The sequence below is a fragment of the Rana temporaria genome, chromosome 3, assembly GCF_905171775.1.
Source record: "Rana temporaria chromosome 3, aRanTem1.1, whole genome shotgun sequence".
Lineage (NCBI taxonomy): Eukaryota > Metazoa > Chordata > Amphibia > Anura > Ranidae > Rana > Rana temporaria.
Window position 1 is genome coordinate 464,567,874 of NC_053491.1, and position 72,089 is coordinate 464,639,962.

At 45.8% G+C, this 72,089-nt stretch overlaps 2 protein-coding genes across 2 annotated transcripts; both read left to right on the forward strand.

Annotated features, from left to right (window-relative positions):
* The first annotated feature begins 801 nt into the window (after nucleotides 1–801).
* LOC120930620 (extracellular calcium-sensing receptor-like) lies at nucleotides 802–20,792 on the forward strand. Its single transcript, XM_040341796.1, has 6 exons — nucleotides 802–812; nucleotides 3,953–4,247; nucleotides 6,250–7,194; nucleotides 15,340–15,567; nucleotides 15,648–15,771; nucleotides 19,704–20,792. Exons 1-6 carry the CDS (start codon nucleotides 802–804, stop codon nucleotides 20,708–20,710), a joined length of 2,610 nt encoding a protein of 869 aa, XP_040197730.1. The 3' UTR covers nucleotides 20,711–20,792.
* Nucleotides 20,793–40,475: 19,683 nt separating this feature from the next.
* On the forward strand, nucleotides 40,476–60,640 carry LOC120933558 (1-phosphatidylinositol phosphodiesterase-like). The gene is made up of 3 exons (XM_040346813.1): nucleotides 40,476–40,541; nucleotides 52,486–52,528; nucleotides 59,685–60,640. The coding sequence occupies exons 2-3, from the start codon at nucleotides 52,493–52,495 to the stop codon at nucleotides 60,540–60,542; spliced, it is 894 nt and encodes a 297-aa protein (XP_040202747.1). The 5' UTR covers nucleotides 40,476–40,541; nucleotides 52,486–52,492; the 3' UTR covers nucleotides 60,543–60,640.
* Nucleotides 60,641–72,089: the final 11,449 nt, after the last annotated feature.

A 72,089-nucleotide genomic window follows, 5' to 3' on the forward strand; every position in this document is an offset into this window, starting at 1 on the left:
CTCCCCTGCCTTCCATTGCAGCTAATCAAGCACACACCAAGCTTGCTTAGCTGCTTCGCTTGCTGTAACAGCCAGGAAATGACAGCTCTGAAACCGGATGTGAGGAAATCCTTGTTGCTTCTGGATTCATTCATCACAGAGGAGATAAGGGAATGGATGTTCCTCAATCTCCTCTTTGGGCAACCGACCTGACTGCATACAGTGGTGCCAGGCTCTCTGGTGGACCTCCAATGTATTTCTCTGTTCCTCCATGTGCGGCCGGCGTCCTGTCCAGCAGGGATCTTCTGGTATTCGAGCGGAATCCAAAGCGAGGCTTGGGACACAACTGGTGGGTCACAGAGAGGGCTGGAACACAGTGAACGACGGGATGACGTCACATACGTGAATGCAACGCATTTCAGAGCATGCGCACCAGGGGGATACTGATAGTGCTCGCTCCTTTGTCAAGCTGCTTTTGTCAAGTTCCTGAACATGTGACCACTGTAACAGCGAATCACAGTGGTCATATGATTGGCCGGCATCCCTGGTGTAAAGACACATTTGAAGGGACACTGTGGCTTGCCAGGAACAGGTTAAGTAAAACAAGGACACGTCTATGAACCCAGTAATCTTACGGCAGATAAATCAATTGCTCTACGACGCCCTAATCAACCCCTCAGTAAAATCTGCTGTAACCTTCACTATTATTATTTGATTTGCAGAATTTGATTATGGAAAGTTAATGTACAACTACACAGGCTGCATATAGCACCAACATATACTGTACACAATGTCAGGGACACTGCTAATAATATATCAAGCATGGTTCAGATGTATGTGATCGCCCTCCATCCCCTTCTGTATACTGCTCTCCGCTGTAAACTAAATATTCACCTCAACCAATGTTAAAGTAGACCTGCCATCAGATACTGATTTACGCATTCTAGGTGTAAATCAGCGTACACGCCCCTAGCGGTCAGCGTAAATAGACAGCTAAGATACGACAGCGCCGGCGGTCATATCTTAGCTACATTTAAGCGTATCTCAATTTGAGAATACACTTAAATATACAACGGCGCAGATTCGGAGTTACGACGGCGTAACTACTGATACGCCGTCGTATCTCTACGTGAATCTGGCTATAGCTCTTTAATTAAGTATTTGAAATATCCTGGTGATCAGAAGAAGGTGAAGGGGCCTGGTGATGGCTTGGTCAATTATGTATAGCAATGTGTACTTGTAGTGTCCTGTGGAAGGAGGAACGCTAATATTGCTCCAAGCGAGTGAATGTAGCACCAGATCCCACAGGCTTAGGCAAAGAACAAGGCAATGGTGTCTGCATGCAGTGTCTTTTGTGGTATCAGGGTGGGCAAGTGCCCGCTCACCAGTTCCTCAACCAATGTTAAAGTAGACCTGACATCAGATATGTGCTTATGACACTAACTGATTAATCCTTCAGTGGGGGGAATATGTTGTAGTCTCTCAGAAGAAAGAGGCCTTTGGTCTTCAGCTAGCTCTTTAATGAAGTACTTGAAATATCGTGGGGATCAGAAGGAGGTGAAGTGGCCTGGTTGATGGCTTAGTCAACTATGTATAACAATGCGTACTTGTAGTGTCCTGTGGAAGGAGGAACACTAATACTGCTCCAAGCGAGTGAATGTAGCACTTGATCCCACAGGCTTAGGCAAAGAACAAGGCAATGGTGTCTGCATGCAGTGTCTCCTGTGGTATCAGGATGGGCAAGTGCCCGCTCACCAGTTCCAACGATTCTTGATACTGGAAAATAGAAGGGTCTCCACATTAGGCCTCGAGGAAGCCTTGCTCAAAGGATAATGCAGTCCGGTGGCACACTGCACGACAGTTCCACTGAACTGGGTGTGGATGTGTGAAGGTTAGCCTCCAAGCTGCCGCAGGACAGTCAGAAGTAGCTGGCAGAGGGTGCTCCTGCACCCTCATGCGATGACTCTCTCTCTCTCTCTCCATCGCACAGGCCACGACTCGGCCACAGCACGCACTGACACAGAGTCGCTTGCTAGCAGTTCCAGGCTGGAGTCCCAAGAGAGAGATTCCACCCACACACAGGCCTTTTATCACCTCTCCCAGCATCCTGTTCCTCTCTTTCAGCCAACTGGTATTTGTAGTTCAAAACCGTCCAGCTGAATCCAGATTTTGACTCCCTAGACTACACGTTCCAAAGTTGCTTTTCTTTACTCCTAGGACTCAGTCACTCTATTTTCAGGATATGACAACACAGAGTCCCAGGTTGAACACTAGGAGAGAATAGCTTTCAATAAAGTCCAGTTACAGTTTGTATCTAAGCTAGTGTCGTCTAGTATCTTGGGTGCAATATTCATCTATAATACCTGATTCCTGGGTCCAGACTGGAGGAAGCTGTATATTGACGGAAGCACCCAAGCTGGGTGCTGGACTATTCCGTCACCAACCTTTTTTGTGGCAGGTCACATGATCCCGCTGAAAAAGGCCACTGCCATCAGGGAATACCATTTCCATGAAGGGGTGTACTTGGCCAGCAATAATATTTAGGTAGGTGGTACATGCCAAGTAACATTCACATGAATGGAAGAATGCCAGGTTTCCCAGCAGAACATTGTCCAATGCATCACACTGACTCTGCTGGCTTTTCTTCTTCCCGCACTGCATCCTGGTGCCATCTTTTCCCCGGGTAAATGCCATCCACAAGAAGTAAAAGAAAATGTGATTGCTCAGACCAGGCCACCTTCTTCCATTGCTCTGTGGTCCAGTTCTGATGCTCATATGCCCATTGTAGGTGCATTGGCACCCTGACCGATGCATTGGCACCCTGACCGATCTGTGGCTACACAGCCCCATACACAACAAACTGTGATGCCCATTTTTTCTGCTTTCCACACATCAGCTTCAAGGACAATGGGCCAGATTCTCAAAAGAGTTACGCCGGTGTATCTACTGAAACACCGGCGTAATTCTAAATTCCCGCCGGCGTATCATTGTTTTGTATTCACAAAACAAGATACGCCGGAATTAGGCTAGGATCCGACTGGTGTAAGTCACTTACACCGTCGGATCCTAAATGCAATACAACGCTGACCGCTAGGTGGCGTTTATGTTCAGGTCTCATTTGACTATGCAAATGAGCCTGATACGCCAATTCCTGAACGAATTTGCGTCGCGTACGTCGTTTCCGTAAGCGTAAGGTTACCCCTGCTATATGAGGGGTAACCTTACGCCAGTCCGCCGTATGCCATGTTAAGTATGGCGTTGGGTCCGCGTCGGCTTTTTCTGTCTTGTTCTTGAATACGACTTTACGTCAATGACGCTCACGTTGGCGTTATTGGCGTTTTCCGTCGTGAGCTGGAGCATGCGCACTGGGCTATTTTTCAGCCCGGCGCATGCGCAGTTCAATCGGCGCGGGGGCGAGCTTAATTTGAATACTAGCCGCCCCCTTTGAATTATGTGGCCATACGCCGGGCCATTTACACTACGCCGCTGCAAATTACGGAGCAAGTGTTTGGGGAATACGGCACTTGCTCCTGTAAGTTGTGGCGGCGTAGTGTAAATAGCTTACGCGACGCCGCCGCAGGATGTACGAGAATCTGGCCCAATATGTTTACTTCCTGCCTAATATATTCCACCCACTTTCAGATGCCATTGTAATCAATGCTACCCACTTAACCTGTCAGTAGCCATAAAATTATGGCTGATCTGTGGATATGTGCTGCAAAAGTGCAACATGTCTTATTTTCTTTCAGCACACACCAAAACAGTGTGAACTAAAGACATAAGAAATAGGGAAAATTGCCATTTTGTTGTGTTGTACTTGGATGGGCAACGCTTCCCAACACAATCCAACATTGTTGGTGTGAATGAGCCCATAAGGTGAACTTTAAACACTATACGCAATATGACAAATGTTTTTAAAAAAATGATGTGTTATTTATTTTCCTGATAGCGTCATCTTTCTCTCCTCCGCCAGGTTCAGTTTTCGTTCCTTCCGCTGGATTCTGGCGTTCCTCTTTGCAGTGGAAGAAGTGAATGGCACTCCTGAAGTGCTAACAAATTTGACCCTGGGGGCTGCAGTGATAGACTCTTGTAGTGATGCCAAAGTAGCCCTAGGGGGAGCATCATGGCTTCTATCAGGAGGTCCAGGAGGGCCTTTAAGTTATCGCTGTTGGGGCCCACCGCCATTGCTGTCCGCGGTGCTCGGAGATGCAGGGGAAGACTCGGCACTCAGTTTGGCCAGCATTCTGGGACTCCATAATTACCCCCAGGTAAGGCACAGCTGATGTCTTAAAATGTACAGTATTCCAAACTATAAACTGTTTTCTAGCTTGTTTTGCTGTTGGAAAGTTCCCCTCACTTCTTGTATGGTAACATTAAAATCCTGACGTGGATTTCCTTTAGGGTAACAGGTAACAGAATGGCCCAGTTAAAGTCCAGACCTAAATCCAGTTGAGAATCTGTGGCAAGACTTGAAAATTGCTGTTCACCGACGCTCTCCATCCAATCTGACAGAGCTTGAGATATTTTGCAAAGAAGAATGGGCAAAGATGTCCTCTCTAGATGTGCAAAGCTGGTAGAGACATCCCCAAAAAGACTTGCAGCTGTAATTGCAGTGAAAGGAGGTTCTACAAAGTATTGACTCAGGGGGACGCCATACAAATGTACCCCCCACACTTTTCACATATTTATTTGTAAAAAAAGATTTGGAAAGCCATTTATCATTTTCCTTCCACCTCACAATTATGTACCACTTTGTGTTGGTCTATCACATAAAATCCCAATAAAATACATTTACGGGTTTGGTTGTAAAATGACAAAATGTGGAAAATTTCAAGGGATATGAATACTTTTTCAAGGCACTGTAAATTAATCAGTGTGGCCCAGATTCACAGAGTGTGGGCGCACATTACGCCGCCTTAGAGTAACCACTGTACGCTACGCCAACGCAGCGCAGAGAGGCAAGCATGGAATTTAGCAAGCCAGTGCTCCCAACGCTGCGCCAGCGTGGCGTGGGTTTCGAAGGCGTACGCCGGCGTAGGTGGGAGTGGGTGTGACCCATGCAAATGAGGCGTGACCCCATGCAAATGATGGGCTGAGCGCCAGACAGATACGTATCACGAACCGCGCATGCGCCGTGACGTGGACGCATCCCCCTGCGCCTGCTCACAACCACGTCGGAACAACTGCCTAAACTACGCCGGATCACTGCGTACGGCGTGAACGTAAACTACGCCCAGCCAGACACACGTCCAACGTAAAATACGCCGGCTTGTGTTCCCTGGTGCAGACCTTTGCATGTCTGCTGCTGGGTTGCGCCTCCTTTATGGGGAATAACTTTACGCTGGACGTACAACTTACGAGCACCTCGCGTAGCCTACGTCGGGCGCACGTACGTTCGTAAATCGCTGTATTTCCCTCATTTGCATGTTTGAATGGCTAATCAATGGGAGCGGCACCATGCACCCAGCCTAAATGTGCGCCCACCCTACGCCGTGTAAGCAAGCTACTTCGGCGGGGTGTAGCCTTAGGCGCATATCTGTTTGTGGGTCTGGCGCACAGATACGACGGCGCACATTTGCACTTACGTCGGCATAACTTGTTATACGTCGGCGTAAGTGCTTTGTGAATCTGGGCCTGTGTGTTTAGAATCACTTTATGGTCAAAATGTAAATAATTTAATAAATGACATATGCCCGGTACACGCGATCAAAAAATCCGACAAGAAAAGTCTGATGTGAGCTTTTGAACGGAAATTCCGACCGTGTGTATGCTCCATCGGACTTTTGCTGTCGGAATTTCCGCCAACAAAAATTTGAGAGCTGGGTCTCAAATTTTCAGATGGAAAAAATTCCAATCGGAAATTCCGATCGTGAGTAGCAATTCCGACGTGCAAAATTCCGCCGCATGCTCGGAAGCAATTCGCTGCATGCTCGGAAGCCTTGAACTTCATTTTTTCAGCTTGTCGTAGTGTTGTACGTCACCACGTTCTTGATGGTCGAAAGTTCAGAGAACTTTTGTGTGACCGTGTGTATGCAAGCCAAGCTTGAGCGGAGTTCCATCGGAAAAAAACCAGCCCTGGTTTTTCCGATGGAACTCCGCTCAAGCTTGGCTTGCATACACACAGTCACACAAAAGTTCTCTGAACTTTCGACCGTCAATGGAAAATCCGATCGTGTGTACGCGGCATAAGAAGAGTTTAGGTTGGGTTGGGTTTTGCATCATAGCCAAAAACGTCAATATTGAAGATTATTGGATTGTTTACTCTTACAGATCAGTTACTTCACCCCTCCAGCCAAGCTCAGCAATCATTTCCTGTACCCCTCAACCCTAAGTGTTGCGCCAACGGTCTCTTCACAAGCTAAAGGCCTTGCTCGGCTCCTTCAAGCCTTTGGCTGGTCATGGGTAGGTGTCCTCTCTCAGGAAACTAGTGCTTCCACCATGGGCCAGACATTTAGAGAAGAGCTGCAGGCCACAGGAGCATGCCTAGCCTTTTGGGAAAGTGTTCCTTCTTCCGCAAAAGAGGTCAATAGCGTGGCAGCCATCATTAGACAGTCAACGGCAAAGGTGGTGGTTGTCTTCTCCCTTGAAGCCTACTTGAATCCAGTTTTGTTGGAGCTGGCACGCAATGGAGACAGTAAAGACAGAATTTGGTTATCCGCTGATGCTTGGTCTACATCTGCAAGACTAGTGGGTCCTTGGCTAGCCCATTTTCTACGAGGTTCTCTAGGGCTTGTTCTCCGTAACGGGGCTGCTCCAGGTTTAAGCAGATTTGTATTTGGATTAAATCCTAACCAATTCAACAATCATTCACTGTTTTTGGAGTTCTGGGAGGAAGCATTTAGCTGCCAATGGCCCCCAGATGGGAACCATTCATCTCTGCTTCCAAATAATGATTATAATGAATCTTCGACAGCATCTGTGAACGTATCTTCAGTTATCAATACAGCACTGCATGCTACTTCTCTCAATAATATGTCTAATTCAACATTTACCTCACCGCCTCCGTCTTCTGCAAAGACATTATGCACAGGACTGGAGGATGCTGCTTCTCTACAGATATTCTCAGATATCAATGACCTCCGAGTAACATATAACGTCTACAAAGCAGTGAAGATGGTTGCCGAAGCTCTCCATGACATGGCTACTTGTCAGAACATGAACGGATCCTTGGATAGAAGTCATTGTGTAGACATTCAACATTTTCAGCCATGGCAGGTTAGGTTGCTATATATTGGTTTTATATAAGGAACACATTTAAAGCTTAAAGTGGAGGTTCTCCCGAAAAAAAAAATTTAAGATTAGATTCATGCTCATTTTGTCTAGGGGGCGTTCCTTCTTGATTGACAGTCTTCCGACAGGCTTCCGACGGTCGCATCTATCGCGTCACGAGTAGCCGAAAGAAGCCGAACGTCGGTGCGGCTCTATATGGCGCCTGCGCACCGACGTTCGGCTACTTTCGGAAAATCGTGATGCGATGGATGCGACCGTCGGAAGCCTGTCGGAAGCCTGTCAATCAAGAAGGAACGCCCAGACCCGAAGACCATACCCGGAAGCGGCGGAAAAGATCGCTCTCTAAAACGGTAAGTACTGCTTTGTTTTTAAAAAAACACCCGATTCCCCTAGACAAAATGAGCCTCAATCTAATCTTAAAAAAAAAAAAAATTTCGGGAGAACCTCCACTTTAAAGAGGATGGGGCAGATCCACAGAGAGAGTACGCCGGCGTATCTACTGATACGCCGGCGTACTTTCAAATTTCCCTCATCGTATCTTTGTTTTGTATCCTCAAACCAAGATACAACGGCATCTGGGTTAGATCCGACAGGCATACGTCTTCGTACGCCTTCGGATCTTAGATGCAATACTTTGGCGTCCGCTGGGTGGCGTTCACGTCGTTTTCCGCGTCGAGTATGCAAATTAGCTATTTCCGACGATCCACGAACGTACGAGCAGCCGTCGCATTTTTTTACGTCGTCTCTAGTCGGCTTTTTTCGGCGTATAGTTAAACCTGCTATTTCGTGGCGTACTCAATGTTTTTTTTTTTTTTTGTTTCATAAAGTTTTATTTGGAGCTTATATAAAATAATGACAGAATAACAAAGTGAATCATTCACAATAACAAAAACACGACATAGGGTTACAATGTCGAGAAATAACAATACTAATGGTGTCTTACATTACAATCCTTTGATAGCGTGTAATCATTAAACAGAGAGATCCGTAAAAAAAAAGGGAAAACAAAGCCAAGAAGGTATGAACATTGTAAACCGTAGAATTCACCATAGAGAAGACTCACTTTTTGTTAGATTTTTAACTATTTCAACCAGTAGGTAAGATGTTGCAGTGGGTATTGCCTTAGGCCGGGTACACACGAACAAACATGTATGGTGAAAGCGGTCCGTCGGACCGTTTTCACCATACATGTCTGCCAGAGGGCTTCTGTACGATGGTTGTACACACCATCGTACAGAAGTCCGCGCGTAAACAATACGCGGGGCGTGTCCGCGGTGTCGCCGCGTCGATGACGCGGTGTCGCCGCGACAATGACGCAGCGACGTGGGCGGCCCGCCTTTAAAATGCTTCCACGCATGCGTCGAAGTCATTCGACGCATGCGAGGGACGGCGGGCGCCTGGACATGTACGGTAGGTCTGTACTGACGACCGTACATGTCTGAGCGGGCAGAATTCCAGCGGACTGTTTTAAAACAAGTCCAGGAATATTTGTCTGCTGGGAAAAGGCCCGGCGGGCAAATGTTTGCTGGAATTCGGCCCGCTCGCGCCCACACACGACCGAACATGTCTGCTGAAACTGGCCCGCGGACCAGTTTCAGCAGACATGTTTGGTCGTGAGTATGGGGCCTTAGGGGTTGAAAGGAGGTAGTAGAGGGGTGGGGGAAGGAAGGGGGAAAGGGAGAAAGAGAAAGAAAAAAAAAAAAAAAAGGGGGAAAAAAAAAAAGGGAGGAGGAGAGGAAGCATATTATGGTATTTCTGAATTAGGATAGTTTATTACCGAGTTCTTCTATTTTTTCTATATTGTCCTTGCAACGTCATTTAGCGCAATGCACGGCGGGAAATTTAGGAACGGAGCATGCGCAGTTCGTTCGGCGCGGGGACGCGCTTCATTTAAATGAAACACGCCCCCTACTCGCCGATTTGAATTACGCGCCGTTACGCCATGAGAGATAGACTACGCCGCCGTAACTTACGGCGCAAAATCTTTATGGATTCGAACCAAAGCCGGGTAAGTTACGGCGGCGTAGCGTATCTCAGATACGCTGCGCGGGTGCAGATCTCTGTGGATCTGCCCCGATGTAAATTAGACATGTGTGGTTCCTTTACTTCCGAATTCAAATTCAAATTCGAATTTCAAAAATTAGAATAGTACCGAATTCAAACAAATCCGAAATAACAAAAACATTTTTGGACAAAATTCTAATTCGAGTAGTTTTCCAAATAGTTTTCGAATTCGAATAGTTTTCCTATTTCCAAAGAGAATAAAATCGAATAGACAATAAAGGAATAGAATAGAAAAAAAAATGTTTTTTTTTTCTATTCTATTCCTTTATTTTCTATTCTATTTTATTCTTTTTGGAAAATGGAAATCTTTTTAAATTTGAAAACTATTTGTGTATGAGGCTTAAGAGCGGGACAGTTTAGGTTAGGTCACAGGGGCAAAAAGAATAAGTGTGCTATGTCTTAAAGTGCACTTATTCTTTAACCACTTACCGTATATACTCAAGTATAAGTCGAGTTTTTCAGCACATTTTTTTTGTACACTAGATGGCCGCCGTCTGACTGCAATGCATGACACAGGCTGATCAGGTAAGGCGACAGTGAGGCTGCAATGGGCACAGTGAGGCATGCAATGGGCGCAGTGAGGCATGCAATGGGCGCAGTGAGGCATGCAATGGGCGCAGTGAGGCATGCAATGGGCACAGTGAGGCATGCAATGGGCACAGTGAGACATGCAATGGGCACAGTGAGGCATGCAATGGGCACAGTGAGGCATGCAATGGGCACAGTGAGGCGTCAATAGGCACAGTGAGGCATGCAATGGGCACAGTGAGGCTACAAATGGGCACAGTGAGGCTACAAATGGACACAGTGAGGCATGCAATGAGCATAGTGAGGCTGCAATGGGCACAGTGAGGCATGCAATGGACACAGTGAGGCATGCAATGGACACAGTGAGCCATGCAATGGAAACAGTGAGGCATCAATAGGCACAGTGAGGCATACAATGGGCACAGTGAGGCATACAATGGGCACAGTGAGGTGTGCAATGGGCACAGTGAGCCGTGTAATGGGCACAGTGAGGCATGCAATGGGCACAGTGAGGCATCAATGGGCACAGTGAGGCTGCAGTTGGGCACAGTGAGGCTACACATGGGCATTGTTGACCCTCTTTTCCACTTACAGTATCTGCTGCATTCTCACCCTAGGCTTATACTCAAGTCAATACGTTTCCCCATTTTTTTTGTGGTAAAATTAGGTGCCTCGGCTTTTGTACACTAGATGGCCACCATCTGACTGCAATGCATGACATGGGCTGATCAGGTATGGCACAGTGAGGCTGCAATGGGCACAGCGAGGCATGCAATGGGCACAGTGAGGCATGCAATGGGCACAGTGAGGCATGCAATGGACACAGTGAGACATCAATGGGCACAGTGAGGCATGCAATGGACACAGTGAGGCATCAATAGACACAGTGAGGCATGCAATGGGCACAGTAAGGCTGAAATGGGCACAGTGAAGCATGCAATGGACACAGTGAGGCATGCAATGGACACAGTGAGGCATGCAATGGACACAGTGAGGCATGCAATGGACACAGTGAGGCATGCAATGGACACAGTGAGGCATGCAATGGACACAGTGAGGCATGCAATGGACACAGTGAGGCATGCAATGGGCACAGTGAGGCATGCAATGAGTACAGTGAGGAATGCAATGGGCACAGTGAGGCATGCAATGGGCACAGTGAGGCATGCAATGGGCACAGTGAGGCTACAATTGGGCACAGTGAGGCTGCAAATGGGCAATGCATTCTCACCCTAGGCTTATACTCGAGTCGATAAGTTTTCCCATTTTTTTGTGGTAAAATGACTGTAGGTGCCTCAGCTTATATTCGGGTCGGCTTATACTCAAGTAATATACGGTAAATACCGGGGAAATTCTTTTATTTTTCACACACAATGAAAAATCTGTATTTTTTTGCTAGAAAATTACGTAAAACCTGCAAACATTATATTTTTTTGAAAGCAGAGGCCCTGGAGAATAAAATGGTGGCCATTGAATTTTTTTATATCACATGATATTTGCGCGCCCGTTTATCAAATGCAGATTTTCAGAAAAAATACTAACATTCATTTTGGTGCACACGCACACACTATAAAATACCCAATTTTTGGTAAAATATGTCATCTCAAGTTATTTCACGTAAATAGATGGCAAACTTGTCAAAACTCAAATTTCCATGCACCCAAGACAATTTAAAAACTTTTACAGGTTATCATTGTAGACTTAATCATAAATGATGGCACTAGAATTATTGCTCTCACTCTGACATTTGTGGCTATACAGTACCTCACATGCTTGGTACAATCACTGGCCCAGATTCTCAAAGGAGATACGACGGCGTATCTCCAGATACGCCGTCATATCTCTGAGTCTGGGCGGTCGTATCTATGCGCCTGATTCTTATGCCGGGTACACACGAGATGATTTATCCGCGGATACGGTCCACCGGACCGTTTCCGCGGATAAATCCTCTGAGGATTTCGATCCGCTGGATTGTACTCACCATCGGATCGAGATCCGCGCCGAATTTACACCGCGGTGACGTGTCGCGCCGTCGCCGCGATGATGACGCGGCGATGTGCGCGACGCTGTCATATAAGCAATTCCACGCATGCGTCGAATCATTACGACGCATGCGAGGGATGGGTTCGGACAGATCGGTTACGCATAGATTTCTATTAGATCCGACCGGCGTAAGTTACGCCGTCGGATCTTAACTGCATATTTACGCTGGCCGCTAGGGGCGTGTACGCTGATTTACGGCTAGAAATATGTAAATCAGCTAGATACGCGAATTCACGAACGTACGCCCGGCCGACGCAGTACAGTTACGACGTTTACGTTAGGCTTTTCCCGGCGTAAGTAACTTTACGCCGGGAAAAGCCTAACGTAAACGTCGTAACTGTACTGCGTCGGCCGGGCGTACGTTCGTGAATACCCTGCTATATGGTGGCGTACATGCAGCGTACCAATGTTAAGTATGGACTTTGTTCCCGCTTCGAATTTTGAATATTTTACGTCGTTTGCCTAAGTCGTCCGTGAATGGGGCTGGTCGTAATTTACGTTCACGTCGAAACCAATACGTCCTTGGGGCGTACTTTGGAGCAATGCACACTGGGATATTCCACGGACCGCGAATGCGCCGTTCGTGAAAACCGTCAATCACGTTGGGTCACAAGTTATTTACATAAAATACGCCCCCCTGTTTCAAATTTGAATTAGGCGAGCTCACGCCGGCCTATTTACGCTACGCCGCCGCAACTTACAGAGCAAGTGCTTTGAGAATACAGCACTTGCCCGTCTAAGTTGCGGAGGCGTAACGTAAATCGAATACGTTACGCCCGCGCATAGATACGCCGATCTACGAGAATCTGGCCCGCTGTGTGCATATGTGTGCAGGACCTATGTGCAGACGGGGCGCTGTTACATTTTTTAATTATATTTATTTATTTTAATATAAAAAAAGGAGACTAGCAAGCCCCTCTGTGTGAAGCCATCCTGTCCACTTACTATGGTCCCAAAGGAACAGGAGAGCCCGGAAACCACCGCGAGCAGCAGCGGGGAGGTAGAGGAAAAGGTGGCCCTTTTCTTTTTTCAGTGGCAGCAAGCACCCTTTAAAAGTGTGCAAAATCTTGAGGCACCCAAGGCTTAAATGTAAATAATTTCAATGTTTATTATCTATGGGAATTATCTATGGTGCACACAACCACCTTGATGAAACACCTTCACATCAAAACCCGCCATCACATCAGAAGTTTTCCATCAGATCAGAGGTCCCCCATTACATCAGAGCCCCCCTTTTACATCAAAGTCCCCCCTTCACATTAAAGGCCCCCCATAATATTAGAGCCCCCCCCTCCCCATCGTGTCACAGGCCCCCCATCACATTAGATGTTTCCCATCACATCAGAGGTCCCCCATCACCTCAAAGCCCTCCCTTTACTTCAGAGTCCCTCTCTTCACATTAAAGTCCCCCCATCATATCAGAGGTCCCCCCATCATGTCAGTGTCTGTCTTCCCATCACAGAGCTCTCCAATCACACAGTCCCTTATTAGAGAGTCCCACAGGTCCCCCATGACACTGTACCCCTCCATCACAGAGCCCTCCAATCACACACTTCCTTATTACAGAGCCCCACAGGTCCCCCATGACACTGTACTCCTCCATCTCAGAGCCCTCCATACACACAGTCCCTTATTACAGAGCCCCACAGGTCCCCCATGACACTGTACCCCTCCATCACAGAGCCCTCCAATCACACACTTCCTTATTACAGAGCCCCACAGGTCCCCCATGACACTGTACTCCTCCATCACAGAGCCCCAAAATCACACAATCTCCCTATCACAAAGCCTCCCATTCACACAGTCCCCTCTTCACATCAAAGCCGTACCTTTTTTTGCTCCAACAACAGGGCAAAGAACAGGAGGTGGAGGAGGTCTTGAGGAGATTGTCTTCTCCTGAAAGCTGGGGGTGGACTCTGCATGCCACCTGCCCTGAATCAGAGTCATGTGTTGATATGACTGGCTGTAATCTTCATAGCAAAGAATACCGCCGCCTGGGAAATGACAACTCATCATGCTAATCCAAGGCAAACTGGATCCAATGCTCACAGCACCCAGGGAATCCAAAATGGCACCCCGGGGGTGTTGTAGCACACTGGTTTAGAAACACTTTCTTAGAGAACAAACAAGTTCACAGTAAAAGCAGATGGAGAAGTCATGTATGGCCTGTTTTAAAAGTTGTTTACTACTTGCCACAGACTCCATAATATGCTAACAGTCTGGGTACAGGGGCACTTTAAAGGGGTTGTAAAGGTTTGAGTTGCACAGTGGAGGTCATACTTACCTCCACTGTGCAGTTTATTTTGCACAGGGTAGCCCCGAACCTCCTCTTCTCTGGTCCCTCGGCGGCTCTCACAGCTCCTCCCCGCATCAGATAACCCCCCTAGGAGAAGCGCTCTCCTGGGGGGGTTACTGTGCAGGCGTGCCCCTGAGTCCAGCATTCGGCGTCCATTAGGGTGACCACATTTCCAAACTACCATTCAGGGACACCCTCCTTTCCCAAAAATCAGCTTGTACTGTAACGAATCACAGCACAGTGATTGGACACATTTCTCCAATCACAAGCAGGGGGCGGGATTGTGCTCCTTCAGGCATTCCCAACCAGGACAAGTACTGTCAGTGAGTAAAGTGTTAATGTGGAGGCCTTATTTGGGGCATCAGATTGGCACGGGGGGGTGGCTGTGTCAGTCTCATTCCGGGACACTGTATTGTCCTGGAATGAATGTGCCCGAGACAGACCTGCAAAATGCGGGACTGTCCCGGGCAATCCGGGACACGTGGTCACCCTAGTGTCCATAGACATGAATGCCGGACTCGGCCCCACCCCCCCGGCGCCCACGTCATTGGATTTGATTGACAGCAGCGGGAGCCATGGGCATCCGCTGAATTTTTTTCAGGGGAGGGCATTATTTTAAGGTCATCCATGCTCGGTCCCTTTTTGACAATGTCATGAAGGGGAGGGGCTTAGTCATTATCACATAAAGCACAGGGGTGCAAAGGTTTGAGAAACCTGATGCAACTATCAAGCAACTAGCAACTTTGAATAACAATATCATAAAAAACGGAGCCCCCCCCCCCCCCAAGGAAATAACAACCCCCTCACCCTCTCTGTCAGCTGGAGCTAGAAGAGAGAGAAAGCGGCTCCAATTGGATTCGCCGTGCCGCCGCCTTGCTTCCTGCCCTCTGTTTTTCTCACGAGGATCATGGCACTGATTTCTAGGGGGGGCAAGCGCCCTCCCTTGCTCTATTTAGCGGACGCCCATGGCGGAAGCCAATGGCTTCGCTGCTATCAATCTTTCCAATCAAGAGCCGGGAGCCCGTGGAGAAAGGGACATCACATCTCCGCCGAGGAAAATACGGGGCTCAGGTAAGTAAAACGGGGGGCTGGGGGACCGGTGACAGGAGGGTTTACAAAGCCTTTAAGATCAGTATAACTATGAACTGTCTGTAAACTTGCCCTACTCTCTAATTCTTGCCTTTCTTCTACAATTACAGCTTCTTTACTACCTTAAGAAAGTGCGACTGAAAGGAAACATCGGAGATGACTTGTATTTTGACTCTCTTGGAAACGCACCTGTCATTTACGACATCATTAACTGGCAAGATGAACTGACAGGAAAAATCAGCTGGGTGCAAGTAGGGCGTTATAAAAGTGGCGCAGTGATGGGTCAAGATTTATTCATCAACAAAAGCGCCATTCGATGGGGAGAACACTTTGATCAGGTAAAACGTGACAAAAGTCCATTTCGTTTTCAGGATGACAATTTCAGAGCATTTTTTGACTAAGATTATATGTATTCTAGCCGCCTGATTCCGTATGTTCAGAAAATTGCTCTCCTGGATTTCGCAAAACCCCACGTCAAGATAAACCCCACTGTTGTTTTGACTGCGTGCCTTGTCCATCAGGAGCTTTCTCCAATAAAACAAGTAAGCTGCTTTAACCACTTCATTACTGGGCACTTAAACCCCCTTCCTGCCCCGACCAATTTTCAGCTTTCAGCGCTGACGCATTTTGAATGACAATTGCGCGGTCATACAACACTGTACCCAAATTATATTTTTTGCCCACAAATAGAGCTTTCTTTTGGTGGTATTTGATCATCTCTGTGATTTTTATTTTTTGCTCTATAAACAAAAACATAATGGGGTAGATTCAGGTACATTTGCGCTTTTTTTACGGAGGCGCAGGGCAACGTTTTTGCCCTGCGCCCCCGCAAATTTTCTGCGCTACCCGCGATTCACGGAGCAGTAGCTCCGTAAATTGCGTGGGCGCTCCGGCAAAATGCCCGGCGTAAGCGTGCACAATTTAAATGATCCCGTAGGGGGCGAGAATCATTTAAATTAGACGCGTTCCCGCGCCGATCGTAGAGCGCATGCTCCGTCGGGAAACTTTCCCGACGTGCATTGCGGCAAATGACGTTGCAAGGACGTCATTTGCTTCAAAGTGAACGTGAATGGCGTCCAGCGCCATTCACGATTCACTTACGCAAACTACGTAAAGTTCAAATTTCGCGACGCAGGAACGACGGGTATACGTAACATTGTCTGCCCCTGCTAATAGCAGGGCAGCCTTACGCGAAAACCGCCGTACGCAAACGACGTAAACTGCGTACGTAGGGCTCGCATAACGTTGTGAATCGGTGTAAGTATGCAATTTGCATACTATACGCTGAGCACAATGGGAACGCCACCTATCGGCCATCGCAAGAATGCAGCCTAAGATATGCGGGCATAAGAGCCTTATGCCACGCATATCTTAGGCTGCAGTCGGCGTAACGAGGTTCCTGAATCAGTAGGAATTCGTTACGCCGGCGCAAGTAATCAGTTGCGCTGCGTAACTATGGTTACGCAGGCGCAATTGCTCTCTGAATCCGGGCCACAGAAAATCTTGAAAAAAAAACACAATGGCCCGGATTCACAAAGCACTTGCGCCGACGTATCTCCAGATACGCCGTGTAAGTGCAAATATGCGCCGTTGTATCAATGCGCCGGACTCAGAAACCAAGATACGCCTGAAAATAGGCTTCATCCGATCGACCTAACTTGCCTACGCCGGCGTATTGTGGGCGCATATTTACGCTGGATGCATGTAGTGCTCCCATTGATTTTTCTATTCAAATATGGAAATGAGGCGAACGTACTTGCACCCGGCGCATAATATACGCGCTTTGCGTAAGTCATACGTCCGGCGTAAAGTTATTCCCCATATAGGAGGCGCAACCCATGCAAAGGTATGGACCAGGGAACACAAGCCGTCGTATCTTTTGTCGTTTACGTTGTACGTGAATATGACTAGGCGTAGATTACGTTCACGTCTTAGGCAGTGATCAGGTGTATCTTAGGGAGTAGTTCCCACATTATTCTGAACATGCGCACTGGATGCGTCCACGGGACGGCAGCATGCGCCGTTCGTTATTCGTAGCTTTATGGCGCTCGGCCCATCATTTGCATGGGGTCACGCCTCATTTGCATGGCTCACGCCCACTTCCACTTACGATGACTTACGCCTAAGAAACACAGCGCAGATTGGTGGCAAGTGCTTTGTGAATTCGGTGCTTGCCTCTCTGCGCTGCGTCTGCGTAGCGTAAACAAGATACGCTACGGCGGCATCTATATGCGCCGATGTATGTGAATCCGGGCCAATATTTTTTACTTTTTGTTATAATAATATCCCAATTTTTTTTTTTTTTCAATTTTTTTTTCCTCGGTTTAGGTCGATACGTATTCTTCTACATATTTTTGTTAAAAAAATAGCAATAAGCGTATATTGATTGGTTTGCGCAAAAGTTATAGCGCCTACAAAATAGGGGATAGATTTATGATTTATTTTTTATTTTTTACTAGTAATGGCGGCGATCTGCGATTTTTTTGTCAGACCTGCGATATTGCGGCAGACATTACGGACACTTTTGACACAATTTTGGGACCATTCACATTTATACAGCGGTCAGTGCTATAAAAATGATAACCCCTTCCCTGCCAGTCACATTTATACAGTTAACACTAGGGGGTGAGGAAGGGGTTAAATGTATTCCCTGGGTGTGTTCTAACTGTGTGGGGGAAGGGGACTGACTGGGGGAGGTGACCGATCTGTGTCCCTATGTACAAGGGACACAGATCAGTCTCCTCTCTCCCTGACAGGACGTGGGGCTCTGTGTTTACACACAGAGCTCCACATCCCTGCTGTCACCGCCAATCGCGGGTACTTGGCGGACATCGCGGCCGCCAGGCACGCGCATCGGCATCTCAGCGATGCACCGGGCACAGTGTTTCCCCACTACGCGCCCCCAGCAAGGCGCGGGGAATGCACATAAAAGGACGTCCAGGGACGTCCACTCGGCAGTTGAGAGTCGCGCTGTGGACGTCTTTCGTCTATAGCGCGGCTTTCAAGTGGTTAAAATCTTGCAGTGCCTCTGTCTTGTGTTTCAGAATATTCATACTACCAAGCATGTGCCTACTGAAATGGATTTTCCCTATGGGACAATGTGCTATACTAAATAATCCCTAAGTTCCACTGTTTTTAGGTATATTCAGTAGAAATGCTGTGACTGGTTTAGGCCAAGATTAAAGGGGTTGTAAAGGAAAAAAATCCCACTGAAAAAAAGTCCTGGGGCCAGATTCAGAGAGCTTTGCCTATCTCAGATACACTACGTCACCGTAAGTTTGAGCAGCAAGTTGTGTATTCACATAAAACTTGCGCTGAAACTTACGGCGGCACAGTGTAACTGGGCCTGCGTAAGCCTGCCTAATTCAAAATAGGCTGGTTGGGGTGTACTATGTAAAATAGTAGTGACCCCACGTTTTTGACATTTTTAACGAACGGCGCATGCGCCGTCCGTGGACGTATCCCAGTGCGCATGCTCCAAATGACGTCGGCAAATCGGCATGCTTTCAACGTGAACGTAAATTACGTCCAGCCCTATTCGCGAACGACTTACGCAAACGACGTAAAAATTTCAAAACTCGGCGCGGGAACGACGGCCATACTTAACATAGAATGCGCCGCACATACCCCTCATATAGCAGGGGTAACTTTACGCCGGAAAAAGCCAAACGCAAACAACGTAAAAAAAAGCGCCGGGTGGTCGTTCGTTTCTGAATCGGCGTAAATACTGATTTGCATATTTCTCGCGTAAACATACGGAAGCGCCACCTAGCGGCCAGCCACAAAATGCAGCCTAAGATACGATGGTGTAAGACACTTGCACCTGTCGGATCTTAGGGATATCTATGCGTAACTGATTCTCTGAATCAGACGCATAGATACGACCGACCGCACTCAGGCCCCGTACACACGTCCGAGAAACTCGACGGGCAAAACACATAGTTTTGCTCGTCGAGTTCCATGTGAAGCCGCCGAGGATCTCGGCGAGCCAAGTTTCCCCGTTGACTAACGAGGAAATAGAGAACATGTTCTCTATTTGGCCCGACGAGATCCTCGTCGGTTTCCTCGGCCGAAAGTGTACACACGGCCGGGTTTCTCGTCAGAATACGGCTCCGACCGAGTTTCTGGCTGAATTCTGCCGAGAAACTCGGTCGTGTGTACGGGGCCTCAGAGATACGACGGCGTATCTCTTTTCTGAATCCGGCCCCTGGTTACCACCAGTAGTACTAGACTAATAGCCAATTGACTTGGTGTGTTACTAAGAAAGTCTAGGCTGATTGTATATAAATTAACAGTTGTGCCCACCTGGCTCAGTTTTCTCTCAAACCTTTTATGGTCAATGAACAAGCCAACAAATTTTTGTGTTTTTTTTGTTGATATTTCAATTTATTTTAGGGCAATTACAATAACTAGTGTATAAATCCAAATTCCAATATGACACTACTACTGATTTTCATGCATTGTTTCCCCACAGATGCTGTTGACTGTTTTTATTGCCCAGAGGACCAGTGGCCAAATACTGCTCGGAACCAGTGTATGCTTCGGTTGGTGGAGTTACTAACCATCTCTGAACCCATTGGCATCTCCCTAGCTACAACATCCATCATTGGCTCCATCATACCCGCTCTTGTCCTACTGCTCTTTATTAAGAACCGAGAAACTCCTCTGATCCGTGCGAATAATTGTGCTCTTAGTTTCATTCTATTGGCTGCTCTCACTTTCTCCTTTCTTTGCCCCCTTCTACTCCTTGCTCCACCAGGAAAGCTCACCTGTTTTATTCAACAAGTCGCGTTTGGTGTGACCTTTACTCTCTGCATATCCTGCCTCTTGGCCAAGACAGTGATCGTTGTTTTGGCCTTCCGTGCCAATCACCCAGGTGGGTGCCTCAGAGTGCCAAAAGGACTATGGTGGCCTATACTGTTTGCCTTACACTGCACAGCCGTCCAAATAGTAATTTGCATCTCATGGTGCTTAGTAAACCCTCCATTTCCGGTACATGATACTAAAAGTATATTAGGAAAAATAGTCATCCAATGCAATGCCAGTCTTGGTTTTTGGTTCATGCTTGGCTACCTTGGACTACTGTCTTCTGTGTGTTTTGTGGTGGCATTCCTGGCCAGGAAACTACCTGGAGCCTTTAATGAGGCTACTCATATAACCTTCAGTATGCTGGTGTTTCTTAGTGTCTGGATATCCTTTGTTCCAGCCTATGTTAGCACACAAGGCAAGCTGTCTGTAGCAACAGAGATGTTTGCCATTTTATCCTCCAGTGCTGGTCTTTTGTTTTGCATCTTCTCACCCAAAGTCTATATCCTCTTGCTGCATCCCCAGCTTAATACCCGGGCTGTCGTTTCTGGTCATCAGAAGAGACAGACTATCAACAACATTCGAGTGGTACCACCACCGGGCAGAACAAATTCTAGAGAACTTTGCAGGGAAAAAAAAACACACAAGAATCTGAAAATGGTTTTATTTCAATAAAATGTAAACTTTAGAACATCACTCATTCCTAACTGTCTGTTGGGCAGCTTCTGAAACCTGAATAAAGTTTCTACTTATGCCGCGTACACACGATCGGAAATTCCGACAACAAAACCGTGTTTTTTTTCCAACTGAATGTTGGCTCAAACTTGTGTTGCATTGTGTACAGTCACACAAATCTTGTCGGAAATTCCGAACGTCATGAACACGGTAACGTACAAGACGAGCCGAGATCAATGAAGTTCAATAGGCAGTTCGGCTCTTCTGCTTCATTCTGAGCATGCACTTTTTTGTGTGCATCGGAATTGCATACAGACGATCGGAGTTTCCGACAATAATTTTTTTTGTCAGAAAATTTGAGAACCAGCTCTCAAATTTTTGTTGTCGGAAAATTCCAACAGCAAATGTCCGATGGAGCCTACACACGGTCGGAATTTCCGTCAAAAAGCTCCAATCGAACATTTGTTGTCGGAATTTCCGATCGTGTGTACGCGGCATTTGGCACACCAAAGCTAATATCTAAATAAAGCAAGGTAAAATGACCTCAGATAAGAATAGATTTATTCCCACCAAAAAATCTGTTTACAAAATGTAAATAAATGGATTGTTGGATGGTGGGAGGGAACAGCATAAAGCTGTAATGTCAGAGCTGAAGTCACGTTTTCATAATATAAAGTATATCTAAAACAGTGAGGCTTTATAATTGTTAAGGTTTTTATTGCTGCATACTGCATAGGAGATTCATCCTATTTGATCCGATGACCATTGTCATCATGATAAAAGCAAGGAAAAGATCCATAACTTTGAGTTGAACTTGTCACTAGGGATCAGCTTCGAACAACGGTCGACAACGGTCTGTTGTCAGATTTTCCAAGCATGTGTACACAAGTCTGTCGCCAAACACAACATTAGCAAAAGGTGCCCAAAGGGTGTGCTAAAAGGGTTGAAACACGTAGTACGTGTGCCGTTTGTATGCAAGACAAGTTTTTGGCCAACACCCTTTGGACAAAAGTCTGCGGAAAATCTGATTGTGTGTACGAAGCTTAAAGCAATGTGGAGTTAGAACTATTGTTTTTGTTTTTTTGCTGCATACTGCATAGGAGATTCATCTTATTTGACCTGGTGACCAATCCATAGTCATCAGGATGAAAGCAAGGAAAAGGTCCGTAACTTTGAGTTACACTTGTCACTAGAGCTGAAAGAGAAGGAAAAATCTTCTAATGGGGACACTATCTATAAGAGGATTTCCTTCACTTTAAAGATTTTTTTCTTTCACTTCTTCTTGTATGGGACAGAGCTGAGAATAAAGCAGCAAGATCTCCCGTTGGGTTGTCAAGGAGTCTCCACATAAAAAAACAGGGGCTTTCCACAAATCTCCACCTATGACTAAAATATTACAAAATTGCACGGTTCCTACTGTGTTTCCCCGAAAATAAGACCTACCCCGATAATAAGACCTAGCATGATTCTCGGGGAGGGCTGCAATATAAGCCCTACCCCGAAAATAAGCTCCAATAAAAATTGTTAAAAAAATGTTTAATCCACCTTGCAGAATGATTGCCGGAGGTCTTCTCCTCCCCTCCTGGCTGACGCCCGCCCCCCTCCCCAATGCACGGAGCGGGCCAATGTCAGTGAGACAGCGGCTCCCCCCTCCACTCTCCTCCGCCCGATGCCCGCAGCCCCTCCCTCCTCAGCGCACGGAGCAGACAGATGCCAGCGGGACACCGGCTCCCCCCTCCTCCGCTCTCCTCCCACCCGACGCCCGCGGCAGCCCCTTCCAGTGCACGGAGCGGGCCGACGCCAGCGGGTATCCCGGAGCAGAGAAGAAGAGCCCAATGAGACCATGCGACCGCCAGCTCAGCTGCAAGAAAGGAAATGCCCACAAAACAATCACAAAGGGAGACACACTGCACCCCACATTGGCACAATTCCTAAAAATGTAATTGCATAATTCTATAAGGATGGATTTTAAGATGCTTTTTAGTTCCTGACCTGACAGGGAGGGGGAGAAGACAGGGGACACAGGAGATGGATACATGACACAGCAGAAGCACTATGCAATCTATCATGCTTTAAAGGAAAAGGATTTTTTTATTTTTTTTAGGGTTACAACCACTTTAAGATCATTGTACATACCGTAAAAAAATAAGACATCCCCCGAAAATAAGCCCTAGTGTGTTTTAGGTTGCCAAAATTAATATAAGACCCGGTCTTATTTTCGGGGAAACACGGTAGTAACTCTAGAATTTGCCTTACCATTTGCAAGTTGTAGGCCATGTATGGTGGCCCTAATGCCGCGTACACATGAACTGACATTCCGACAACAAAACCGTGGATTTTTTTCCGACGGATGTTGGCTCAAACTTGTCTTGCATACACACGGTCACACAAATGTTGTCGGAAATTGCGAACGTCAAGAACGCGGTGACGTACAAGACGTACGACGAGCCGAGAAAAATGAAGTTAAACAGCCAGTGCGGCTGGCTCTTCTGCTTGATTCCGAGCATGCTTTGAATTTTGTGCGTCAGAACTGTCTACACACGCTCGGAGTTTCCGCCAATAATTTTTTTGGACGGAAAATTTGAGAACCAGCTCTCAAATTTTTGTTGTCGGAAATTCCAACAGCAAATGTCCGACGGGGCCTACACAAGGTCGGAATTTCCGACAACAAGCTCCCATCGAACATTTGTTGTCAGAAATTCAGAGCGTGTGTACGCGACATTTGAATCGTATTGTGTTACCCGTCATTACATAATATCAGCGCTCTTGGCTTCTTCTGGGATTTTGGACAGCTGTGAACCGTGATTAACGGTCTAATTTTACACAAGCCTTCTCTGTTGATTTTTCCATTCCCCTCACCGGTTCTATCAGAAAAATACAGTGCTTCTAAATACATTATAAAGAAACTGTATTCCCTTCCTTTCCTTGTCCATCTGTGGTGCACTTTCCTGATGTTTTACAATAAACGATGATGAATCTGACTTATGGATAATATTTGATGTACATTAAATTGTATTAGCAAATATTAAAATGCTACTAAATACTTTGAAGGGCAAGTCTAGCTGTCTGTGAAAAAAATCGTTATTATGTGTCTTGTTTTGAAGCTATTTGTTGTGTTTCATACAATATGCTTCACAGGTTCCCCATCTGTACTTTATTTGGAACCAGATTCCTCGGTCCCTCTTTTCGCCTTGGTTGTCGCTTTAAACTAAACTATAGACCTCTATAACAAAAATGGTCTATATAGTTACTGAAAGTGTTCTACTGTACTAAACCTTCAGCCTTTCTCAATGTTTTTAACACAGAGGCAGGGCCATCTTTTCGCATGGGCACGCTGGGAAGTTGCCCGGGGGCCCCACTTGCTTGGGGGGCTAAGAGAAGGGGCGGCCTGCCGCAAGCCACTCACTCGATTGCACTGGTTGCTAGAATCGCCGCCCGCCCGGCGCCTAGCAACCAGTGACATCAGAATCCGCGCCTACCATAGAATTTAGAGCGCACCGTGGCCGCCCCAGCATTTAGAGCGCACCGCAGCCGCCCCAGGATTCAGAGTGCGCCGCCTCCGTGGCTGGAAAACTAGCTGCACCCACCTCTGCCATCTTCAGACTCAGCGTGGCTCAGAGGGAGGGGAGCGAGCGGACAGAGGAGCACTTCTGAGAACAGCTGCCTGACTGAGCTGAGCCTGTCCTGAGCCTGCCTTGCTGTGAGTGTGAGTGACTGCACTGCACCTAACCTAACCCTCGGCCTTACCCTGTAAGTAATTTCCTGTGCCATTCAAACACAGCCACTGTGCCAATCTAACACAGCCACTGTGCCAATCTAACACAGCCACCAGGGATGGACTGGCCATTGGGACTACAGGGAGTTTCCCGGTGGGCCGATGGCTCAGTGGGCCGGCTTCAGTGACAGCGGACTGACGCCCCCCTCTGCTCCTCTGTCTCTCCCTTCCCACAGTGCTTACTTCCTCTCCCTCCCCGCAGCGTTCACCTGGGGGGAACAGAGAAGCAGGGGGAGGACCAGAGGAGCAGGGGGGACGACAGAGGAGCAGGGGGGACGACAGAGGAGCAGGGGGAGGACCAGAGGAGCAGGGGGGAGGGGACAGAGGAGCAGAGGGGAGGGGACAGACAGCTGACTCAACAGCTATGGCCTGGGAGTTTCTCACTTCTGCCTAATCTTGTCCCATAAGGGGGGGCACGAAACTGATTCTTTGCCCCGGGTGAAATAATGTCTAGCTTCCCCACTGGTACTGCCTATAAGAGGACCAGTACCAGCCATTCTACTCTAATAAAAGTAGAACGGCTAGTGGCTAGTGAAGGGGGAGAGGGGGCTTGGGTGGCCGGGGGGGTGCGGGAGTTGCTCGGCTGCCATGGGAGAGACCTGTCAAAGTGGGCCAGTCTGGATGAAGTCCAGGGCCAAATTTCTGTCCCAGTCCAGCCCTGACAGCCACTATGCCATTCAAACGCAGCCATTGTGCATGATTGTGTAGACAGGGCCCCAGTGCACTGTATTGCCCGGGGGCCTATAATGCTCTTAAGATGGCACTGCACAGAGGGGCCCTTGGAATAACTTTCAGTTCTTCTGAAACTCCTGCTAATAATTATTACATTGTAAGTTGCAACATAGTAATAAATTACATAAGTAATTAAAGTAATGTAGAGGCAGGTATAGTGCCCCCTCACACTAATGGTTTGTGTAGTGTCCCTCTTACATTAGTGGTAAGTGCAATGCCACCTTACACTGATGGTTAGGGGTCAAGGGTCACCTTAAGTGGTCAACAGGAGAAGGACCCCTTACATTAGTGGTAAGTGGATAGAATGCTCCTTATATTGGTGGTCAGTGAGAAGAATGTTCCTTACATTGGTGGTCAGTGAGAAGAATGCTCCTTACATTGGTGATCAGTGGGAAGAATGTCCCTTACATTGGTGATCAGTGGGAAGAATGTTCCTTATATTGGTGGTCAGTGAGAAGAATGTTCCTTACATTGGTGGTCAGTGGGAAGAATACTCCTTACATTGGTGATCAGTGAGAAGAATGTTCCTTACATTGGTGATCAGTGAGAAGAATGTCCCTTACATTGGTGGTCAGTGAGAAGAATGCCCCTTACATTGGTGATCAGTGGGAAGAATGTTCCTTACATTGGTGATCAATGGGAAGAATGTCCCTTACATTGGTGATCAGTGAGAAGAATGTCCCTTACATTGGTGATCAGTGAGAAGAATGTTCCTTACATTGGAGATCAGTGGGAAGAATGTTCCTTACATTGGTGATCAGTGGGAAGAATGTTCCTTACATTGGTGATCAGTGGGAAGAATGTTCCTTACATTGGTGATCAGTGAGAAGAATGTTCCTTACATTGGTGATCAGTGGGAAGAATGTTCCTTACATTGGTGATCAGTGAGAAGAATGTTCCTTACATTGGTGATCAGTGGGAAGAATGTTCCTTACATTGGTGATCAATGGGAAGAATGTCCCTTACATTGGTGATCAGTGAGAAGAATGTCCCTTACATTGGTGATCAGTGAGAAGAATGTTCCTTACATTGGAGATCAGTGGGAAGAATGTTCCTTACATTGGTGATCAGTGGGAAGAATGTTCCTTACATTGGTGATCAGTGGGAAGAATGTTCCTTACATTGGTGATCAGTGAGAAGAATGTTCCTTACATTGGTGATCAGTGGGAAGAATGTCCCTTACATTGGTGATCAGTGAGAAGAATGTTCCTTACATTGGTGATCAGTTGGAAGAATGCTCCTTACATTGGTGATTAGGGATGAGCTTCGAGTACGAGTCAAACTCATGTTCGACTCGAACATTGCCTGTTTGCCCATTCGCCGAACAGCGAACAATTTGGGGTGTTCGCGGCAAATTCGAAAAGCTGCGGAACACCCTGTAAAAGTCTATGGGAGAAATCTAAAGTGCTAATTTTAAAGGCTTATATGCAAGTTATTGTCATAAAAAAGTGTTTGGGGACCCCAGGGGACATGTATCAATGCAAAAAAAAGTTTTAAAAACGGCCGTTTTTTCGGGAGCAGTGATTTTATTAATGCTTAAAGTGAAACAATAAAAAGTTAAATATTCCTTTAAATTTCATACCTGGGGGGGGGTGTATAGTATGCCTGTAAAGTAGCGCTTTTTCCCGTGCTTAGAACTGTCCCTGCACAAAGTGTAATTTCTTAAGGAAAAAGGGTAATTTAAAACCACTTGTAATGAATTGTCGGCTCCCGGCAATACAGAGAAAAGTAATTGAATGTCATTAATAAAAAATGCGTGGGGGTCCCCCCAAATTCAATTACCAGGCCCTTCAGGTCTGGTATGAATATTAAGGGGAACCCTGCGCCAAATAAAAAAAAAAAGGTACAAGGGCAACAGGAAACCAAGGGGTTACATCAGAAGGGGGCGGGGTCACCCGTCACGTTTCTGGGAAAGCCTTGGTTTCCCCTTGCATCAGAGGGGGGCGGGGTCACGCGACGGGTGGCCCCGTCCTCAGCTACATAAGACCTGTCAGGCTGCCGCGACATCATTCCGGTGGAGGTAGGATGCTGTTCCTCGCTGCACTGGACATCATCGCTGGAGCCTGGAGAGGAGATCATCCATCGCTGGATACCGACAGCGCTGGAGTGGAGATCGAGAGTGGATTACCACCGCAGGAATCTTGTTGTTTTTTTTTAAATAAAGGACTTATCCCAACTATGTCTGTGTTTTTTTACAATTTTTTACACTTTCTTTGTGAAATGGTAGGGGTACAATGTACCCCTTACTAATTCACATAGGGGGGGCAGACAACCACCAGGCAAGGTTTGTGGGGATAAGGCAGCCTGACAGGTCTTATGTAGCTGAGGACGGGCCACCCATCACGTGACCCCGTCCCCCTCTGACGCAACGGGAAACCCAAGCTTTCCCAGTGACGTGACGGGTGACCCCACCCCCCTCTGATGTAACCCAGGTTTCCCATTGCCCTTGTCCCCATCAACATGGAGACAAGGTGCTTTGAGGGGTCACAGACCCCCAAAGCATCCTCACCATGTTGAGGGCATGTGGCCTAGTACGGTTCTATCCTGCAGCCTGCCAGGTTGCATGCTCAGATAAAGGGTCTGGTATGGATATTTGGGGGGAACTCCACGCCATTTTTTTTGGGTGCGGAGTTACCCTTAAAATCCATACCAGACCTGAAGGGCCTGGCAATTGAATTTGGGGGGACCCCACGCATTTTTTTATTTTTTTTATCAATGACTTTTCTCTGTATTGCCGGGAGCCGACAATTCATTACAGCCACAAGTGGTTTTAAATTACTTTTTTTTCCTTCAGAAATTACATTTTGTGCAGGGACAGTTCTAAGCGCGGATATTTCACAGGCATACGTGGTACGAAATTTAAAGGAATATTTTACTTTTATTGTTTCACTTTAAGCATTATTAAAATCACTGCTCCTGAAAAAAATGCAGTTTTTAAAACTTTTTTTTGCACTGATACATGTCCCCGGAGCAGGACCCGGGTCCCCAAACACTTTTTATGACAATAACTTGCATATAAGCCTTTAAAATTAGCACTTTAGATTTTTAATGTTCGTGTCCCATAGACTTTAACGGTGTTCTTATGTTCGAACAAATTTATTGCCTGTTCGCATGTTCTGTTGCAAACCGAACTGGGGGGTGTTCGGCTCATCCCTATTGGTGATCAGTGTGAAGAATGCTCCTTACATCAGTGGTCAGTGGGAAGATTATATATTCTTACAAAGATCACTAGTTTTATTGGTTTTCTAATGCCGTGTACACACGACCGTTTTTCCCGATGTGAAAAATTTAATTTTTGTTTTTATGTCATTAAAAACGATCGTGTGTGGGCTCCAGAGAATTTTTTGCGACGTTAAAAATGGCTGTTAAAAATTTAGAACATGCTCTAAATTTTCACGTCGTTTTTAACGTTGTCGTTTTTTAACGTCGTAAAAAATGGTTGTGTGTGGGCTTTAACGTTGTGAAGAAGATTAAATTACGTTTTTTAAGGCTGTAGTAGGCTTTGTGAAAAAAAATGTGTTACTGCGCCAATCCTACAACCTTATTATTGTGATGGTGAACCCAATATGGTTATTATACATGCTATGTGCACAAAGAAATCCAACCCATAAACATAATAGTATCAATAATACCATATACCAAATACCCGTGAGGTTAAATAAATAAATATTAAATTAAAGGAGTTGTAAAAGAAAAAAAATGTTTCACCTTAATGCAATCTATGCATTAAGGTGAAAAAATATCTGATGACGCCGGCCCCCCCGAGCCCCCGTTTTACTTACCTGATCCCTCGAAAGTCCCGCGCGCGGTCCCGAGATCCTCTTCGCCGCTCAGCCTGGCCGCTGATTGGCTAGAGCGGATGGATTGAGAGCAGCGCAGCCATTGGCTGGCGCTGCTGTCAATCACATCCAGTGACGCGGCGCGCTGAGGGGCGGGGCCGAGTGATACAGTGAGCGGCTATGGCTACTCACCACCATGCGAGCTCTCTCGCATGACTGTGGTCAGTACTTGCGGGGAGGACCAGAGACAGTCGCCAAGGGACCCCAGAAGACATGGATCGGGGCCACTCTGTGCAAAACGTACTGCACAGTGGAGGTAAGTATGACAAGTTTGTTATTTTAAAGGAAAAAAAATTCCGTTACTAACCCTTTAATCTGTGTCTATAAAGAAAGTCCAATAATATAAAGAAAATCCAGCGATGTAAAAAAAAGTCCAATATTGTGGTGCTCCTTGTTGTGCAAATAATTGACTACTGTTCCACCAAAACGTGCCACCGTCACCAACTTCTGAAATGGGCACTCACCAGAACTAGGTATAAAATACACCTGTAGTTTTATCTTAGGTAGATCTCTCCTCTCCTCACAGCCAATGCGCAATCCACCTCCACCAATACACTACAGACAATCCTCTCATAAGGTTCCTGGTTGTTACTATTTCTTATAAGACAAGGGACTAATCATAGCGTTATATGTCCAAACTATTTTATTATAAATATAAAAAAATTAAGATCTCACTCACCAGGTTTGGTGCCCCCAGACCAGCACCAAGTTCTTCCAGCAGTGCCGAGCGAAAGAAGCTCACCAGTGTGTGGATCCTCGGTGACGCGATGGGAGCGCACCCCCCTAGTGGTTTTTAAAGGCGCAACGTCATATGACGTCCACCCAGGATAACAGAGTCTTCCTTCTGCCATCTTTTGACGGCGGGCAGTTGACAAGTGGTTAAAGCCCATGCTACCGCTGCCAGTGCGTCAGTTTGTTTCATATTGGTATATAGAGATTCCACATCTATGGTGATTAATAATGTGGAATCATCTACCCTGACCTGTTTTAATGTGTTTATGACGTCCTTACTATCCTTAATAAATGATTGTCCTTGGGCTGCCAAAGGTTGGAGGAACACATCCAAGTACTCCCCCAACCTGGAGTGTACTGAACCAGTACCACTTATGATTGGTGGTTTAGTTTTGCTTTTATGAACCTTTGGTACCTGATAGATTATCGGTAACTTTGGTGCTTCCGGTAGTAGGTATCTACCCTCTTTCTTATTTATTATGTAGTCTGAAATACCCATAGGCGTGCGCACAGGGTGTGCCAGGTGTGCCTAGGCACACCCTAATCACCCCGTGTGGCACAGATTTCCCGTTTAAACCCCTTATATTTTACCAAAGCCCCCCTAACAGGGCTCCCCAATAAAATGAATTTTAAATAAATAAAAAAAACAATAATAAAAAAGTAATAATACAAATTTAAACTACCGACACTGTCCATGAGCTTTGGGGTGCACACCCTAATGCAATAGGCTGCGCACACCTATGGAAATACCTTTGTTCAGAAAAACTCTCAGTTTTGTTTTTAATTCCCTATTTGGGTTCTTTTTTAGGGGTTGGTAGGTGGTCGTATCTCCAACAAGACTATTCAGTTTATCTGCATAGTCTTTTTTTGTTAGGTTGACCAACCCCCCTTATCTGCTGGTCTCACTACAATGTCTTTGAGTTTTTCGAGTTTTTTTATACCTTGCCATACTCTATCTTTTTTTAATGGGATTTTGCAGTTTTATATTTTTTATTTCTTTCTCAACCATTTTTTTTTTAAAACTTCTATATATTGGTTACAATTGGATTTAGGATTAAAAGTAGATTGGTTCCTCAGTTTGTCGTTTATTGTGCTCCCCCTTTTCCCCAAAATGCTTTTTTAGATTCAGCTTTCTTATAAACTTTTGCAGGTCTATGAAAGTTTCAAATGCATTGAACATCTTACTAGGTGCATATTTAATTCCCTTGTCTAATACTAAAGCCGCGTACACACGGTCGTTTTTTCGGCATGAAAAAAAATGTTGTTTTTCAGCATGTCCAACTTCCAACTTCATCATTAAAAACGACCTTGCCCACACACCATCGTTTTTGAAAAATGATGAACAAAGCGCGGTGACGTACAACACATACAACGGCACTCTAAAGGGGAAGTTCTATTCGCCTTTGGGCTGCTGTTAGGTGATTCCGTGTTAGTAAAAGACGATTCGCGCTTTTTTGTCTGTTACAGCGTGATGAATGTGCTTACTCCATTATGAACGGTAGTTTTACCAGAACGAGCGCTCCTGTCTCATAACTCGCTTCTGGGCATGCGCTGGTTTAAAACGTCGTTTTAGCCCACACACGATCATTTTTTACAACACGGAAAACAACATTTTTTCAGAAGCCGAAAAACGATGTGAAGCCCACATACAATGATTTTAAATTACGTTTTTAAAAACGATTTTTTTTTCATGCCTAAAAACGACCCTGTGTACCCGGCATTATAATTCTTCCTGAGAAAAAACAATGTCAGTTAGGTTGAAAACTCCTTCACATAGCTCTCTCTTTTTCTTTTTGCTTCCCCCTCTTCACCCTCTCGGTCTTGGGGGTTGTGGTTCCATCCCCCCCTGTTCGTTTGAAAAACCGGCATAGGGGGTCTGTAGGGCTCCCTCCAATCCCTCCATTGCCACTGTGGTGGTTCGTAGTTTTGGCCATAATATCCTCTACCCCTGCCTCTTTGGTCTCCCCTCCACAGTCTGGAGTATTGGCCTGTCGGTGGTCGGTAGGGATAAGGATGGGGTGCATGTCCCCCTTGTTCAGTTATCTTTGGGGTTGGTTTATTTTGGGTGCCATTAGGCCTCGTACACACGATAGGTTAAACAGAGGACAACGGTCTGATGGACCGTTTTCATCGGTCAAAACCGATCGTGTGTAGGCCCCATAGGTTATTTAACCATTGGTTAAAAAAAAGCCAGCTTGCTTTAAATTTAACCTATGGATTCCTAACCTATAGGACAAAACCGATCGTTAGTAGGCACAACCATCGATTAAAAATCCACGCATGCTCAGAATCAAGTCGAAGCATGCTTGGAAGTATTGAACTTCGTTTTTTTCAGCACGTCGTTGTGTTTTACGTCACCGCGTTCTGACATGATCGGTTTTTTAACCGATGGTGTGTAGGCACGACGGACCATCAGTCAGCTTCATCGGTTAACCTATGAAAACGGTCCATCAGACCATTCTCATCGGATGGACTGATCGTGTGTACGAGGCTTCACTGGGTATAGGTTCTGGTATTTTCTTTTTACCCGTGGTTACCAACATAGATCCCACATGTTGTCTTGTTTCTGCATCTAAATCTTTTTCTTCCACATCTTCATTTAATGAAGTGTTATTTAAATTAGTCAATACCTCTTCCTCCTGCCAGTTATGTATCTTTCCTGCTATGTAGTCCTTTTTATCTCTCTGATATTTTTTAACCTTCTTATTTTTAACCTCATTGTCCAATTTAACCAAAAAGTCTTGTAATTTTTTAGCTCTAATATTATAATCATTGGTGTCTATATGTGGAGTCATACTTTCTTTTAAGCTATTGATGGTGCTTTTAATCTTACTAATGCTGCGTACACACGATAGGTTAGTCTGATGAAAACGGTCTGATGGAGCGTTTTCATCAGACCAAACCGATCGTGTGTGGGCCCCATCGGTTATTTATCCATAGGTTAAAAAAATAGGAACTTGTTTTAAAATTATCTGATGCATAAAAAACCTATAGAAAAAAACGATCGTCTGTAAGTACGTCTATCGGTTTTTAAAATCCATGCATGTTCAGAATCAAGTCGACGCATGCTTGGAAGCATTGAACTTCGTTTTTTTCAGCACGTCCTTGTGTTTTACGTCACCGCGTTCTGACACGATTGATTTTTTAACTGATGGTGTGTAGGCACGACTGATCATCAGTCAGCTTCATCGGTTAACTGATGGAAAAATCAATCTAGACTAACCTATCGTGTGTACAGGGCATTAGTTGTATTCTCCTTCTATCAATAATGATGTCGAATAATTTATTCTCACACCCCTTAAAGAAACTTTACCAATCCTTAGTGAGTCCTTCCTCTATTAGCCCATCATTTGGTCCCACATCCCACCTAATGCCTCGTACCCACGATAATTTTTCGGGTTGTAAAAAACAACGTTTTTCAGGCTCTAGAAAAAACGAAGTTAAAACGGTCTTGCCTACACGCGATTGTGAAAAAAAATGCTCTAGCAAAGCGCGGTGACGTACAACACGTAGGACGGCACTATAAAGGGGAAGTTCCATGCGGATGACGCCACCCTTGGGGCTGCTTTAGCTGATTTTGTGTTAGTAAAAGACGATTTGCGCTTTTCTGTCTGTTACAGCGTGATGAATGTGCTTACTCCATTACGAATGGTAGTTTTACCAGAACGAGTGCTCCCGTCTTATAACTTGCTTCTGAGCATGCACAGATTTTTCACGTCATTAAAGCTCACACACGACCATTTTTTACAACCCGAAAAACGACAACGTTAAAAACGTCGTGAAAAAATTGAGCATGTTCGAATTTTTTTTTTGGCCGTTTTTCAGAACCCGCAAAAATGCTCAGAAGCCCACACACGATCGTTTTTAATGACATTTAAAAAAACGTAATTTTTTACAACCCGAAAAATGGTCGTGTGTACGCGGCATTAGTCTTCGTGGAGTTTCTTTTAGCTTCCCTGTATTTTTCCAGTGTTATAATGTCCCACAACACCCTCACTTGTTTGTCCATTTAATTTTTTAACTGTTTAAATCCTTGTTCTCGGCTCACCGCTGTTGTGTCATCAAAATTCTCAAATAAATCCCCCAGGTCTAGTCTCCTGTTCACCAGAAATGAAAAGACCTCCATTTATGCTGCCCGTGCTGTGTTTTACTAACAAGTAAAAGAAAAAATATAAATGTGTAATGTACATGTACCCTCACGGGTATTTGGTATATGATATTATTGATACTATTATGTTTATGGGTTGGATTTCTTTGTGCACATAGCATGTATAATAACCATATTGGGTTCACCATCACAATAATAAGGTTGTAGGATTGGCGCAGTAACACATTTTTTTCCGCATATATTTTATACACTTTATCATATTGGAGGTGTACACAATGGGCCAGATTCAGAAAGAATTGCGTAAGTTTAGGCGGGCGTAGCGTATCTCAGATACACTACGCCGCCGTAACTTAGAGCGGCAGGTCCCGTATTCAGAAAGAACTTGCGCTCTAAGTTACGGCGGCGTAGTGTAACTGGTCCGACGTAAGCCCGCCTAATTCAAAGTAGGCAAATAGTGGGCGTGTTGTATGCTAATGACTCGTGACCCCACGTAATTGACGCTCCCAACGAACGGCGCATGCGCCGTCCGTGAAAGTATTCCAGTGCGCATGCTCCAAATTACGCCGCAAATAGTCAATGCTTTAGACGTGAACGTAACTTACGTACAGCCCTATTCGCGTACAACTTACGCAAACGACGTAAACAACGCAAAATTTGAGGCTGTCCCGACGTCCATACTTAACATTGGCTACGCCTCATATAGCAGGGGTAACTTTACGCCGAAAAAAGCCTTACGTAAATGACGTAAATCAATGCGCCGGGCGCACGTACGTTTCTGAATCGGCGTATCTAGCTCATTTGCATATTCTACGCGGAAATCAACGGAAGCGCCACCTAGCGGCCAGCGTAAATATGCACCCCAAGATACGACGACGTAGAAAACTTACGCCGCTCGTATCTAGGCAACAGTGAGGTGTATCTGATTCTATGAATCAGGCGCCGAGATGCGACGGCCCGCATTCGGAGTTACGACGGCTTATCTTGAGATACGCCGACGTAACTCCTTTCTGAATCTGGCCTATAATTTTTGCGCCGGTGACACATTACACATTTATATTTTTTCTTTTACTTGTTAGTAAAACACAGCACGGGCAGCATAAATGGAGGTCTTCTCATTTCTGGTGAACTGGAGACTAGACCTGGGGGGATTCATTTGAGAATTGTGATGACACAACAGCGGCGAACCTAGAACAAGGATTTAAACAGTTAAACAGTTTAAACAGTTAAAATGCATTGGACAAACAAGTGAGGGTGTGGTGGGACATTATAACATAAATTATTATGCCGCGTACACACGACCGTTTTTCGGGTTGTAAAAAATGACGTTTTTTTTATGTCATTAAAAACAATCGTGTGTGGGCTCCAGAGCATTTTCCACGATGTAAAAAATGGGCATTAAATATTTCGAACATGCTCTAATTTTTCATGACGTTTTTAACGTTGTCGTTTTTAACGTCGTAAAAAATGGTCGTGTGTGGGCTTTAACGACGTGAAAAAAACGTGCATGCTCAGAAGCAAGTTATGAGACGGGAGCGCTCGTTCTGGTAAAACTAGCGCTCGTAATGGAGATAGCACATTCATCACGCTGTAACAGACAGAAAAGCGTGAATCGTCTCTCACCAAACTTTTACTAACACAAAATCAGCAAAAGCAGCCCCAAGAGTGGCGCCATCCGCATGGAACTTCCCCTTTATAGTGCCGGCGTACGTTTTGTACGTCACCAGGCTTTGCTAGAGCATTCGTTTTTTCTAGACCTTTAAAAATGTCATTTTTTACAACCCGAAAAACGGTCGTGTGTACGCGGCATTAGACATCATTATTGATAGAAGGAGAATAAAACTAAGTAAAATTGAAAGCACCATCAATAGCTTAAAAGAAAGTATGAGCCAGATTCTTGTAGAATCCGCGGCGGCGTAGCGTAAGCCATTTACACTACGCTGCCGCAAATTACTGGAGCAAGTGCCGTATTCTCCAAGCACTTTCTCCGTAATTTGCCGCGCCGTAGTGTAAATGGCCCGGGGTAAGGCCGCGTAATTCATAGGGGGCGGCTAGTATTTAAATTAAGCGCGCCCCCGCGCCGATCGAACTGCGCATGCGCCGGGCGGAAAAATAGCCCAGTGCGCATGCTCTATCTCACGACGGAAAACATCAATAACGCCGACGTGAGCGTCATTGACGTAAAGTCGCATTCGCGGACGACTTAGGAAAACAACGGAAAAAGCCGACGCTGACCCGACGCCATACTTAACATGGCATACGACGGACCTTCGTAAACTTGCCCCTCATATAGCAGGGGCAAGTTTACGCTTACGGAAACATCATAAAATCACTGCGTCGTCCGTGCGTACGTTTGGGAATCTCGCGTAACTAGCTAATTTGCATAGACGACGGGGAAAACGACGATGCGACACCTAGCGGCGGGAAAAAAATTGCATTTAAGATCTGACAGCGTAAGAGCCTTACGCCTGTCAGATCTAATGGGTATCTATGCGTAACTGATTCTAAGAATCAGTCGCATAGATACGCCAGGCCAGATTAGGACTTACGACGGCGCAAATGGCGTTGCGCCGTCGTAAGCCTTTTAAGAATCTGGCCCTATGACTCCACATATAGACACCAATGATTATAATATTAGAGCTAAAAAATTACAGGACTTTTTGGTTAAATTGGACAATGAGGTTAAAAATAAGAAGGTTAAAAAATATCAGATTGGCTAGACCACTCCAGGACTTTAATGTGCTTCTTCTTGAGCCACTATTTTGTTGCCTTGGCCGTGTGTTTTGGGTCGTTGTCATTCTGGAATGCCCATCCATGACCAATTTTCAATGCCCTGGCTGAGGGAAGGAGGTTCTCACCCAAGATTTGACGTTACACGGCCCCGTCCATCGTCCCTTTGATGCGGTGAAGTTGTCCTGTCCCCTTAGCAGAAAAACCCCCCCAAAGCATAATGTTTCCACCTCCATGTATGACGGTGGGGGGTGGTGTTCTCGGGGTCATAGGCAGCATTCCTCCTCCTCCAAACACGGAGAGTTGAGTTGATGCCAAAGAGCTTGATTTTGGTCTCATCTGACCACAACACTTTCACCCAGTTCTCCTCTGAATCATTCAGATGTTCATTAGCAAACTTCAGACTGGCCTGTACATGTGATTTCCTGAGCAGGGGGATCTTGCATACGCTGCAGGATTTCAGTCCTTCATGGCGTAGTGTTACCAATTGTTCTCTTGGTGACTATGGTCCCAGCTGCCTTGAGATCATTGACCAGATTCTCCCGTGTAGTTCTGGGCTGATTCCTCACCGTTCTCATGATCATTGAAACTCCACAAGGTGAGATCTTGTATGGAGCCCCAGACCGAGGGAGAGTGACAGTTATTTTGTGTTTCTTCCATTTGCAAATAATCACACCAACTGTTGTCACCCTCTCACCAAGCTGATTAGCGATGGTCTTGTAGCCCATTCCAGCCTTGTGTAGGTCTACAATCTTGTCCCTGACATCCTTGGACAGCTCTTTGGTCTTGGCCATGGTGGAGAGATTGGAATCTGATTGATTGCTTCTTTGGACAGGTGTCTGTTATACAGGTAACAAGCTGAGATTAGGAGCACTGCCTTTAAGAGAGAGTGCTCCTAATCTCAGCTTGTTACCTGTATAGAAGACACCTGGGAGCCAGAAATCTTGCTGATTGATAGGGGATCAAATATTTATTTCACTCATTAAAATGCAAATCAATTTATAACTTTTTTTAAATTATATTTTTGTTGTTATTCTGTCTCTCACTGTTAAAATAAACCAACCATTAAAATTATAGACTGATCATTTCTTTGTCAGTGGGCAAACAAAATCAACAGGGGATCAAATACTTTTTCCGCTCTCTGTAATACAGTTTCCTATTGGTGGTTTATTGCGATTTGGCACCACACTATATTAGCTAGATTCAGGTAGGCAGGCTTATCCTTGCGGCGGCGTAGTGTATTGTGTTTACACTACGCCGCCATAAGTTAGCGGGGCAAGTACATGATTCACAAAGTACTTGCCTGCTAAGTTACGGTGGCGTAGCGTAAATGCGGCGGGCGTAAGCGCGCCTAATTTAAAATAGGCTGAGGGGGCGTGTTTTATGTTAATTTGGGTTGACCTGACATGATTGACGTTTTTTTGGAACGGCGCATGCGCCGTCCGTGTACATATCCCAGTGTGCATTGTGGCAAAGTACGCCGCACGATCCTATTGGTTTTGACGTGGACGTAAATGACGTAAATCTGTATTTACGGACGACTTACGCAAACAACGTAAAATTTTCAAATTTCGACGCGGGAACGACGGCCATACTTAACATTACTATTCCAGCTATTTGATGGAATAACTTTAGGCCTGATAATACGTTACAAAAACGGCGTATCTGTGCTGCGTCGGCCGGGCGTACGTTCGTGAATAGGCATATCTAGTGATTTACATATTCTACGCCGACCGCAATGGAAGCGCCACCTAGCGGTCAGCCTAAAAATTACACTTTAGGATACGACGGTGTAAGACACTTACGCCGCTCGTATCTGAGCCTAATTTAAGCGTATCTGGTTACCAGAATACGCTTAAATTAGCGCACATTCAGACTTAGGCTGGCGTATCTACGGATACGCCAGCCTAAGTCTTTCTGAATCCACCTATATGTATCTAATTTCAGTCATTTACTTTGTATGTGGAGACACATTAGGTGTTGGCAGCAATATCCTTTATAACTGGGGCAGGGCTGGAATGGGACAAAAATTTGGCCCTGGACTTCATCCAGACTGGCCCACTTTGACAGGTCTCTCCTATGGCGGCCGGACAACTCCCGCAACCCCCCCGGCCACCCGCACCCCCTCTCCCTCTTTACTATCCACTAGCCGTTCTACTTTATTAGAGTAGAACGGCTGGTACTCTTATAGGCAGTACCAGTGGGGAAGCTAGACATTATTTCACCCGGGGGAAAGAATCAGTTCGGTGCCCCCCTTATGGGACAAGATTAGGCAGATGTGAGACACTCCCAGGCCATAGCTGTTGAGTCAGCTGTCTGTCCCCCCCCCCCATGCTCCTCTGTCCCCCCTCCTGCTCCTCTGGTCCTCCCCCCTGCTTCTCTGTTCCCCCCTCTCCCTCCCGCTGCGGGGAGGGAGAGGAGGTGAGCGCTGCGGGAAGGGAGAGACAGAGGAGCGACAGGGGGGCGGCGGTCTGCTGTCACTGAAGACGGCCCACTGAGCCATCGGCCCACCGGGAAACTCCCTTTAGTGCCAGTGGCCAGTTCATTCCTGAACAGGGGTCTCAAACTGGCGGCCCTCTAGCTGTTGCGGAACTACAAGTCCCATCATCCCTCTGCCTGTGGGAGTCATGCTTGTAACTGTCAGCCTTGCAGTACCTCATGGGACTTGTAGTTCTGCAACAGCTGGTGGGTCACCAGTTTGAGACCCCCTGCTATATAATATTACTCCCTATATCGAATACTGGGAAGCTCATGAGTGCTCTGCTTTTCCTTTTCCGGATTTCTACTTGAAAGCATTTTCATACAAAGCAGAGTTTTGTAAGAAAATGATCAAGTGATAGGCTCTTAGGGCCAGATTCACAAAAGAGATACGACGGCGTATCTCCTGATACGCCGTCGTATCTCTGTGATCCGCCCGTCCTAACTATGCGGCTGATTCATAGAATCAGTTACGCAAAGATAGCCCTAAGATCCGACAGGTGTAATTGTCTTACAGTACACTGTTGGATCTTAGGATGCAATTCTATGCCGGCCGCTAGGTGGCGAGGCCATTGCGGTCGGCGTAGAATATGCAAATGACTAGTTACGGCGATCCACGAACGTGCGCTTTACCCGTCGCTCTAACTTTACGTCGTTTCCGTCGAGATACGCGTCGTAAAATTAGGGCTGAGCCCTAGGTGTTCTAAGCCATGTTAAGTATGGCCGTCGTTCCCGCGTCGAAATTTAAAAAATCACGTCGTTTGCGTAAGTCGTCCGTGAATGCCGCTGGACGCCATTTACGTTAACGTCTAAACAAATGACGTCCGTGCGACGTCATTTAGCGCAATGCACGTCGGGTAATTTTCCCGACGGAGCATGCGCAGTGCAGTACGTTCGGCGCGGGAACGCGCCTAATTTAAATGGTGCCCGCCCCATTTGAATTAGGCGCCCCTGCGCAGAGCGGATTTACGCTACACCGCCGCAAGTTTACAGGTAAGAGCTTTGTGAATCAGGCACTTACGCTGTAAACCTGCGGCGGTGTAACGTAAATGGGATACGTTACGCTGCCGTGGAGCAACGTAAATGTATCAGAATCTGGCCCTTATTTTGTTTTATTTATTTCTTACTTTTTTATTTGTGTTTTTTTTTTTCTTTTGCATACATTCTACTAAAGGAACACTGACAAATGTGTGCAGACACATAGTATAGCAAGCAGGACTACAGTCAGATTTTTAATTTATCATGATCCCAAGCTCTTCATTTCTGTGGAAAGTTTTGGTGTTGGAGTTTGGAATCACCCAGCTCTCCATCCCTCTGTGTACCTGTTCCCCTCCCATCTCCCTCCCTCCCTCCCCGGAGAGGTACTGCTGATAACAGCAACTTTAATAACAAAGCAGGAAAAAAAAGCTGATAGAGAGAGAAGCGGGACGGGCACAGCAGGTAACGTACAAGACACAGCATCCCCCATAACAGGCACACTGATGGTGTATTATAGAGGGGATCAGGCAAATATTAGGATACATTGAGATTGGAGATTCTGACCAAGGGTTTGGCAAATCTTGCTTAAAATTCTAACCTGAAGCTAAAGGTGAATACCATTGAAGTATACAGGGGGGGGGGGGGGGGGGGTCTTCTTGTTAAATGCTGGCCATTTTTTAGTGTTAGCTACTGTCAAAGCTGGGCACTGCCATGGAAAACTTTTTTTAACCACTTCCATACAGGGCACTTATACACCTTCCCGCCCAGACCAATTTTTAGCTTTCAGCGCTGTTGCACTTTAAATTACAATTGCGCGATCATGCTACACTGTACCCAAACTTAATTTTTTATCATTTTGTACCCACAAATAGAGCTTTCTTTTGGTGGTATTTGATCACCTCTGGGATTTTTATTTTCTGCCAATTTTTTTAAAAAATGACCGAAAATTTAGAAAAAAAAAAAAATTTTTTTGTTTCCGTTATAAAACATTGTAAATAAGTACGTTTTCTCCTTCACTAATGGGCACTGATGGTACTGCACTGACTGGCACTGATAAGGTGGCACTGATGGGCACCGATGAGGTGGCACTGATGTGGTGGCATTGATGATGGGCACCAATATGCGGCACGGATGGGCACTGATGGGCGGCACAGATAGGTGGCACAGATGGGCACAGATAGGCGGCACGGATGGGCAGGGATAGGCGGCACAGATGGGCAGGGATAGGCGGCACAGATGGGCAGGGATAGGCGGCACGGATAGGCAGGGATAGGCGGCACGGATGGGCAGGGATAGGTGGCACGGATGGGCAGGGATAGGCGGCACAGATGGGCAGGGATAGGCGACACGTATGGGCACTGATAGGTGGCATGGATGGGCACTGATAGGCGGCATGGATGGGCACTGATAGGCATAGATGGGCACTAACTAATGTGTTGTACTAATGGATGCCAATCAGTGCCAAACAATGCCTGCCAATCAGTGATGCCCATTGTGGGCACTGATTGGCATCCATTGTGGCACTGATTGGCATCCATTATGTGTCATCCCTGGTGGTCTAGGGTGGCATACCTTTGATTTAAACCCCTGGTGATCTAGTGGAATCCCTGGTGGTCCAGTGGGCATCCCTGGTGGTCCAGTGGGCATCCTTAGGGGGGGCTGTGCTGATAATTGATCAGCACAAACCCCCCCTGTCAGAGGAGCAGCCGATCGGCTCTCCTCTACTCGCGTCTGACAGACGCGAGTGAGGAAAAGCCGATTACCGGCTTTTGCTGTTTACATTGTGATCAGCCGTGATTGGACACGGCTGATCACGGCTGATCACGTGGTAAAGAGTCTCCGCGCAGCTGCTCAGAATCCTGAGGACGTCATATGACGTCCAGTCAGGATTCTACAACCACTTTGCCGCCGTCAATCTGTCATTGGCGGGCGGCAAGTGGTTAAATTCCATACAATGGAGAGATGGACCTTTTATGTGTTTTCAAGGGTAACATTGAAAATACTCAAATCCTTTGGGGATGCCTTAAAAATACACTATATTACCAAAAGTATTGGGACACTTGTCTTTACACCCACATGAACTTTAATGGCATCCCCGTCTTATAGCCAGATTCACAAATAGTTACGCCGGCGTATCAGTATATACGCCGACGTAACTCTGAATCTGCGCCGTCGTAAGTTTAACTGTATTCTCAAACTGAGATACACTTAAACCTAACCAAGATACGACAGCCTGCGCCGTCGTATCTTAGGGAGCAATATTTAGGCTGGCCGCTAGGTGGCGCTTCCGTTGAGTTTGGCGTAGAATATGTAAATGCCTAGATACGCCGATTAACGAAACGTACGCGCGCCCGTCGCAGTAAAGATACGCCGTTTACGTAAGGCGTTTTCCGGCGTAAAGTTATTCCATCAAATAGCTGGCCTAGTCAATGTTAAGTATGGCCGTCATTCCCACGTCGAAATTTTAAAATTTTACGCCGTTTGCGTAAGTCGTCCGTGAATGGGGCTGGACGTAATTTACGTTCACGTCGAAACCAATACGTCCTTGCGGCGTACTATGGAGCAATGCACACTTGGATATGTACAAGGACGGCGCATGCGCCGTTCGTAAAAAACATCAATCACGTCGGGTCATCCTCCATTGACATAAAACACGCCCCCTAATCCTCATTTGAATTAGGCGCGCTTACGCCGGCCCCACTTACGATACGCCACCGTAAGTTAGTACTTTGTGAATACAGCACTTGCCTCTCTGACTTAGGGCGGCGTAGCGTAAATACGATACGCTACGCCGCCTTAAAGATACGCGCCCCTACCTGAATCTGGCTATTAGTCCGTAAGGTTCAATATTGAGTTGGCCTACCCTTTGTAGCTATAACAACTTCATCTCTTCTGGGAAGGCTGTCCACAAGGTTTAGGAGTGTGTCTATGGGAATGTTTGACCATTCTTTCAGAAGCGCATTTGTGAGGTCTCGTCGAAATTCCGCGTCGGGTATGCAAATTAGCACTTACGGAGATCCACAAAGCGGTTTCCCTTTGTGAAGTCTCCGCAAGTTGTTAGTTTGCAAACGCAAAATTAGGGCTACTTTTACAAAGTGTAAAGTTAGTACACCATGTAAAAGTAGACCCTTCTTTCCCGCGACGCTGTCAAATTTTATTTTTCCCGCCGCATCTCTTTTTTTTCCCGACGCAACTTTTTTTACCCGGCGCGATTCACAAAACTCGGCGTAACGTAACTTCGCGCAAAGCACGTCGGGAAAATTGCGTCGGGAGCATGCGCAGTACGTCCGGTGCAGGAGCGCGCCTAATTTAAATGGGACTCGCCCCATTAGATTAGGCACGCCTTGCGCCGGACAGATTTAAGTTACACAGCCGAAAATTTCTAGGTAAGTGCTTTGTGGATCGGGCACTTAGGTAGAAATTTTGCGGCGGTGTAACTTAAATAGGAAGATTTAAGTTAAGCCCGCTGGCTGTGGATCTGGCCCTTAGTTGTCTGACTATAGATCTATGTTTATCCCAAGCATGTTTGAAGCCATTTGCTGTTGACTGGTCTCAACAGCAAATGGCTTCAAACATGCTTGGGATTAACATAGATCTATAGTCAGACAACAAAGTTATCGGGGAAAAAAAACAATAAAAAAAACTAAATAAAGAACCCATAGTGCTACTTTAAAGCTGTATGTGGTGTTACAGAACACATTTCAGTTTTCATGGACAGTCTTGCAACATTTGACATTGGCAGAGCATTTCTGTAGATTTTATTTTGTATTTTTTATTTATTAAAAAAAAAGAATGCATAAAATACATAAAAGTTTTAATCAGGGATAATAGGCCTAACTGGTTTGTTCCTAACATTTATTTTATGAATGTAGATAGATGGGGGCTGTGAATGTTCTTGCACTTTTTTTTCCCTTTCAAGTGATACAGACATATTGTAACAAATGCTCCAATATAAGTACCCCGAACTTTATAAAAAGGCTCAACATAAAAAAAATGAACCCACAAAAAATGAAAACCCCCAAAGAACCACCCTTTGAAACAAAAGCCCATTTAAAGGAGTTGAAAAGGAAAAAAAATTGCCTAAAATTAATGGGCCAGATTCAGAAAGAATGGCCTAACTTTCGGCGGGCGTAGCGCATCTCATATAAGCTACGCCGCCGTAACTTAGAGAGGCGAGTACCTATTCAGAAAGAACTTGCGCCCTAAGTTACGGCGGCGTAGCGTAAATGGTCCAGTTTAAGCCCACGTAATTCAAAGTAGCAAGGCAGTGGGCGCGGTGTATTGTAATGAAGCGTGACCCCATGTAAATGCATGGGCGGTCGAACGGCGCATGCGCGCGCATGCTCAGAGTCACGTCGCAAATACTCCCTAAGATACGTCGGCTCAATGCTTTGTCGACATGAACGTAACATACGCCCAGCCCCATTCACGTACAACTTACGCAAACGACGTAAAATACGACGCTGTTCTGACGTTTCCGATGTCCATACCTTAACATGACTTATCCCTGCTTTATGAGGGGTAAACTTGCGCCGGACATACGCCTTACATAAACGGCGTAGCTAAATCCGACGGGCGCAAGTACGTTTCTGAATCAGCGTATCTTGCTCATTTGCATATTCTACGCGTAAATCAACAGAAGCGCCCCTAGCGGCCAGCGTAAATATGCACCTAAGATACGACGGCGTAAGAGATTTACGTCAGTCGTATCTTGGACAAATTCTGGCGTATCTGATTCTTTGAATCAGGCGCAGAGATACGACGCCTCACATTCAGGCTTACGACGGCGTATCTGGAGATACGCCGTCATAAATCCTTTGTGAATCTGGCCCAATGTCTGCAAGGTAGACAGACAGAATAGTGTAATGATTCTGTTAAAAAACAAGTAAATACCTATTAAATTCCTTCATCTATATCACCTCCGGCGTTCTAGTTTCTGTTCTCTCATTCACTTCCTGGTTTGCGGCGCTCGTTCATGTAAGAACAACATTTCCCAGTATGCATTACGGCATGCCCAGTAATTCACACCTCCTTGAAGTCTCTAACACATAGAGAGCTTCCTGCCACACAGATGTAGGGCCAAATCCTCAAAAGGGATACGCAGGCGGAACTGCTGTTCAGCCTGCGTATCCCTGTGCCTATCTTTGGAAACGATCCTCAGAATCAGTTTTCCAAAGATAGGCAGAAGATCTGACATCTGTAAGACACTTACACTGTCAGATCTTAGGATGCAGTACCGCATCCGCCGCTGGGGGCATTTCGCGTTGAAATGCCGATTTGCGTATGCAAATGAGGACTTACGGAGATCCACAAAGCTTTTCAGCTTTGTTTTTTCTGCGTAAGTTTACGTTTGCATACGTAAAATTAGGGATGCTTTTACAAAGTGTAAACTAGTTACACCTTGTAAAAACAGACCTTTTTTTCGATCGCCGCTATTTTTTTACAATTTTGAATTTTATTTTTCGGCGCGTAACTTTTTTTTTACCCGACGCAACTTTATTGTCCCGTCGCAATCCACAAAGCCCGGCGTAACGTAATTTTGCACGCTGCCCGTCGGGAAAATGACGTCACGAGCATGCGCAGTACGGCCGGCGCGGGAGCGCGCCTCATTTAAATTGTCATCGCCCCCTGCAGAAGAGGACCGCCTTGCGCCGGAGACATTTAAGTTACACGGCCGAAAATTTCTAGGTAAGTGCTTTGTGGATCGGGCACTTAGGTAGAAATTTTCCGCCAGTGTAACTTAAATGGTAAAAGTTAAGTTAGGCTACGTTTTTGTGGATTTGCCCCGTAGTTCCCAGGAGAGGGCGAGCACGTCACTGACCACCGCAGTAAAGCCTCCCTTCACGGTGGTGAGTAAAAATCAGACAAGCAGGAAGTGAACAGAACAGAGAAGAAATAGAGCACAGGACAGCATCTAAAAGTAACTGTTGACCTCAATTTAAACACAACATTAAAGAGGTTGCTTTCCCTTTATTTTTGCTTACAGCAGCTTCTAACACACTGACACTGGTAGCTGGATTCAGGTAGGGCGGGCGTAATTTTGACCCGGCGTAGCGTATCATATTTACGCTACGCTGCCGTAAGTCAGAGAGGCAAGTGCTGTATTCACAAAGCACTTGCCTCCTAAGTTACGGCGGTTACGGCGGCGTAGCGTAAATGGGCCGGCCTAATCGCGCCTAATTCAAATGTAAATGTTTCGTGACCTGACGTGATTGACGTTTTTAACGAATGGCGCATGCGCCGTCTGTGGACATATCCCAGTGTGCATTGCTCCAAAGTACGCCGCAAGGACGTGAACGTAAATTACGTCCAGCCCCATTCACGGACGACTTACACAAAAGAGGTAAAATTTTCAAAATTCGACGCGGGAACGACGTCCATACTTAACATTGGCTAGGCCAGCTATTTGTTCGACTAACTTTACGCCTGAAAACGCCTTATGTAAACGGCGTATCTTTACTGCGACGGGCAAGCGTACGTTCGCGAATCGGCGTATCTTGCTGATTTACGCATTCTAGGCGTAAATCAGCGTTCACGCCCCGGGCGGCCGGCGGAACTAGACAGCTGAGATACGTTGGCGCAGGCAGTCGTATCTTAGCTACATTTAAGTGTAACTCAATTTGAGAATACACTTACATGTACGACGGCTTAGATTCCGAGTTACGACGGCGTATCTACTGATACGCCGGCTTAACTCTTTGTGAATCTAGCTATATGGCTACTTTGTAATTCCCCTTTAATATGGAGGAGGCTGGCTTATGCAAAGGCCCCCTTATTGGCTGGGGTTACCAGACATTCTACTGGCCTTGCTCGATGGTAACCACAGCCACAAAACCATCCTCATTTGTTGCCACACCAACAAAATCATGCCCCCTCCCCATTCTAATGGTAGCAGGATCTCCTTAAATGACCAACATGTCTCTGATCGCCGAAAGGAGGAGACTATGGGCCAGATTCACAAAGAGATACGACGGTGTATCTACAGATACACCATCGTATCTCTGACTTACACTGGTCCTATCTATGCGCCTGATTCATAGAATCAGATACGCATAGATAGGGCTTAGATCTGACAGGTGTAACTGTGTTACACTGTCGGATCTTTTTTTCGATTTAAAAATGGCGCCGGGGGCGTTCCCGCTGATTTACGATAAATAATATGTAAATCAGCGAGATACGCAAATTCACGAACGTACGCGGACCCGACGCAGTCTTCTTACGACGTTTCCGTAGCGGCGTACCCGTCGTATACTTACCCCTGCTTTCATCAGGCGCAGCCAATGTTAAGTATAGCCGAATTTAAATTTTTTAACGTCGTTTGCTTAAGTTGTTCTAGAATACGGATGGACGTCGTTTACGTAAGCGTCGAAACCACTGACGTCCTAGCGACGTCAGTGGGAGCAATGCACGCCGGGAAATTCCCCGGACGGCGCATGCGCATTTAAATCGGCGCGGGAACGCGCCTGATTTAAATAGTACACTCCCCTAGCCGCGGAATTTGAATTCCGCCGGGGGATTTAGGATCCGCCGTCGCAAGTTTGGAGGTAAGTGGTTTGTGAATTAGCCACTTGCCTCCTAAACTTGCGGGAGCGGATCTTAATTCACGTAGATCGAGCGGATCTATAGATCCGCTGAGCTACGTGAATCTGGCCCGTGGTTTCCTCAGCACTTTTCAGAGAATTTTAAATCACAGCAGCCAGGCCCGGCTGCAGGCAACACTCTCGACCAATGTTGAACCACATAGTTGCTGTCTACTGAGATGATGTGGACAATCTCAGAAGGGAAGTGAGTTTTAGAACATTGGCCCTGGAGTTTTTGAATTGCTCTGAAACACCTATGCTATCAGATTGGACCTTCGGAACAGTAGGAGAATTTAAATGGAGATATGAATACACCTGTCCCCCCACAGTATGGACCAGTTTGCTTTTTGTAAAACAAACCAGTCCTGATGATATGGACTCATTTTAACTGTCATCTGCCCCCCCCCCCTATAAATGTGCACCGTAATGTTTCCACAGCGGCCACATACCTATGTTTGCTGCAGGGTGATTCTTGAATTGCGTCTTAAAAGTTATGGCCTATTCTGGCACTCCATAATCAGAAAATATGTGTGACTACTGTCTCTCAAATAATCTACTCCAATTTTTATTCCAAGAAAAAAACTGCCTTGTCTCTCCTTCATACATTGCAGCCTTACCAAGCTGCTTATATTCAGTCCAGCCACTGAACAATATTTGTGGCAACTGTCTCTCAAATAATAAACTCAATTAAAAAAAAATTGCCTCATCTCTCCTTCTTACATTGCAGCCCTACCAAGCTGTTTATATTCTGTCCAGCCACTGAATAGTATTTGTGGCAACTGTCTCTCAAATAATAAACTCAATTAAAAAAAATTGCCTCATCTCTCCTTCTTACATTGCAGCCCTACCAAGCTGTTTATATTCTGTCCAGCCACTGAACAATTTTTGTGGCACCTGTCTCTCAAATAATTTGCTCTTATTTTTGTTTTAAAATACGATTTGCCTCATCTTTCCTTCTTACATTGCAGCCTTATCCAGCTGCTTACAGTGCCTTGAAAAAGTATTAATACCCCTTTAAATTTTCCAAATTTTGTCATGTTACAGCCAAAAACATAAATGTACTTTATTGGGATTTTATGTGATAGACCAACACAAAGTGGCACATAATTGTGAAGTGAAAGGAAAATGATAAATGGTTTAAATTTTTATTTACGCATAAATATCTGAAAAGTGTGGTGTGCATTAATATTCACCCCCTTTTACTCTGATACCCCCACCTAAAATCTAGTGCAACCAATTGTCTTTAGAAGTCACGTAATTAGTAAACCTGTGTGTAATTTAATCACAGTATAAATACAGCTGTTCAGTGAAGCCCTCAGAGGTTTGTTAGAGAACCTATGCTGGCCAAAGAACACACCAGACAGGTCAGGGATAAAGTTGTGGAGAAGTGTAAAGCAGGGTTAGGTTCTAAAAAAAAATCCCAATCTTTGAACATCATCCAAAAATGGAAAGAGTATAGCACAACTGCAAACCTACCAAGACATTAAGAAAAAAGCAAGGTGCACCAGACTAAGTGCAGTATTTAAAGATGCATTTAATATGATATGACAAACAGCCAAATGGCTACTCACAAAGGGGTGAAGTAATCAGGCATGTAAATATAATCGGGAGGATAGGGCAGCAATGTAGCCTCTACAGGTGGTCCTCGGGCTGGCAGCCCTGCAAGCCCTATATTTCCAACCATGTGTAATTCCAGCAGCGTCCGAACGCTGCTGGAGCGTCGGTTTTCCGGACACTGCTGGAGCTACACGCTGGTGCTACACAACTTATTGTGCTTTCCAGAGTTGTGCTTCTCCTCCTCTCATGGTTGCTACCGACGGTGTATACCCATATTGAAGATATTTAAATACCATCTTCTTCTCCTACCCTGTATATAACATTGGACACTTTTGTAACCCCACAAATCTGGCCTTTATGGAAGAGTAGCAAGAAGAAAGCCATTGTTGAAAGAAAGCCATAAGAAGTTCTGTTTGCAGTTTGCGAGAAGCCATGTGGGGGAACAGCAAACATGTGGAAGAAGGTGCTCTGGTCAGATGAGACCAAAATTAAACTTTTTGGCTTAAAAGCAAAATGCTATGTGTGGTAGAAAACTAACACCACACATCACCCTGAACACACCATCCCAGCTGTGAAATATGGTGATGACAACATGGGGATGCTTTTCTTCATCAGGGACAGGGAAGCTGGTCAGAGTTAGTGGGAAATTGGATAGAGCCAATTACAGGGCAATCTTAGAAGAAAACCTGCTAGAGTCTTCAAAAGACTTGAGACTGTGGCGGAGGTTCCCCTTCCAGCTGGACAACAAGACTAAACATACAGCCAGAGCTACAATGGAATGGATTCATATTCATGTTTTAGCATGGCCCAGTCAAAGTCCAGACCTAAATCAAATTGAGAATCTGAGAGTTGAAAATTGCTGATCACAGACGCTGTTCATCCAATCTGACTTTAGATCAGAGCTTAAGCTATTTTGCAAAGAAGAATGGGCAAAAATGTCACTCTATAGATGGGCAAAGCTAGTAGAGACATCCCCAAAAAGACTTACAGCTGTAATTGCAGCGAAAGGAGGTTCTACAAAGTATTGACTCAGGGGGGGCTGAATACAAATGTACCCCACACTTTTCACATATTTATTTGTAAAAAAAAATTAAAAAACATTTATCATTTGCTGCAGGGTGATTCCTGCATTGCATCTCAAAAGTTATGGCCTGTTCTGGCCTATTACTTCCACTTCACAATTATGTGCCATTTTGTGTTGGTCTATCACATAAAATTCCAATACAATACATTTATGTTTTTGGTTGCCAGATGACAAAATGTGAAAAAATTCCAAGGGGTAATACTTTTTAAGGCACTGTATATTCTGTCCGGCCACTGAACAATATTTGTGGCTATAGTCTCTCAGTAACAAACTATGGTGTCTGCGGCTATGATGACCAGAACTGCGTAGCTACACAAAGAAACTAGGGCCAGACAATATATAGTGTACATTTATTAACAGCAAAGCAAAAGACATGCACACACTAGCAAACAGTGAACATTAAAAACAAGTGACCCAAAACCAAAGATGCCTAAGTAACAGAAACCGAACAAACTAACTAATTTATAGGTGTGTGCAGCCTATTACATTAGGGTGTGCACCCAAAGCTCAAACACACATGCATATATATATATATATATATATATATATATATATATATATATATATATATATATATATATATATACATATATATGGCAGTAGTGCAATGGACAGTGTCAGTAGTACAGTTGATGGTGTCAGTGGGCAGGGACTGTTGTCTGTAGTTTATTTTTATTTTATTTTATTATTACTTTTTACCATTTTTTTTTTACAATATTTTTTTACAATTTTTTTACAATAATTTTTTATTATTTTCTTTTACAATTTTTTTAGGAGCACCATTGGGGGGGCTTTGGTGAGATTTCATGGGCCTAAACAGACCCCTGATATCTCACTTTTGAGACAGAGAAAGGGGCTGAGGACAGAGATTCCTGAGTCCCTTTCTCTGCAGCCAAGCAGCAGGGGGAATCTGTCGAGCACAGGGTGATTAGGGTGTGCCTGGGCACACCTGGCATACCCTGTGTGCACGCCTATGACTATATACAATATGTAACAAAAAATAAAGAAGATGGAAAGCATGGGAAACAGGGAAATACCAGCGATGCAAGAAAAGGGGCGAATCAGGACTGGGAACAGGAATAAGGGGAGCAGAAGTAAGGCAGCAAGGCACAGGGTACAGGATCCAGGTCTAGCTTAAGAGCGGGAGCAAGATAAACAGGCATTAAGAATCTGGCAGCAAACAAGGCAATCAAAACACTGATGCAAGGAGCAATAGTAGAGGTGGGACTTAAAGTGGAGTTCCACCCAAAAATGGACCTTCCACTTTTTGGAATCCCCCCCCCCCTCCAGTGTCACATTTGGCACCTTTCAGGAGGGAGTAGGGAGCAGATACCTGTTTAATATAGGTATTTGGTCCCACTTCCGGGCATAGATCACCTCTGTGATCGAGGTGACCTATGCCACTTCCTGCGTCTGTTCTGTCCTCCACCGGTGTCTTCTGGGAGACACACAGATCCCAGAAGACAGCAGGGACCAGTGAGGACGCGCAGCGCGACTCGCGCATTTGCAATAGGGAACCAGGAAGTAAAGCCGTAGAGGATGGTGGCGGCAGCAGCCGAGAGCCGACTGACAGATCGGCTTTGGCTGACGACATCGCGGGCACCCTGGACAGGTAAGTGTCCATAGATTAAAAGTCAGCAGCTGCAGTATTTTTTTTTCCGGCAGACCTCCGCTTTAAGTATCCTGGTTCACCTCCTGGTGGCACTGTGGTTCTCTAACCACAGTGCCACCAGGAGGTGAAGTAAGTAGTTCCAGTAACCACCAGAGGGTGTCTACCAGCAGCCAGTAAACTCCCGTAAGCAGCTCCATCTGGCCCCAGCTGTTGGCTGTTGGGAGACACCCATTGGTGGTTACTGGAACTGCAGATTTCAGCTTAGAGAACCACAGTGCCACCAGCTGGTGAACCAGGTCTTGACACATGGTCTGTAAAACACATAGTAGAGACATTGCTGCACCATGACACCTGTATATACGTACTGTACAATACAGACACCATTATACTGTGACCGTATCCTGTACAGACACTGCTACAATGTAAACTGTACATACACATATTATACAGGTACTGCCACTCTGTGACACGTTCAAACACAAGGCAGGCAATGCTACGCTGACATATGTGGAGGCCACATTTAATGCCATATCCTTTAAATCAGTGTTTTTTTTTGTTTGTTTTTTGGCACAGTGTCATCATGGATCAAAGCGTGAAGCTGTTCATATACTTTATGGTAAGTATCTTTCATAGAATTGTTTAAACTTAGAATGCAATTGTCCAGACCAGAACTCCCAACCAGTGGCATGTGAGCCATTTGCAGCTCACAGATCTACACTATGTTGCCAAAAGTATTGGGACGCCTGCCTTTGCACACACATGAACTTTAATGGCGCCCCAGTCTTAGTTTGTAGGGTTCAGTATTAGGTTGGCCCACCCTTTGCAGCTATAACAGCTTAAACTCTTTTGGGAAGGCTGTACACAAGGTTTAGGAGTGTGTCTATGGGAACGTTTGACCATTCTTCCAGAAGCGAATTTGTAAGGGTAGACACTGATGTTGGATGAGAAGGCCTGGCTCGCAGTCTCCACTCAAATTCATCCCAAAGGTTTGCTATTGGGTTGAGGTCAGGATTCTTACATAGTTACATAGTTAGTCAGGTTGAAAAAAGGCACAAGTCCATCCAGTTCAACCAAAAAAATAAAATAAAAAATATCATACAATCACATATACCCACAGTTGATCCAAAGGAAGGTAAAAAACCCCAGCAGAGCATGATCCAATTTGCTACAGCAGGGGAAAAAATTCCTTCCTGATCCCCCGAGAGGCAATCGGATTTACCCTGGATCAACTTTACCTACAAATCTTAGTACTCAGTTATATTCTGTACATTTAGGAAAGAATCCAGGCCTTTCTTAAAGCAATCTACTGAGCTGGCCAGAACCACCTCTGGAGGGAGTCTGTTCCACATTTTCACAGCTCTTACTGTGAAAAAACCTTTCCGTATTTGGAGATGAAATCTCTTTTCCTCTAGACGTAAAGAGTGCCCCCTTGTCCTCAGTGTTGACCGTAAAGTGAATAACTCAACTCCAAGTTCCCCATATGGACCTCTTATATATTTGTACATGTTGATCATATCCCCCCTTATTCTCCTCTTCTCAAGAATGAATAAATTCAGTTCCTCTAATCTTTCCTCATAGCTGAGCTCCTCCATGCCTCTTATCAGTTTGGTTGCCCTTCTCTGTACTTTCTCCAGTTCTCCGATATCCCTTTTGAGAACTGGTGCCCAAAACTGAACTGCATATTCCAGATGAGGTCTTACTAATGATTTGTACAGGGGCAAAATTATATCTCTGTCTCTGGAGTCCATACCTCTCTTAATACAAGAAAGGACTTTGCTCGCTTTGCAAACTGCAGCTTGGCATTGCATGCCATTATTGAGCTTATGATCAACCAAAACCCCCAGATCCTTCTCCACTACAGATCCCCCCAGTTGTACTCCCCCTAGTATGTATGATGCATGCATATTCTTAGCCCCCAAGTGTATAACTTTACATTTATGCAGGCCAGTTGAGTTCCTCCACCCCAAACTCGCTCATCCATGTCTTTATGGACCTTGCATTGTGCACTGGTGCGCAGTCACGTTGGAACAGGAAGGGGCCTTCCCTAAACTCTTCCCACAAAGTTGGAAGCATTAAATTGTTCAAAATGTCTTGGTATGCTGAAGCCTTAATAGTTCCCTTCACTGGAACTAAGGCCGCGTACACACGGTCGGACAAAACCGATGAGAATGGACCGAGGTTCAGTTTCATCGGTCCAAACCGACGGTGTGTATAGCCCATCGGTCTGTTTTCCTTCGGTCCAAAATTTTAAAACATGCTTCAAAATCGAACCGATGGACCACTGACCGCTCGGTCCAAACCGATGGTTAGTACAGAAAAGCATCGGTTCAAAACCCGCGCATGCTCAGAATCAAGTCGACACATGCTTAGAAGCATTGAACTTCATTTTATTCAGCACGTCGTGTGTTTGACGTCACCGCGTTCTGACCCGATCGGTTTTTGGAACGATGGTGTGTACGCACATCAGACCATCAGGCCACTTCAGCGGTGAACCGATGGAAATGGCCCGTCGGACCATTCTCATCGGTTTGGAACGACCTTGTGTACGCGGCCTAAGGGGCCAAGCCCAACCCCTGAAAAACAGCCCCACACTATAATCCCCCCCTCCACCAAATGAGTTGGTGGGGTGGCCCAATACTTTTGGCAATATAGTGTGGATGAGCGAGTTTGAGGTAGAGGAACTAGACTGCACAGAGTCCTGAGCCCGATAGAACCCTTTTGGGATGAATTAGAGTGGAGACTGCAAGTCAGGTCTTCTCATCCAACATCAGTGCCTGACCTCACAAATGCACTACTGGAAGAATGGTCAAACATTCCCATAGACACACTCCTAAACCTTGTGGACAGCCTGCCCAGAAGAGGTGAAGCTGTTATGCCGCGTACACACGATCGGTTTGTCTGATGAAAACGGTCTGATGGACCGTTTTCATCAGACTAAACCGATCGTGTGTGGGCCCCATCGGTTATTTATCCATCGGTTAAAAAATTAGGAACTTATTATACTATAGAAAAAAACGATCGTCTGTGGGCACGTCCATCGGTTAAAAATCCACGCATGTTCAGAAGAATCAAGTAGACACATGCTTGGAAGCATTGAACTTCATTCTTTTCAGCACGTTGTTGTGTTTTACGTCACCGCGTTCTGACAAAATAGTTTTTTAACTGATGGTGTGTACGCACGACTGATCATCAGTCAGCTTCATCGGATAACTGATGGAAAAATCCATCAGACCGTTTTCATCGGATGGACCGATCGTGTGTACAGGGCATAATAGCTGCAAAGGGCGGGGCCAACTCAATATTGATCCCTACGGACTAAGACTGGGATGCCATTAATGTTCATGTGCGTGTAAAGGCAGGTGTCCCAATACTTTTGGCAATATAGTGGGGCAGATTCAGATAGATCTGCGGATCTTTAGATCCGCTAGATCTACCTGGTTTACGATCCGCCGGTGCAATTTAGCGAGGCAAGTGCATGATTCATAAAGCACTTACCTCGCAAACTGCACCGTCGGATCCTAACTCCCCCCGGCGGAATGCAAATTCCGCGGCTAGGGGGAGTGTACAATTTAAATCAGGCGCGTTCCCGCGCCGATTTAACTGCGCATGCGCCGGGGCGAAAAAGCCCAGTGCGCATGCTCCAAACGACGTCGCTACGACGTCATTGTTTGCGGCGGGTACGTCGTTTGCGGCCATCGGTATTCCCGATCGCGGTACGCAAACGACGTAGAAAATTTAAAAATCGGCGCGGGAACGTCGGCCATACTTAACATTAGCTACCCCTCATAGAAGCAGGGGTAGCTATCCGCCGGAAAAACCCGAACGCAAACGACGTAGAAAACGAGCGACGGGCGGGCGTACGGACGTGAATCGGCGGATTTCCTCATTTGCATATGCGACGGGTAAAAAAATCGCGACGACACCTAGCGGCCGGCGGGAGATTACAGCCTAAGATTCGACTGGTGTAAGTCACTTACACCAGTCGGATCCAAGGGAGATCTATGCGGAACTGATTCTTATGAATCAGTCGCATAGCTCCGACGGTGGGATCTCACAGATCCGACCGTCGGGTCTCACAGATACGACGGCGGATCAGGAGATCCGCCGGCGTATCTCTATCTGAATCTGCCCCAGTGTGTTTAAAGTGGATCATTTGCTCCATTTGTTTACTGAAAGAGATGTGTTCCATTGTCCACAGAGAACAACTGGGAAAATCTGCCAGCATGGCTTAAGATTGCAGTGCAGAAGGGACAGAGAGCACAGGAAGATATTAGCTCACCACATTTCTGGCAAGATCAATGGACATTTTCTTTTTGCAACACAAATGTAGAGAATAATGCCGCGTACAGACGGTCGTTTTATGCGATGTAAAAAAACGACGTTTTCTGTGAAGTAAAAAACGACGTTTTTGAAACTTCAATTTTCAAAAACGACGTTGCCTACACACCATCGTTTTTTCACAATGCTCTAGCATAGCGAGGTTACGTTCACCACGTTTTTTCCATTGAAGCTCGCTTCAAACTTGCTTCTGGGCATGCGCGGGTTCAAAAACGTCGGTTGAAACGTCGTTTTTTGCTACACACGGTCAATTTCTGTGAAGTAAAAAACGACGTTTTGAAAAACGACACATAAAATTGAAGCATGCTTGAATTTTTTTTTGGTCGTTTTTCAGAAGACATAAAACGACGTTTTCTCCCACACGCGATCAATTAAATTGACGTTTTTAAAAACGTCGTTTTTTTACATCGCATAAAACGACCGTGTGTACGCGGCATAAGATTTCCTATAATCTGTGCCCAGTCTTGCCACACAGAGTTAATCCAGCTCTGAGCAATCCTCTTTTTATTGTTCAGTGAAATAAAACAGACTTTCAGATAAAGACCAAAGTCCTTGCTTGAGTGACAGGTTATTTACATATCTCGTGCACTAGCTTGCAGACATGCACAGCTTCTGTAAAGTGCACAATTCACATCCCCCTCCCCTCTCCTCTCCCGTCCAGCTCTCCCAGGATTGGCTGTCTTTCCTGTGTTTTGATTAAATGTTTTCAAAATATGGGGTGATCCACAGTTCAGTGTAAACAGCCATCAGAATATACATAGACAAGAAGCTGTGCATGTCTGCAAGCTAGTGCACGAGATATGTAAATAACCTGTCACTCAAGTGGAAGTCTGTTTTATTTCCCTGAACAATAAAAAGAGGATTGCTCAGTGCTGGATTAACTCTGTGTGGCAAGACTGGGCACAGATGACAGGAAATCGTATTTTCTACATTGTGACATAAAAAATAAAAAATAAATATTTTGGGGGTTTACATCCACTTTAAATAGTAATTGTTAAAAATAAATAAATAACAAAAAATACAGAAGGAAAATAATAGCTAAGGGAAATGGAAGAAGAAATGGTTAATTAGGCTGGTTAGGGTAAGCTAAGGGTTAATAATTAAGGGCTACATAGAAAAAAATTTGGTTAAAAAATTAAATAAAAATTCTTAACTTGTGAGGTTGATCATGGAACACAGTAAATACAGTCACAGTAATTTTACTTTGCATGTTTCTATCATGCTGCTAAGCTGTGTTTATAAACACTGTTCAGGGGGGTCTGTTTTTAGCAGATGTAATAGCTGCTTTATAGATATGGGAAGGGTTAGAACCTCTGCCAGGTTTTTATTGAAGTGTGTGTGTGTGTGTGTGTGTGTCCCTGCTGGGGAGATTCCCCCTCTCTATCTGTCCTGGAGACAGAAAGTAATAGATAATTCAACATGTTACAGTTGTTAGGAACAGGAGGTGAGGGAAGCTTTCCAATGAGGACCCCTGTTCCAGTGCTAAGGGAATTCCCACTTAGGGAAATGGGAATCTGGCCAATGGGACACAAGCAGCAGAAAAACCTTTTTGTTACTCTATCCAAAGCTGAAAAACTCTTTTGGTTACATTTTCATACTACATTTAGTTAACCACTTAAGACCCGGACCAAAATGCAGGTAAAGGACCTGGCCAGTTTTTGCGATTCGGCACTGCGTCGCTTTAACTGACAATTGCGCGGTCGTGCGACGTGGCTCCCAAACAAAATTTACGTCCTTTTTTTCCTACAAATAGAGCTTTCTTTTGGCGCTATAAACAAAAAAAGAGCGAAAAATTCGAAAAAAATGCAATATTTTTTACTTTTTAAATATCCCCCAAAAAATATATAATTTATTTTTATTTCCTCAGTTTAGGCCAATACGTATTTTTCTACATATTTTTGGTAAAAAATGTATTGCAATAAGCGTTTATTGATTGATTTGCGCAAAAGTCATAGGGGCAGATCCACAGAGATCTGCACCCGCGCAGCGTATCAGAGATACGCTACGCCGCCGTACCTTACCTGGCTTTAGTTCGAATCCTTAAAGATTTTGCGCCATAAGTTACGGCGGCATAGTCTATCTCTGGCGGCGTAATGGCGCGTAATTCAAATCGGCGATTAGGGGGCGTGTTTCATTTAAATTAAGCGCGTCCCCGCGCCAAATGAACTGCGCATGCGCCGTCAATAAATTTCCCGCCGTGCATTGCGCTAGGACGTCATTTTTTTTAACATAGACGTGAATTACTTCCATCACGATTCACGGACGACTTACGCAAAAAATAAACGCGGGAACGACGGCCATACTTAACATGGCAAGTCTAACTATACGCCGCAAAACAGCAGCTTTAACTATACGCCGGAAAAAGCCGACTAGAGATGACGTAAGAGAATGCGACGGCCGCGCGTACGTTCGTGGATCGTCGTTAATAGCTAATTTGCATACTCGACGCGGAAAACGATGAGAACTCCACCCAGCGGACGCCGAAGTATTGCATCTAAGATCCGAAGGCATACAAAGCCATACGTCTGTCGGATCTAACCCAGATGCCGTCGTATCTTGGTTTGAGGATTCAAACCAACGATACGACGCGGGAAATTTGAAAGTACGCCGGCGTATCAGTAGATACGCCGGCGTACTCGCTCTGTGGATCCGCCCCATAGCGTCTACAAATTAGGGGATAGATTTATGGCATTTTTTTTACTAGTAATGGCAGCGATCAGCGATTTTTATCGTGACTGCGACATTATGGCGGACACATCGGACACTTTTGACGCCATTTTGGGACCATTGTCATTTATACAGTAATCAGTGCTATAAAAATGCACTGATTACTGTAAAAAAGCACTGGCAGTGATGGGGTTAAACAGTAGGGGGCGCTGAAGGGGTTAAGTTTGTCCTAGGGATGCGTTCTAACTAAGGGGGGGATGGGCTACATGCGACACGACACTGATCACCGCTCCCGATCACAGGGAGCTGTGATCAGTCTCACTAGGCAGAACGGGGAAATGCTTGTTTACATTAGCATTTCCCCATTCTTCCTCTCCGTGAGACGATCGCGGGACTCCCGGCCAACATCAAGTCCGCGGGACCCGCGGTCACACTCACCGAGCTCCCGGCAAGCACACTCGCCCACAATGCCGCTTCTTAAAGGGCAACGTACAGGCACGTTATGCCCAGCCGTGCCATTTTGCCAACGTATATCGGCATGAGCTGGTCAGAAAGTGGTTAAAAGCGCCTAAAAAGGAAGAGCAACTGAGCATGTGCAGAGTAGGGTGAGGCAGTGTACTACTGGAACAGTATAGGTACTTATTTGTATAGTTTTACAGAGCTATACCTGGAAAAGGGGTCACCCTGAAGTGATCTAGCAGGACTTTATTTTCTGACTAAAGTTCCACTTGAATGTTACAAAAGTTTTGAATGTGATTTCTCTCTAGGTTGTAGGAGTGTTTGGTGAACAGACTCCAGCCTTTGATCGCACAGATGCTCCTGCAGTCACCATGCCAGACTGGATGTCTTATGTCCCAGACAACCTCCCCCTCTCCTCCTTGGCCATACCAGGGACCCATGACACTATGGCCTTTTTTGGTGGATCTCTTGCTGAGTGCCAGAGCTGGAATCTACCAAACCAGTTCAGTGCTGGAGTTAGGTTCTTGGATATCCGGCCACGTCATTACCAAGACCGCCTGCCCATTTTCCATGGAGTGTCCTACCAACGCACCGACTTTGACCAAGTCCTCAAGGATACGGTGGCCTTTCTAATAAAGTATCCTAGCGAAACGGTGTTGATGAGAGTGAAGGAGGAGTATGAGCCATATCAGAACACCAGAAGCTACTACAAGAGTGTAGCCGAAGTTGTGAGCCAAATTGGAGAACATTGGTTCTTAAGGAGCAGTAGCCTCCCCACCTTGGGAGAAGCCAGGGGAAAGATTATCATTCTTCAACAATTTTCATCCAATGGAGAAGGTCCCGACTTTGGTCCTCCATATCCTGGTCATATGAGCATCTCAGATGAATATCAGGTTACTGATGATGCGGAGAAATATGCAGAAGTGGAGAGACACCTCAAGGTGGCCCGACATGGCGATCCAGAAAGAGCTTACATGACCTACTGCTCGGGAACCCACTGGCTCCTCTACACACCAGAATCACTGGCTCGCAAGATCAACCCGAGAGTGCTCAACTATCTGAACGCCAAGGCATCGGTAGCAAGGAAGAGGTCGGTAGGCATGGTACTAATGGACTTCCCAGGGGCAGAAATAGTGAGGCAAATCGTTCTAGATAACTGGAAATGAACCAAAAATGGATGCCTCCGGGAAAGTCACATTTTATTTATTTTCTCTCTGCTTTGTGCAAGATTTTTATCACTTGAGGCAAATTACATTGGAGGACACAAAAACAGGACAAAGAATTTAATGACCACCAATGTTTTTTCAAATGTTTCTTCAAACGGTACTAATTTTGTGGGTAGCAAATGTAAAAGGGTCAGTTAATTAAAATGAACTATAAGGGGATGAACCTTATACATCTGCTGCATTAATATGATAGGAACAACTTGAATCAACCAACAACTCATTCATTAGAAGCCCATTGGTGAGATCCTCACCCCAGAGTATCCAGTTAATCCATATTCCATGATGCTATGATAGGGGCTAACTGTCCCTGTTGCATTATTTCTTGTTTGACAATTGATACCTCTCTTGCTATTCAGATTTTTTTTAAGTCGCATGCAGATAAAGATGCTTAATATGTACCTGTCCCACTACTCATGCCTTCTATATTTGCCTTCTTCACAAGCTTTAGCCACTGAGAATCTTCTGCTTCTGACATTAAAGCATAGTTGCCAACATTGTAAAAAAATTGTTGGCAACTATGCAAGAGGAAAGATATTGCGGCGGCGCGGGCGGGCATTTTGTTGGAGCCAGCTTCTGCAGAGCCAAACATTCCCGATTTTTCCTGGACAAAAAAGGCAAAATCCCGAATCGGGACAGCCTCCGTTCGGGATGAGGATCCCAAAATTGTGAGTGTCCCGGGAAAATCGGGACTGTTGGCAACTAAGTCACCTTGTCAAGTTAATGAAATTATGGACCAGATCCATATCAAAAGTACCTGCAATAGAAAGAGGTATTATACTTACCTCACTGGTCGCCTGTTTTCTACCTTCCCTCTGTCCCAGTGCTGAAACCTCTTTAAGGCCCCGTACACACGACCGAGTTTCTCGGCAGAATTCAGCCAGAAACTCGATGGGAGCCCTATTCTGCCAAGAAACCCGGTCGTCTGTACACTTTCGGCCGAGGAAACCGACGAGGATCTCGTCGGGCCAAATAGAGAACATGTTCTCTATTTCCTCGTTAGTCAATGAGGAAACTTGGCTTGCCGAGATCCTCGGCGGCTTCACAAGGAACTCGACAAGCAAAACGATGTGTTTTGCCCGTCGGGTTTCTCGGACGTGTGTACGGGGCCTCAGATTTTTTTGCATTTAGTACTTCTGAGAGTGTCTGCTCCCTGTTCCCTAAAGAGTTCAAATAGAAGCTGCACTCCTCACAGTACTCGACATTGTAAAGATAGGTGCTCAAAGTGAATGACATGGATGGTGTCGTGCCAAAACCAGAGCTCCAAATAAATGTGCTTCACGAGTTTGTTGTGAAGACAGCATCATCTGAGGCATAAGAAACCACTGTTTTGGGTGCTTATAGGGTCCCTTTTTCAAGCCAACATATTCTCTATGAAACACATATACAGTAAAACCTTGGATTGCAAGCATAATTCGTACCAGAAACATGCTTGGAATCCAAAGCACTCTTATATCAAAGCAAATTTCCCCATAAGAAATAATGGAAACTCAAATGATTCGTTCCACAACCATTTATTCTTAAGTCCTTCAGTTTATAGTCCATATAAAAAGATTATAGCAATGTGATAGGTTGTGTAACCATAAAATGTCCATCCACAAATGGAAGCCTCCACAAGGGGATTAGAACCAAAATCTAGCAGGAGCTACAGAGTATAAAAGAAAACAGAGGCGTCTCTTAGGCCTCGTACACACGGACGGACTGTCCGATGAAAACGGTCCGCCGGACCGTTTTCATCGGACATGTCCGCTGCCGGATTTTGGTCTGATGGTTGTACACACCATCAAACCAAAATCCCCGCGAACAGGATACGCGGTGATGTGGCCGCGCCGTCGCCGCGACGATGAAGCGGCGACGTGCGCGACCCTGGAAGGTCAATGCTTCCACGCATGCGTCAAATCACTTCGACGCATGCGAGGGCTTTCGGCCGAGCGGACATGTCCGGTAAGTCGTACAGACGACCGAACATGTCCGACGGACAGGCTTCCAGCGGACATGTTTCTTAGCATGCTAAGAAACATTTGTCCGCTGGAAACCTGTCCGATCCGCCGAAAAATTGTCCGGTCGGACGTACAGACGACCGAACATGTCCGCTGAAACTGGTCTGCGGACCAGTTTCAGCCAACATGTTCGGTCGTGTGTACGAGGCCTAAGTGTAGCAATATGGTTACATTTAAAGTACAACATTTAGCAACTCACATGGTTGAAGATTAAAGGAGGCACATCTAAGTATGCAGGCATCTGGGGTAAAGCTGCCCACATAGGTCCTTCTCACCATCGGCTCTCACTGCTCTCAGTCTGCAATCGTGACGGGGAAGACTACCCTGCAGTAGAGCGATCTGAAATCTAGGATTGAATCGCTCGTGGAGGGCAGCATAGAAGGGATAATGTCAATGGCGGTGAGGAGGACGGTCTATGCGGACATCTTTACCTCGGATGCCTCCATACTTAAATGTGCCTCTTTTAATCATCAACCATGTGAGTTGCTAAATGTTGTACCTTCATTAAATGTAACCATATTGTTACACTTAGAGGTGGCTCTCTTCTCTTTTATACTCTGTTGTGACATGATGCTACTATTATATCCAGACATTGCTTGTATATCAAGTCAAATTTTAATAAAAACTTTAGCTTGTCTTGCAAATCGCTCTCAAACCAAGTTACTCTCAAACCAAGGTTTTACTCTATTTGGAGTGCTGGTGGCTTTGAATTTTCGGATCCTGCTCTCCACCGCCCTCTGTGGTTCCATCCATCAGCTCCGATATAATTACTGTGTCCTGTTGTGTTGTAGAAGCCCACAGGGGACAAGACAACAGACGCTCCCAGAGACAGAAAGTTATTCCGCAGCCATAGCTTTGAGTAAATGGAAAATTGGACTTGGCACCCCCAAACCGGTAAATATTAAGCATCTTGTATTGGTACTCCTAACTAAAAAGGATTTATGAGGTACCACTTACTGCAGGAGAGTTGGGTCTTCAAAGAAATAAGAAGAAGTAAAGCTGGAAAATTCACAGAGGGAACCTCAGAATCGAGCCAGGGAGTTTGATCACTAGTTGGCAGTCATAACTGAAAATTCAATTTTAGGCATAGATGCTCCTCCAAAACAAACATTTTAGCCAAAGCAGAGACAGTAAAAATAAAGTGTGTGAATCCTGTAAACTTGTGCCTGTGTTTTCTTTTGGTACTCACTCATTTTCCATGCTTGTCGGTGTAAATTTTAGGTTCTGCTAGGCATTGCAGGTAAGGTAATTCAGTCCATAAGTAAACACAAGGATGGTACGCTCTGTTCCAGTTATAGGCCCATATCGCTCCTCAATGCAGATACAAAATGATTTGCCAAAGTTTTGGCAGAAAGGATGAAAGGCATGATGACCACTGATTCATCCCAGCAAGGCAGGGGAGGGACAACAGGTTGAAAACGTTGCTCCTACTCCAGAAGGTAAACGAAAATGGGTCCCCAGGGCTATTCCTGTCGATAGATGCTGAAAAAGCCTTTGATAGGGTAGACTGGGGACTCATGATACAGACATTGGAAATTATGGGAGTTGGGCCAAGAATGATCCAGTGGATCAAAACATTGTACCATCACCCTACCGCAACAATAAAAATAAATGGCACGCCGGGCGCTGTCAACTCTCTCCAGGCCACCCCCTATAATGTAATAAATAGATTCATGCATTGCATGAATCTATCCATGGCTGCCGCAGCCACCCCCTATTCATGTGTTCGGCCCCTTTCAGGGCACCGGGAGCATGAATTACAGTGGCAGGGTTTTATTTTTTTTAAGCACCTGATTAGAGCCAGAGGCTCTAATAGTAAGGTGACCAGATTTTTAAAATGAAATCCGGGGACATATTTTTTTTTTTTACTAGTAATGGTGGCAATCAGCAACTCTCTGCCCGTCGCCACCGCTGCCCGCCTCACAGCCTGTCAAGTCTCACTCTCCGGGCCATGGGCTACTACTGGGTGGGGAGCGGAAGAAGATCACTCCGCCAGGGAAGGCAAGGAGATAAGCAGGCAGGCGGCTGGCCGGGACTTGAGCCAATGCAGAAGAACACACGAGCAGAGCTGAATGGGCATGCATCCGAAAATGAAGAAATATTCCCTCCGCTCCGACCAGCACATGATCATCAGAAAGGGGCACAGATAATGGAAAAAAAATACACCCCCCTCCCCCCAAGCTAGTAGGAGCAGCGGTGTGTAATTCAGATATTTTTTTTTTATTCTGCACTGACTGTCTATGAAGTTGCCCCAGACCCTGTTCAAATTCAATCTGGGGACAAAACTGGGGACAGACTTGTCCCAGGGACAGTGTCCTCAATCTGGGGACTGTCCCCTGAAACCGGGGATGTCTGGTCACCCTATCTAATAGGCTTCAAAATAGGGTGGGCTCAGGTCACAGAGAATACGACCAGAGCCCACCCAGGTGTGTTACAACAGTGAATGAATATTCGCTGTTGAAACACTGCTCCCCAATCTGGCTAATCAGAAGCAGGTGTGAGACCTATTTTCCGATTGGCCAAAAGGACAGGTGATCCTATTGGACGCCTTAGAAGAGGATCACTCTAGGACACGCTGCGGCCGCCCCTAGAACACACTGCGGCCACCCATATGACAAATTGCCCTTCCCCTACCATCTGCTACCTAGATGGGGAAAGTGCCAGGCTTACACCGTCTATCCGTCCCACCGGGAGGAGGTCGTGGGTGCCGCTGACCGACTGGGGGTATGATTGTTTGCTGCTTACCCCCCAAAAAAACACCAGTGACCACTGCTTGCTAAACTGTAAAATTGTTATATTCATTCTTGATCACTTGGGTGCTGCATTTTCGGTTTCACAATACAAAATGCTAAATGCGCGTGCTTCAGATTTCACGGGTAAAGTGCATCTTAAAGCGGATGTGCCACTAAACAAATATATTAAAAGCCAGCAGCTACAGATACTGCAGCTGCTGACTTTTAATATAAGGACACTTACCTGTCCTGGAGTCCAGCGGTGATCGCAGCAGATGACGAGCCGATCGCTCGTCACCCTGCTGCTCCCCCCTCCATCCACGGTGAGGGAACCAGGAAGTGAAGCGCTCCGGCTTCACTGCCCGGTTCCCTACGGCGCATGCGCGAGTCGCGCTGCGCCCGCCGATTGGCTCCCGCTGTGTGCTGGGAGCCGAGTGTTCCCAGCATACAACGGGGGACGGACGGGAAGGGGAAAAAAAACCCGTCCTTTGCCCGTATCGTAGGGCCGGAAGTGGGTGCAGATACCTGTCTGTAGACAGGTGTCTGCACCCCCCTCCCCCCTGAAAGGTGTCAAATGTGACACCGGAGGGGGGGAGGGTGCCGATCAGCGGGACTCCACTTTAGAGTGGAGATCCGCTTTAAGTCAGAACTCTCTGTGGTTTTGTCTCTCCTTGAACTTAAATAAACCTTCCAACTTTAAAAAGATTACATATAAAACATTATTCTGGAAACCGGCCTAGTTCCTCCTGATGGAATGGGACACTCACATTCCTTTATTAAAGCCAAAGCACTTCAGCTCCTGGCCGTTTTTGACACTTTTTTTTGCATGTAAAAATCAGAACTTTTTGCTAGAAAATTTGTTGGAAGCCAAACATTATATATATATATATATATATATATATATATAGATAGATAGATAGATAGATAGATAGATAGATAGATAGATAGATAGATTTTTTTATTATTATTTTTTATTTATTTTTAAGGCGCTAGGGAATAAATTGGTGGGTGTTGCGATTTTTGCTCATGGTATATGCACAGCAGTTTTTCAAACACAATATTTTTGGAAAAAATACACTTTGTTTAAATTGAATGCAAAAAACACAATACATAACCCAATTTTTTGTGTAGTGCCCCCCCCCCTCCCCCGTTTTAGTTAGTGGGGCGTTACGCTAAAGTTAGTGGGGAATGGGAGATTTCACTCGCTCCCATTCACTAATTGTTAGTTTGTGCTGGTGCCAGTTCAGAACTGCCTCTTGGGTCAGTCTGTGTGTCTAGGGGTGCGCTTCCACCCCTGGGCGACAGTTGGCGCTATAGGGGTTCTGACGGAACCATCCTTCCCCAGCAGCCAATCAGAGGAGTTTCCCTCTTTGGGCATGCTGGCGGGGGGTATATCTGGAGCACCGGACATTTTTTTGGGTAGTCTGCGGGGCCCGAGTTCCAGGTGCGGCATCCACCTTTAGGGTGCGTGCATCCGCGGGCCCCATCCTCATGGCCAGTCGGGTCAAGGCTGTGCACCTCGCGGAGCCTTCTGTTGATGAAGAGAGGGACCCCAGCGCCTTGCTGGGTTCCAGATCCTAAGCCTGGGTTCTGAACCTAAGTGCAGAGGTTGTTTGCGAGGCCTGGACGAACCACCGATCACTGTGCTACATGACAGGTATTTTTCTTTTGCTGTCAGTGGGTGATCCTGTAGAACAAAACTTACTGGGAGGATTCGCTATCCTTACATTTCAATTATACCAAGAAAATTTACTACGCCTGTGGCAGAGGCATTGTTTCCTCCCAGTGATCTGATTATTGCGAGCGGCCCTTTGTCTGCCAGGTCCAAGTTAATTGCCTGTCCAAAGGGCACTTACCCACCCTGGCGAGGGTGGCGACGTTTGAATTATTTGTGCCGAGAGCAGGCTTGCTCTCTATTAGGTAGATTCAGTAAGAGTTAGGCCGGCTTATCAGTAGATAAGCCAACCTAACTCAGAATCTACGCCGACTTATGTTTAAGTGTATTCTCAAACAGAGATACGCTTAAACATATCTAAGATACGACGGCTTGCGCTTGTCCTATCTTAGGTTGCAATATTGAGGCTGGCCGCTAGGTGGCGCTTCCATTGCGGTCGGCGTAGAATATGTAAATTAGTAGATACGCCGATTCACGAACGTACGCCCGGCCGCCGCAGTACATTTACGCCGTTTCCATAAGGCATTATCAGGCCTAAAGTTATTCCATCTAATAGGTGGAATAGTAATGTTAAAGTATGGCCGCCGTTCCCACTTCGAAATTCGAAATTTTTACGTCGTTTGCGTAAGTTGTACGCGAATAGCGATTTAGGTCGTTTACGTCCACGTCAAAATCAATAGGCCCGTGCGGCGTACTTAGCCGCAATGCACACTGGGAAATGTAGGCGCCCGGCGCATGCGCAGTCTGAAAAACACGTAAAAAACGTAAGGTCAAGCCCCATTAACATAAAACACGCCCCCTCAGACACATTTGAATTAGGCGCCCTTACGCCCGCCCGCTTTAGGCTACGCCGTCGTAACTTAGCAGGCAAGTACTTTGAGAATCAAGTACTTGCCTCGCTAACTTACGGCGGCGTAGCCTAAACACGCTAAGCTACGCCGCCGCAAGTATACACCACTCTACCTGAATCTACCTATATGTTTTTGATATCCAAGGCCTGATGCTACCAGTCCTTCCTACTCATCAACCTCTTGCTCTACTGTGTGTCATGTTGATGTTGGGCTTGTTGGCCGAGGAATAAAGCATTTAAAACTCACGCTACCTGCTGGACACTTGTTCTTTTATCCACACTCACAAGCATCGCCGCTAGACAGAAGAATTTGGTAACTTAATACGCCGATCCCAAATCAACCAGCGGCTTCTTTGGGGGTAGCGCTACATTTGTAACGTGTAAAACAGGGATCCTCAAACTACGGCCCTCCAGCTGTTGTAGAACTACACATCCCATGAGGCATTGTAACACACTGACATTCACAGACATGACTAGGCATGATGGGAATTGTAGTTCCTGAACAACTGGAGGGCCGTAGTTTGAAGACCCATGATGTAAAAGATGATGTTATGCTGAGTAAATACCGTATTTTTCACTCCATAAGACGCACCTGACCATAAGACGCACATAGGTTTTAGAGGAGGAAAACACAAAAAAAAATATTCTGATCCAAATGGTGTACTAAAATATTTTCCAGTGCCCATGGAATGCAGTCTGGCCATTGTCAAAGAAATGCAGAGTGACCGATGCCCATAGAGTTGAAAGGAGAAGAAGAATAGCAAATTCAGGCCTATGAATAGGGAAACAGTCCTGCTACCACGTGTAACACTTCTTGCGCCACTCCTGCTTGAGTGGATATAGTGTACCCGGACAGGCCCCTCCCAGCGACCCGGCAGCCAGAGTATCACTCAAACCTTTTGGGAGAAGTCTCTGCCACAGATCTTCCTGGAATGGACTCAGTAAGAAACCTCTGCCACAGGCCCTCCTGATTGTGGTTACGGAGATGAACCTCCTTAGTAGAATTACACCTGGATCTCCTTCAAGTTGTTTTCAGGTACCGACTGACAGGTGACCAGCCTCTCAGTGTCCGGATACCTCGATCCCCGGTGGTTTGTCGAGACCCTATTGGATCGCCAGTCTCTCATTGGCTCTCCTCAGATGGACTCCCCACCGAACAGCTATACTGCTTGGGATCTTCAGGATTGGGAATCCAGTCGACCACTGGGTTCCCTGCCACAGCTCAAATGTTCCGGACCTACATGGTCCCGGAACCAGGTACTCTGCGTGGCACGCACGCCCCCGGCCACGTAGGACATAACGCCGGGGCGCCGTGGTGCAGAAACCCCAAAGGCGGATGCTACACCTGAAGAAGAAGACCCAGAACTAATGGCATCTGCCTCATAAATACCCTCCCCCAGCATGCACAGCGAGGCCCAACCCTCATGATTGGCTGCTGGGAAAGAGCACCCAAACCTTGACTCCACTGCTGCCACCTACTGTCCTGGGGTGGGAAGAGCACCCCAGTAACAACAGAATGAGCCCACAGCACAGCCAAGCTGAGACAGAGACCTAAGTTTGAACACATTGGCCCAGATTCTCAAAAGAGATACGACGGCGCATCTCCAGATACGCCGTCGTATCTCTGCGTAGCGCCGTCGTATCTATGCGACTGATTCTTAGAATCAGTTACGCATAGATATTCATTAGATCCGACAGGCGTAAGTCTCTTACGCCGTCGGATCTTAAATGCAATTTTTTTTTGCCCGCTAGGTGGCGCTCCGTCGATTTCCCCGTCGAGTATGCAAATTAGCTAGATACGCGAATTCCCGAACGTACGCGCGGCCGACGCAGTAAAGTTACGACGTTTACGTTAGGCTTTTCCCGGCGTAAAGTTGCCCCTGGGTCTATGAGGCGCAACCAAAGTTAAGTATGGCCGTCGTTCCCGCGTTGAAAATTTATAAATTTACGTTGTTTGCGTAAGTCGTCCGTGAATGGGGCTGGACGTCATTTACGTTCACGTGGAAACCAATGATGTCCTTGCGACGTCATTTGGAGCAATGCACGCTGGGATATTTGACAGACGGCGCATGCGCAGTTCGTTTGGCGTGGAGACGCGCTTCATTTAAATGAAACACGCCCCTTACCCGCCGAATTTGAATTCCGCTGGGTGATTTACGCTATGCCGCCGCAACTTTACAGGCAAGTGCTTTGTGAATAAAGCACTTGCCTGAAAAACTTGCGGCGGCGTAACGTAAATGAGATACGTAAATGAGATACGTTATGCCCGCCCATTTTTGCGCCCATCTACGTGAATCTGGGCCATTAACCACTTAACGCCCGACTATTTACGTCCACAAAATGGCACGGACAGGCAGAAGGGCGTATAAATACGTCCTTGCCTTCTAGCGGGTGGGGGGTCCGATCGGGACCCCCCCCCCCCGCTGCGTGCGGCGGGCGGATTCCCTCGGGGAGCGATCCGGGACGACGGCGCGGCTATTCGTTTATAGCCGCTCCGTCGCGATCGCTCCCCGGAGCTGAAGAACGGGGAGAGCCGTATGTAAACACGGCTTCCCCGTGCTTCACTGTGGCGGCAGCATCGATCGTGTCATCCCCTTTATAGGGGAGACACAATCGATGACGTCAGACCTACAGCCACACCCCCCTACTGTTGTAAACACACACTAGGTGAAGCCTAACACGTTCAGCGCCCCCTGTGGTTAACTCCCAAACTGCAACTATCATTTTTACAATAAAGAATGCAATTTAAATGCATTTACAATGGTCCCAAAAATGTGTCAAAATTGTCCGAAGTGTCCGCCATAATGTCGCAGTCACGAAAAAAATCGCTGATCGCCGCCATTAGTAGTAAAAAAAATTTTTTATAAAAATGCAATAAAAATATCCCCTATTTTGTAAACGCTATAAATTTTGCGCAAACCAATCGATAAACGCTTATTGCGATTTTTTTTACCAAAAATAGGTAGAAGAATACGTATCGGCCTAAACTGAGGAAAAAAGAATTATATATGTTTTTGGGGGATATTTATTACAGCAAAAAGTAAAAAATATTGTTTTTTTTTCAAAATTGTCGCTCTATTTTTGTTTATAGCGCAAAAAATAAAAACCGCAGAGGTGATCAAATACCACCAAAAGAAAGCTCTATTTGTGGGGAAAAAAGGACGCCAATTTTGTTTGGGAGCCATGTCGCACGAGCGCGCAATTGTCTGTTAAAGCGACACAGTGCCGAATTGTAAAAACGCATTTAGCAGCATATTGGTCCGGGGCTTAAGTGGTTAACTGGATCAGAGTTACACTCTGATCTCCCTCTAAATTTAAATAGCACCGGTACTTTAAAGTAACAAGGGACTACAATAAGAAAAAAGAAAAAGAAAACAAAACTGATATAAAACCAGGAAAGTTTACTTTTAATGCAGAATACAAACAGCAGTAAATATAAATAAGCTTCATATTTTCTCCCATAAATAGATACATTTTATATGTCATATAAAAATATAAAGCAACATTCAAGTAAATCCAGACAAGAGATCAACAAAACACCCTTGACAGTTCATTCGCCGGCTTCTTATAAAGCAGGTTGAATTCCAAACATGACCATTACGAGGAAGTCTCGCTCCTTTTCCTGCAGTTTCATTTTAGTACAACGTATTTGACTTCACAAAGAATATATTCAAAACAATGTCCAGTCTCGTCTTATTGGTTACAAGAAAATGGTAAGGCCCCATACACACGAGACGCTGCTAAACTCGAGTTCAGAGGCATTTGGGCATTTTTTTCAAGTGCCCCTGAACACATTTAATGTTATCCTATGTGTCCATGCACACATTCACTTTTTTTGCGTTTTAAAGCAGTTGGGTTTAGGCTCGTTTGTTCAGACGCAAAATTTTGGGTTCAGACGCAAACGTTTTTGTGTTTCAAAGCTTTGGGAGGGTCTACAATGTCTTTGTTATGAACGCTGATAGCCGCAAACGCGGTAAAACGCCACTAAACGCGGGAAAACGCCGCAAAAATTCGCGGCAAAAACGGGCGTTTTAAACGCTGTTTTTTCCCTTTGAAAACTTGAGTTTACATGTGTTTGCATTTGCTTCTCGTGTGCATGGGGCCTAACGGATTGGGGGATTTCCCGCTGCTGGTAGACATCTAAAGCCGTCACAAAACAGTTATTTTAGGCCTATCTAAACCGAAGAACAAAAATGTAATACAGTACAGTAGAGCAGGTCACTAGTCTTTGGA

Bases quoted from the DNA above. Each gene is read 5' to 3' on its own strand.
- LOC120930620 (XM_040341796.1), top strand. The intron at 7,195-15,339 runs GTTAGGTTGCTA...CTACAATTACAG, and splicing joins AACATTTTCAGCCATGGCAG to CTTCTTTACTACCTTAAGAA. The intron at 15,772-19,703 runs GTAAGCTGCTTT...GTTTCCCCACAG, and splicing joins AGCTTTCTCCAATAAAACAA to ATGCTGTTGACTGTTTTTAT.
- LOC120933558 (XM_040346813.1), top strand. From the start codon at position 52,493: ATGGATCAAAGCGTGAAGCTGTTCATATACTTTATG. The intron at 52,529-59,684 runs GTAAGTATCTTT...ATTTCTCTCTAG, and splicing joins AGCTGTTCATATACTTTATG to GTTGTAGGAGTGTTTGGTGA.